General features: G+C 33.2%; 1 protein-coding gene across 1 annotated transcript; it reads right to left on the bottom strand.

The window, feature by feature from the left end:
- Positions 1-31183: 31183 nt before the first annotated feature.
- LOC107905981 (ABC transporter G family member STR2) lies at positions 31184-34761 on the bottom strand. Its single transcript, XM_016832791.2, has 3 exons — positions 33782-34761; positions 32363-33075; positions 31184-32267 (listed from the first exon to the last, which is right to left on the bottom strand). The coding sequence occupies exons 1-3, from the start codon at positions 34262-34264 to the stop codon at positions 31289-31291; spliced, it is 2175 nt and encodes a 724-aa protein (XP_016688280.1). The 5' UTR covers positions 34265-34761; the 3' UTR covers positions 31184-31288.
- Between the last annotated feature and the right edge of the window lie 37328 nt (positions 34762-72089).

The following is a 72089-nucleotide window of genomic DNA, read 5'->3' on the forward strand; positions in this document are numbered from 1 at the left end:
TGGTGTCCTAAGTGTAGTATATTCATTTGTAAACTTATAATTTTTTCAAATAGATTAGTTAATAAAACAAATTCATTGATTACATTAATATACTTTGTATAATTGTCCTCATATGGTCTTTGCGCGCAAAGTAAGAAAAGAAGCAAATGTTACTCATTGCTTGTCTAATTTTAAACTAATACTAAGCGGTATTACGTGGTCAGATCGTAATACAGAAAGAGAACTTATATTAGTAGACGAAACTAAACATATCATTAATCTAATCAGAAATGAACAAAATGATTTAAAGACTGATATGTTGTTTATCAAGTCTAGTTGTGGATATAATTTGTCTTGGGCATCAGAGCAAATAACTCCCAGAAGATAACGACATAGATGTGACTGACTGGACTAGACTTGACAGTATATCAGATGGGAACCAAGAAAAATAGATATTGACAGTATATCAGATAGGAACCAAGAAAAATAGATCTTGAATCTGTTTATGGATTTATTCACTTGTGATGTTCATAATGTGGCATATTCACTTGTGATGTTCATAATGTGGCATACATAAATCCTGAATGGATGACAGACTATGTATGCGTGACTTGTACACTTTGATGTAAGTAAAAGCCTGAGTTTAGATAGATAAGGAAATGAAAGCCGGTGCGTTGGGTGTACAAATTTTGTAGTATGTGGCATCATTCACAATAGTGGAATTCAACTCAAGACATGGGTAAATGATATCCTCTCATTGGCATTACATGGTTGATGAAAAGTAAACATGGCCATGGATCATTCGTCTTTATGATGAATGACTTGATTACTATTTGATAGTAATTAACTTTTCATAAATGAAGATGTAGTGATTACCATGAGATAAAATAGTATTATATTGAGAGAACATATGTTATCCTAAAGAGATTAAAGATATCCTATGAGGATAACACATTATGACAAGGTAATTGGATGAGTACTAATCGAGTTGCTTTTGTGATGGTATGCTATTGAGGAGAGCTCAGTCATGATACTATAGTGAAACGACTTCGTGACTAAATGAGTTTATAATTAATAGGCGAAAAGCTGAAATTTAATTATAAATCATTTGAGCCTTAATTGAATATGTCCAATCGGTCCCTCCTCTAACTTGTTGAAACTAGAAATGAATTGCATGTTGAATCAAATGAAAAAAAGAAGGTGAAATGGAGAAATAAGAAACATTTGGAAATGATTAAGGTTTTATCCAAAATGAAAATGAAAATGGAGAAATGAAATCATTTGAAAATAAATGTGATTTTCTCCAAAATGAAAATGAAAAATGAAATTATATTTTTTGAATTAAATGAAGTTCAAAAATGGAAATAAATCATTTGGTCATAGTGAACTATTGAATGCGGAAATATTAAATATATTTTCTCATATATTCTTTTACGGTAAAATCGTATGATTTTAACGGAATTAGAATTGGGTTGAGAAAATTATTTAATTATAAATATATTGAAGTTTATTTTTTGGAAATAGAAAAGCAAATATTGGGTTGGATCAAATTATAAAGTATTGAGTTAAAAGTCCAGAAAGTAATTGTAATTGGATCTGATATGGAAGAGGCCCAAAAGCCCTTTATGTAACAAGGGGGACGATAAACCTTAGTATCATTAACTAGGGTTGTCGCCCCCTACATCCTAGTTTAACTAGTTAACTAGGATTTTGTTTTTTAGTTGAAATAAACTTCTACAATTCAACAATGGTTCTACCTTCTCTCCCTATAAATAGATGACACTAGTAGAGCTATTGACACACAACTTTCGGATATCGTTATTTTGCCCGAAAATAGAAAGACTTTTATTTACTAAGAATTAAATATATTTTCTGAAATAATGATTCTGTCATTTTCTATTTGAGAAGAGAAATTTTGTTTTCACCCCAAAAGAAAAGATAACTGTTTCTAGTTTTGTGTTTGATTTGAATCGTTCGAGTCCACACTTGAAGCAATTCGTGGTATGAGAGTAGCGGAGAAGATTGTTTGGTTAAAAGTCGTGAATGACAAGGATCTGTCTATTCGAAAACACATGTATGATTTCCATCTAGGGTTTATTACTATAAATATCACAAATCAGGTCAGTTTTTAAAATTTTTATTTTTCGGTGTGCAAAAAACCAGTTTTTGAACTAGATTTTTCCAACCCCTCCCCCATCCCTCCCCTCTCCTCCCCCCACCCCCATCATCCCCTTTCCTTCCCTCTCTCCCTCATTTTATATAATCTATTGGTTTTTTTATGAAGTTTCATGCTATTTCCTTCTCAACTTACATCTTCTCAACACAAGCTGTGGTTTCTCCTTCTTTTATGTCATGGCTCAACCAAGTTTCTACTTTTTCCTGTCATCACGGGGATGTATGGTAACTAAAAATACAGATTTTCGGAGCATCTCTATGCTCATGAGTAGCCCTCGTTTTAATACCTTATGATGCAGTATGCAATTTATTTGTTGGTGCTAGTGAGAATTTGGTGTTGTAGGTACTTAGGTTCTGTCTAAAAAAAAAGAGCTTTACTTTAGCTTGATCATGGTCAAATTGAGGAACAAGTTAAATTTGAGTATCCTATATTTGAGTAGCTTGCAATCTTAATTGAAATTTTTTTGCTCATTTCAGGGAGAAGGACGGTAAGGGTAAGGGGAAGGGGGTGTTGGGGGAGAGGGAGGGAGAGGGATGGGGTTGGGGCCGACGGGGGAGGTGGTGGAAGGACGATGGACAAGGTGGGGGAGGAGAGGGAAGAGGTAATTTTTTTTTTATTTAATATTAATATAAAATATAAAATCAATTTTTTATTTAATTATATTTTAATAAGATAATGATGTGGCGAAATTTAATTGGTTAACACATCTTTTAACGACATTGACAACATGTATTAATTATAAAATTAAGGTTTCCTTTTTCATGTAATTTAATAGATATATTCGTTGCTATAATTCAAAATGTCTTTAAAAAGTGGTAAAAGAGTGTTGGGTTGCATAAAGGGAAGTCCATGAAAGTTAGATTTAAAGTTCCAATAATCATTTCACAATCATCATATTTATATCTAATTTTTACACATAACAAAATAAAACTAAGCATTTGGTCCACCTTAACAACCATTAAATTACACATTGACTGTCATTCAATTATTATCGTTCATAACCACAGCTTAGCTAAAACATTCAATTTTTAACTAAAACACCCCCTTTCTGCTAGTGGAGTTGCATCATTCAAATTTAAAAAAAAAATAAAAAAATAAAAAATTGTTTGAGAAATTTTAAAAATATACATTCTTTTTAGAAATATATAAAATACAAAAGAAACACAAAAAATAGCATAAACAAATATCAATTTTTAAAAAATAAAAAAATATATAGAAAATTTCTAGAAAGTTAAAAATATATATTTTCTTTTTTAAATATATAAGCTTTCCTTTTTAAATATATAATATGACCACTTCCGCTACCGACGTGCATGCACCGGGATGAAGAATCAACACTAAACAATCAAATATAGTGCGATATGCTACAAGTGTAACATGTCAATTGTAATATTTGTAATGTTTAATGAAACACCCAAGTATTCTAAGGATCAAACTCACAGGAGTCAAGGATTAAGTGATCCCTAAACAATTGGGATGCAATTAAGGAGTCTACCTAAGTACTCACTAAGTGTCATATTACAGCAGACCATAATTGAGGTTAATTATGCTAATTAATTACCTAAAATAGAAAATGACCAAATTGTAAAACAAGTAAAATTACGAAATCAACAAATCAATAACAGACATAAGTTGATTGAATTACATGCTGTTAATTAACCTTTGGGTTAGGGATCTAAATTGATTGCACTTCTAAATTGGCTTAATTTTATCCCTCGGTCTCAATTTTATCAAGTTAGACAAATTAGTCCAGTTTATCTCTCGACCTTACCAAACTAATTCAGAACTATCAACTTGGTGTACAATGAGATCTCCCCTCAGTCTCACTCATCTAAATTTTCCCTTAGGGACGTCAATCCTAAGTTATGAAATCTATTCAATTTAGTCCATATTTCTTTGAACCAAAAATTAACTAAACAAAATTTTCATCAACCAACCACCTAGAATTTAGCTAATCATATTCATTCCTAAACAAGCAATTATCCAACACTCAAGCAAAAGGAACATCAAAGTAAACTCAAAAGAAAGTTGATAAAAATTCAAGCTTTATTGCAAAAACTTGAAGAAAACAACAATGACAACAATTGTGGTAAATAAAAGCATAAAAGATAAGATTTTTTTTCAAATAAAAATACAACAAAGTTGAGTTATATTAAAACTAAGGATTAATGTGCAAATACAAAGAAAGTTTAAGGTACTAAATAGCAATTAGCACCAAGCTATAGTAAAGTTAACTAACTAACTAACTACTTAACCAAAAACCAAAAAAGTTAAAGTCTAAACCTAAAAAAGATGAAGGAAATAAGTAAACCCTAAGCTAAAAAGATAATGGAACAAAAATAAAGTAGCTCACTTTAGTTCATAGCCAAAAGTGGCTTTTAACATTTGATTACAGCCTAAAATTTTCGATCAAAATGTCCCTGGACGTTGTATTTTGATTGGTGTTGGTATTGGACAAAAACTACCTCATGCAGTTATTTTTCTCCTCGTCAGGCATCGGGGTCCTCGATGTTTCGGATCGAGCCAGGCTCTGGTATCGCGACACCCACGTTAGTCATACATTGGGGGGTCCTCGATGTTTCGGTATCGTGATATCATTAGAAATAACTTCAATTTTCTAGTCTTCAGCACTATTAAGGGTATCACGACTTCCATGACTCAGTATTGCGATACCCCCTCCTAGAGGTGATATCTTCAATTTCGGGCCATTCTCGACTTCTTACACCACTCAATCATATCGTTAGTTCCCCATGGCGCGTTTGACTAATTTGGGTCAAAAAATGGTTTAAAACCAACAAAAATAATTTATTAACGTTAAGAACTAAAAATTGTCAAAAGTAAAGAAAATACATTACTCAAGAATAAACTCCTTAATTATAATAGAGAGCCTAATTTGACGTAAATTACAAAAAATCATAATACAAAAAAGAGCGAAAATTTTAAAAAAATTGTAAAAAATTAATATAACAAAAAAATATAAACAAAATAAAAAAATGTACTTTTAATATATGTACATATATACGATATATTTACGCATATAATATGTTATATATATTTAAGTAAAAAAGTTCTTTTCATGACCATAAACTATTTTCTGACTTTGTTTTGGCTATTTTTAATTATTTTTATTCCTAAAAAATGCGTTTTTTTTAAAAGAAGACATTCAACGTTATTAAAAAGTACATAAATCTACATTCAATTTTATGTTTAATAGATATGTGTAAAAAAAATTTAGATTTTTCTAAAAAAAATACTATTTTTAAAAATTTTGCTTTTTTTTATCTTATATTTAAAAAGGAATGTGTATATTAAAAAAGGAAAATATATTTTTATTTTTTTGGAAAGCTTTTTACAAAAAAAATTGAAATTTTTGTGTTTCTTTCATATTTTATATATATTAAAAAGAAAGTGTATTTTTAATAATTTTTTTATTTTTTTTATTTTTCTAAGTTTTTAAAATTTATTCAAAAGAAAATATAAAGTGGGTAATTTGGCGCTAGACCTGTTCATGGGTTGGGTAGTCTGCCCAATCCAAGACAAGTATTTTTGCATCCCAGCCTGGCTCGATCCAAATTCAATTTAAATAATAAAATATTTTTTAAAAAATTAATTGTAAAACTATATAAAATATCAATTAAAATATATTTTTAATATTTTATTATTTTTTTCTCAATGAAACGAACTTTTTGGGCAAGTTAAGCTAGGCTGAAAACGAGCCTGAACTTGAATTTTTTTTGAAATCGTGCCTCAGCCCAGACCTCAGACTCTTTTACACGGCACTTCTTTTTTTTTTAACAATGTTAACGACTGGGGTAAAGCAATACAAGATTAGAAACTTCATATATCAAACTGATACAAATAATTCTTTTAAGTACCTAAATGATAATTTAGTGCAATTTAGGAGGCAAATATTACATTAACCCTTCTAAAATTAATTTTTAGGCTACTGATAAGATCAACATAGAATCATGGTTGAAACTAAAAAAAGGTACTTACTGTCAATCCAAGCTGATCAATCAACTTCTCGACTCGTTGCCTCTTCTTGACTCTTGAGAAGGGTCCGAGTAAAAAATAAGCAGCAAACATCAGGGTCTCATAAACCTAAGCATCGAAAACAACCTATCATCTTGCATTATATAAGCTGAAGTACTTTTAATAAAACTTAGGCTCATTGGCTTCCCATCCAAAAACACCCTACCCTTAAGGCTTCCACTAGCAATACCCCTTGCCAAACCATCCAATAAAGTGGATTTGCTTGCACTAGTAGGCCCCATTATTGCAATGATGCACCCTTTTGGTGCAGACCCAGTAATCCTATTCAACAAGTTCACCTCTGGGTTCACCTCTGGGTTCACCTCTTTGTCACAGTGTATGTAAGGTCAATGTATTGAAGCCCTTTAGTGAAATTCAGTGGCCCCTCCCCTATATCAATCACAGTAGCAGGAGGTTAACCATATCTATGATCCATTTTTTAACACTGTTGACGATTGACTCGATTAAGCAACAAGTAAAAATAGCGAAAAAATTGAGAAATTGAACACACGAATTTAACGTGGAAAAACCCCTCTAAAAAGGATAAAAAACCACAGGCAAAAATAATTTTACTATAATGGTAAACGAACGAAGGGTACAAAAGATGGAGATAAAAACTAAACCCCAAAAAAAAGAACCCTCAAAACATAAATATAAAATTTTCTAAAAGTGTTATGAGTTCTAATCTCTAATGAGTATATTTTCTAAGGTTGTAAAAAAGCCTATTTATTGGCTAAATTCATAGGTCAAATAATAAAAAAATAATCTAGAATAATCAGAGTTTGATTGAAACAAATAAACAGAGTTTAACTAGAAGATTATTTCTCAAATTTGACTGAAATAAGAGTCATACTTAATAAATCTCCACCTTGACTCATATTTCTACAACGCCATCTTTGCCAAAGTTTGCCACGGATAGGGGTGTTCAGTCGGTTAACTGACCCGAAATACCATTAACTGAATTAACTGACCCTTTAAAACTTTTAATTGTTAACCGAACTGAAATTTTTTCAAAAAAAATTAACCGAACCAAAATATTTTTGGTTAATTCGGTCGGTTAACCTAATTAACCAAAAGTTATATATATTTTTTTATTTTTGGTTAAAATAAGTATAAAAATTAACCAAATTAAAGTATTGAATCACCGCATAATTAAAAACATTATATAAGTCTTGAAATTAACACATAATTGAAATGTAAGTCTTTAATATTCTCCATTTGTATCCATTTTTTCTCTCCAAAAGATCTTCATTTTCATTATACCTACAAAAAAAATATGTGCAAAAAATTAGCATATAATAGACATATATACATTTTAAAAAATCAAATAACATAAACAAATGAATAGATTTACGTTAACAAGAATAAGATAGTTAGCATACTCTTAAACTCACGAAAGCTCACGAATTTAGGGTAGGCTTTAATGCATTCCAAGAAAAGCCTAAACATTGAATCAATTAAATAAGTAGGAGTGATATGGTAAAAAAATTGAAACTATTAAAATATATAAAACAATAAATATACCATTTTCAATCTTATCAAACTCTTGGATTTGTTCTTCAATCTTTTTGATGTCTTTTTGTGATGATGATTTTCGAATCCAATCTTGAGTACACAGTAGAGATTGTACAATTTTAGGAGTTAAAGAACTCCTCTGTTGATCAACCCACGTCCCTCGGTGCTAAATGCAGACTCTGAAGCAACCATAGAAACTGGTATAGCTAACACATCTCTGGCCATTTTTGAAAGAGTGGGAAATCTAGGGCTGTTCACTTTCCATCACAATAAAATATCAAAATCTTCAACAAAATCCTCATTAGTCTCAGCTAGATATTTATCCAACTTAGATGTTTTATCCTCACCACTATTTTCCAACTCACTCTTTTTATACAAAGCTTGCATTCGCCTTTTCATTTTTTGTTGTGGTTCACCGAGAGAAACATGTGTTGGCACACTCGATTGGCTACAAGTACTATGAAGTGGAGGCTTATACTCATCAAAAAATTCATACAAAGATTCCTTTAATTTTTGCATCATTTCATAAGCTTTTTCAGAACTAGACATTTCACTAAATCTAAATTCAAGATACTTTAGTTTTTGTCTAGGATCTAAAACACAAGCAACAAACATAAGCAAATTCATCTTATTAATATCACCCTAATACTTATCATACTTCTCTTTCATCTTGATGGCCATAACATTGAAATCAACATTACTATTTAACTTAGCATCTCGTAAAATTATTGGACGTGACATATGAAGTGCCAGATATACGCAAAGTGATTTCATAAAAGTGTTCCAAGAAATCCCTCAAGTTTCTAACATTAGCCCAATCATCCACACTAGGCCAACCCTCTCCCCTTTCAAGTTCAACCCTAAAGTTTGTATCTTGCTCCTTAAATCTCTCTCAAAGTTCTGAGCAGTATCTAATATTAAGTAGGTTAAGTTCCACCTAGTACAGACATCAAGACACAACACCTTCTTGCACTCTATCTTTTCTACCACAACACACTCCTTAAACTTTTGTAATCTAGCTGGAAATTGCCTTACATATCTAATAGCTCCCTAACACATTCAATAAATTTATTCATTTCCTTTAAGCGTTCAATAATAATCAAATTCACAATGTGTGTCATGCATCTCATATAAAGATATTTACCATTTCGAACTAAACCGCCTCGAGGGTTAAATTTTCTTCTCAAATAACCAATAGCAACATCATTTGGACTTGCATTATTAACAGTAACAGTAAACAACTTATCAATCCCCCAATTCAACAAGCATTTCTCAATCACCATCCCAATGGACTTACCCTTATGAGTAGAAATTGGACAAAAGTTTAAAATCTTTTTATTCAATTTCCAATCATAATCAATAAAGTGAGCAGCGATACACAAATAATTAACTCTTTGCAAAAAAGTCCATGTGTTAGTAGTTAAGCAAACTCTAGAACAAGAACTTCTCAAAAGTTGTTTTATCTTAACCCTTTCATCTAAATACAATTGATAAACATCCCTAGTCATAGTAGTTCATGAAGGAATATGAAACCTAGGACATGCCACAAACATAAATTTCTTAAAGCCTTCACTTTCAACAAACTTTAAAGATAATTCATCAATCACAATCATTTGTGCTAATCCTTTCCTACATGCTTCTTGATCAAATCTCCAAGTTGAAAGATGCTTTCTCCCCCTTCAATTCCCTTTCTAGGTAAAACTAGGTGTCCTTGACTAGTGTCAACAACATTACTAAAATTTTTCTTACATGAACCAATATGATATTTCAATGACTCTGTACCATTTTTTTTTCATATCACAACAAAATTCCTTTTGACAATAATTACATTTAGCCTTTCTTGCATCCTCACTATTAATAATATTAGTGAAGTGAGACCAAACTTCTGACATTTGAGGAGCGGCTTTTCTTTTCCCAGTAGTCCCTTTGTTTGGCTTAAAGCTCCAACTCCCGAATTTTTAGAATCTATCGAAGGATGAGGTGTAACACTACCCTCAATAGATGTTGGTTTGGTAGACATTCTGCAAGAAAAAAATTATATAATAAATTAAAATGCACTTATAATATTAAACATATTTTGATGTTGAGTTTTAGAGAAATAAATTCTGCATTTATCCATGTCTAATAACTTTTTGTTTACTAGTTCATCGTTCGCACAAGTGGATCAGCTAGACAAACTTTAAAAGTTGGACTGAAAAATAAATAAATCATGGTGTGGAATAATAAAATAAATTAATATATTTGATAATAAGAAAATTTTGGAATAATAATAATACCTAATGGTAAGCAATACTAAATTAACCCTTAGTAGAAGAGAAAGGGTTAGAGGAGAATTTTCTCCATGGTTGTTTATTATGAGTATTATAAGATTTGATAAAAGAATTATTAAGACAAAAATCTTTTTGTCCATGGCTGCCTACCATAAGAACATGGTACTTGATCACAGGTATTCGAAGAGGAAACAATTGATTATGGGCGCTTGATCATAGGTATTCAAAAAGTAAATAGCCAAAAGTGAAAGAGAATACTAGAGAAAGGCAGACAAGAAACCAATTTGTTAAAAAAATAGTTAACAGGATAATGCAGGCACAGATAGTGGATGTATTTAAGAAATACCATACTGTAATTTCATAATAAAAGCCTAAAAAAAGTGCGAAGATAAAATTCCTTTCTGGAAATGATTAAATACAAAACCATTAAGTCAACTTACCTGGAGTCGAGTTTTTACTGTATCAATAGGGTACAGAGCTGCTTTGACGACAACACCAGCCATAGTTCTAGCTATGATACTTTCTGCAAAATATACAAAAGATCTTTAGTAAGATCTGCTTCCAACCATGTTAAAGTTCAAGAAAGAGTAGTATCCAACCGCTACGCTCCATCTAACCTTCAAAACTTTTACAAATTTTTCTGTACTCTGATTTAGGACATCTTTGTTGCCATATATATTGCTCTTCTTCTAATAATTCATTTCCTCCCTTTTTTATTATTACTTAACTAATTTAAAAACACCTTTCTAGGCCTTGTATGTATGTTATAACAGGGACATTCCAAATGGTGCAGAAAGAATTAAAAAACGCAAGAAAAAGCTGTGAACTTTTAAAGATCCTCTCTGTTATATTGTTCCATGCCTTTCATCTTTCTTTTTTTGATTTCACTTTTTCTATATTTGTGTGGAGTCAACCATTGGGTAGTGAATTTTAAAGTCTTATGGATCTGACGGCTACATTGTTTCATTTTTTTATTGTAATTAGTAAATCTTTCAAGAAATATCTAAGCTAGATTTAGTAAAGCTTTCAAATCAAAATCTATATAAAACTTCTTTCTTTCTGTTAAAAAGGTGAGAAGCACAAGTTGAACCAACAATATTCAGTATTTACTATGTTTATTATACATCTCCACAGTAATGAAAATAAAATAGGAAATGAGAAATCTTTGTATTGTTGGAGTGAGAGGACATGGATCTTTGATATGCTCTTACATTTTTATTTACCACTCTTTTCTTTCTTTTTCTTTTTCTTTACAGATACGCTAAGTAAATTTTTTTTAGAGAAAAAGGATCCAAAAGGAAGTACATATAAAAAATCTAGACATTCAGTGTTTGATTGTAATAACTATAAAACTGAATTCTCTACTAGACTACTACTACTATATACACTTGCCATTCCTGGATGAAAGAGACATTTCTCAAAAAAAAAAATAAATAAGGGCATTCCCACAAATGACTGGTAACATAGGAAAACCCGGCGATGCGAACCAAATTAAATGCGATGGAAGGAATTCTGGACACTTGGTCAAGATGTAGAATAAGCAAACAGTAAAATAGTGCCCAAAATTTCAAGAGTAAAAGCCTACCTCAACTCGCTGGTGATGGTGACCTGGTAGACGCCGGACGGTTCATGAAGGTGGCTAGCTGGCAGTGACAATAGAAAGATTTTGGGAGATTTCAATTAGGGATTTTGAAGGTTAGGGTCTTAGTTAGGGATTTTTTTTTATTTTTGTCATCTGTTACTATGTTTTAGTTTTAGACTTTTACTTTTAGATTTTTATTTTTATTTATTAAATTATTTGTAATTTTTATGATTGGGTTGGTTAATTGGGTTGGGTTGGGTACTTGGGTTTGTATATATTAAATTGGGTTTATGTTGGATTGAGTTTGAGTGAATAGTGGGCTATTTATATATTATAGCTTTATTTATTAATTTTTTTGGTTAAACAAAAAAATTCGGTTAACTGACCTATTTCGAACCGAATTAACCGTTAATCGAAAACTCAAAAAATTATTAACTGATCATCGATCGAATTAATTCGGTTAACCGAATTTTTTAGTTTTACCCGAATTTTGCACACCCCTAGCCACGGGCTATCTTGAACTATGTAGGGAATTATCTGAGTCAAAATTATGCTTAGAAACTAGAAGACTTTTAGCTTTCGACTTGTACACTGCCAAATCAAAACTAACAGAGTCTAATTTTCACGAACACAGTGCACTAACTTTTCAAAACTTGCATCCAAAAGAGAACCTCTCTTCAACGAAATGATCATGTAACGTCCCGAATTAGGGCCAAGTCGGAACAGTGGTTTCGGGACCACAGATTTTACACAATAAAATTTGTTTTTATTATATTTTTATGGTCTACAATTTCAAGGGATAATTTCATGAAAATTTCGTTCGAAAAATTTGACGTTTGGGCACTCAATTTGGTCAAAAGAACTAAATTATAAAAAGTGCAAAAGTTGAGTTCTACATGTTAGAGGTGTCTAATTGTTATGAGATTTTAAATTGGAGGCCCTTAAATGGTAATTATACCATTGGATAATTTTTTGGACAAAAATGGACATGAAATGGGTGAAATAGAATATTTTTAAGTTAGGGGCATTTTGGTAATCTAGTAATTAAAATGAATTAAAAACAAAATTAAAAGCCAATTTTTGTCCATCTTATACCCCATGGCCAAAAATTGCATGGAGTAGACATAGCTAGGGTTTTTCAAGCTTCCAAGCTCGATTGTAAGCCCGTTCTAGCCCCATTTTTAATGATTTTTACGTTTTTGAAATCCTCATAACAAGATCTACTCATTTCTACCCATATTTTGAGCTAGGGTTTGTGTTTAAAAAATTAGCCATGGATGAAATGCATGTGTTTTGATGTATAATGGTAGAATATGAATGCTCGGTGTGTAATAAATGACTTTTACTAAGTGATTTTCGGTGAAATTGTCAAAAAGGACCGTTTTGTAAAAGTTACAAAATTTGTCATAAAAGTGTGATTTAGTGGAAATTAGGGGCTTCTAGTTATGAAAATGATTTGGCTAGGCTTAAAATGTAAGGAAATTGAATAAAAATCATTTTACGAGCCTAGGGGCCAAAATGTAAATATGTGAAAGTTTAGGGGTCAAAATATAAATTTGTAAAAGTATGATTTTTGGACCCATATGAATAATGTGACTAATTAGTAAGCTAAATGTGGTATTATAGATCAAGGAAAATGAGATTCGGGCATTGATTGAAAATGAATGAGATTATAGACTAAATCAGAATATATAGTCTTGCTCGAACCCGAGGTAAGTTCATGTGATTTTAATAATGCTATATTGTATTTGAATGCTAATGCTTCAATATTACACGAGTGGTAAGTATATATATGTGAATAATGTGATATTATGTGATTATTTTGATGATATAACCTGTTCTTGATGTTTTGCTATTATGATGAAAATGTTGCAATGCCATGTGATTATGAGATATTGTTATGTGAATGAAGCCACAATTCGAGCACGTCCGGTAAAGGTTTGGAAGTTTGATGGAATATGATGTTTCTTTGAAACGAGCAAGTTTGTATGTAAATAATATTTCGATTCTTTTTATGTTATTATATTTTGTTATTATATGAGATGTGGTTGCCTAAAGAATGATCAATTGATGTAAACTACGAATCGGAATTGACTAAGAACAAGTTAGTAAAATGTTGAAAAGTGAAGAATTTTTTGATTGAACCTTCAGAATAGAAGAGATACAAATGATTTGTTGTGAGTCACGTGTGTAGTACTAAGTGCTGGCTACTACGTGTACCAGATTGATAGGTCGCATGTGTAGTACTAAGTGCAGGCTACTATGCATAGCCGTTAACTTCGATCACGTGTGTAGTACTAAGTATAGGCTACTACGTGTATCAGATGGTTAAGTCACGTGTGTAGTACTAAGTGCGGACTACTACGTGTACCAGATTGATAGTTCGCATGTGTAGTACTAAGTACAGGCTACTATGCGTACCCGTTAACTTCGATCACGTGTGTAGTACTAAGTGTAGGCTACTACGTGTATCAAATGGTTAAGTCACGTGTGTAGTACTAAGTGTAGGCTACTACGTGTACCAGATTGGTAGGTCGTATGTGTAGTACTAAGTCCAGGCTACTATGCATACCAGAGAGCTTCGGTTACAAGGGTGGTATATGCACAGGCCACCAGGTATCTGTTATTATTCCGATGAGTTCAACGGGAAATTTGCTATGTGAAAATACATATGTACATGAATATGTGATGAATAAGTGCAAGTATATCTATGTGAAAAGTTGTGAGCAATGTGCTCGATAGTTGAGCGAATCTTTTGGTAAGATAGAATGGAGTAAGGGAAATTATGTAAAAGTAAAATTTTGTAATAAAACAATTTTAGACAGCAGCAATTCTGTGAATTTAAAAAATCACCTAAAATGGTAGAAATTGAAATAGAGGTTGAATAAGATATGAAATTAAAGCTTAATGAGTCTATTTTCTCATAAAGAAACATTGAAGGAAAAAGAATTTCATATTCTGTGATAATTGGATTTTTGTGAGACAAAGTCAGAATGATTTCGGAATCCCCTGTTCTGATTTAGAAAAATCATTAAAAGTTGTAAATAAATAATTATGGGTTATAATTTATATGTTTAAAATTATTAATGAGTATATTTTCTAAAGAAACAAACAGGGACATTATCCAAATCTTGTAAGAAGAGATAATTAATTTTTAGTGCATAGGGGTTGGAACTGTCAGACAGCGAAATAGGGATATCTTTAATGAATAAACTGTACTAATTGGATAAACTAAAAATTCTTAAAATTTTATGGTAATAATATATGTGAGTCTAGTTTATGGGAAAATTAGTGGTTCTCAATTTGGAGTCTCGTACATGAAATAAATAATTTTTAGTAAAGAGAGGTCAGAACTATCGGACAGTGAAATAGGGGTATCTTTAATGAATAAACTGTACTAATTGGCTAAACCAAAAATTCTGAAAATTTTATGGTAATAATATATATGAGTCTAGTTTTAGATAAAATTAATGGATCTTAATTTTGATTTTTGTAACTCTAGATATAAATAAATTAGTAACTATGACTCGAGAAAATAGCATGACCAGAAAATCAACAAAAGTGTAATTATGACTACATTTTCATGGAATCATGTTGATAATTTGTTTATTATTTTCATATAGACTTACTAAGCTTTAAGCTTGCTCCCTCCTCTCCATTTCCTTAGTGTTCTCAGGTCAGCTGGGGGTTAGAGACTGTCGGAGGCAGCATCACACTATCAAGCCAATAACTCCGGAGTATTGTCATATGTGTATTAAATACTTTCAAGTGAGTGGCACGTATAAGGACTAGTTTTTATGTTAGATGTTGTTATGATTAGCCAAATGTATCGGCTTATATTGATTTATTGTATATGGCCATGAGATGTGGCTTAAATGGTTATGGCTTGTAAGCCTAATTATTCTTGCTATGTGTTAATGTTTGTGATGTGTTTATAATTGGTTGTTATGAATGATTAGTATAACACATGTACATGATGAATGCTCTAAGACCATTCGAGGTGGTCGTGGCCATGGAATGAATGTGTGGCATGGTAGTAAGTTGATAGTAATTGAATATGGACAATTGTAGAATGTGAATTAGAATGTCTAACTTGGTGTAACATGAGTATAGGTAATAAACACATGTATGACAACATGTAAATGCTTTAACAAAATTTTACTAAAGGATGATTAACCATTAAATTGATGTTATAATGTGTGTCTATAATGTGTATAAGTATAGGAGAGAATTAAGGACAACATAAGGCTTGAAAAATAGCCTAAGTGTTGGCTACACGAGTAGAGACACGGCCATGTGTCTCAGCCGTGTGGAGGACACGGCCGAGCACACGGTCGTGTGGCTTGGCCGTGTGAATCAATTTGTTTTCTTGACGTCATAAATAGAGAGTTACAAGGCCTGAGGACACGGGCGTGTTGAAGACACATGAGCGTGTCCCTATGTCCAAACGAGTATGTGACCTTGTTTCATGAAAATTTCTCTAAGTTTTCCCAGAGCTTTCTAAAGTCCTCGGTTTAGTCCCGAACCACCCCAACGTATGTTTTAGGCCTCGAAGGCCTGTATAAGGGACGATTTACATGTGTTTGAAAAGTTTTAATTTGGATGAAATTTTATGGCCCGGTTTTGCATGTTTGTGAATGTTTAAGTCCGATAATGCCTCGAACCCTGTTCTGCCTTTGGATACGGGTAAAGGTGTTACAGATCATATATTTTTCCCTCCTATGACCAAGTTGCCTCTGCTCCAAACGAGTTGACTTTGACAATGTAATGGATGAGGGACATCCGATTTCACCGGTCCTTGTAGAACCTTCCAGAATATAAAGACTGCCAATTCTTCTACCTTTTAACAAAATGAGAGCTCCACGAGATACTTTAATGCTGCAAAACTTGATGTTGATTCTGCATCATTTCAACTCTAAAATATTCAAGAAGATAAGATTCTTTCATAAATCAGGTACATACCTGACATCTGAGAGTGTCCTAATCGTCTCATTATGTATATTAATTTTAATAGTACCAATACCAATTACCTTACTGGATGAATCGTTTCCCATACGTACAACTCCACCTTCAACTGAACTGTATGTGGAAAACCATTCTCTATTGGGAAAAATGTGGAAAGAACATCTCGAATCTAGGATCCACTCAGACGTAAGCTTGGAGTTATCGCTCGTTGACACTAGCAAGAAATCATCACCACTTTCATCAGCCAAATTAGCACCAGCTAAATCTTCCTCGTTACTCTTAGTAGCTCTTTTATTTCGCAGTTTATAACAATATGCTTTGACGTGACCTAATTTTTTTACAATAACAACACCTTTTGTCTCGCTTCTTTGATGCTACAAAACGGAAGCTTGCCTATCTGCCTTGCTATCCAAACAAAGCTCATTTTCGAGTTTGTCTCTACTCAATAAATAACCCTTCACATTTTTGAACGAGAGTTTTTCTTTGGCATTGTAACACCCCTTACCTGTACCCGAGACCGGGACTAGGTACGAGGCATTATCGAAAATACAGGTTATCAAATTTTATTCCTAAAACCAATCAAACAAAATCATTTTATCTCTATTATGGACCTACGAGGTCCAGAACATACATTAAAAGCGAAGTGAGACTAAATCGAGAACTATATAGAGTTTTAGTAAAATTCCTAGGGTTATACCTCACACGCCCGTGTGGAGGCAAAGCACACGCCTGTGTGCTTGGGGACACGCCTGTGTGCTTAGGGACACACCCGTGTCCTTCACCCGTGTTGAATTATCTGGATTTATTTTTCATTTCGAACCTACAGGGGTTTTCACACGGCCAAGCACACGCCCGTGTCCTTCACACGGCCTAGACACGCTCGTGTCGTCGCTCGTGTCCAAAACCCCTGACATTCTGTTTATGATGTCATCACTCATTTTAAGGCACATGACCAAGGCACACGCCTGTGTGCTAGGTCGTGTTCTCCACACGATTGAGACACACGGGCATGTTTCTACCCATGTGTTTACTACCATGCAAACTGACCTAAAATTTTAGGTGCAGGGGACACACAGCCAAGCAACACACCTATGGGGGCTGATCGTATGTCACGCACGGCCTAGACACATGCCCATGTGTCTACCTATGTAGACCTTTTTAGGGCTATTTTCCAAGCCTTTGGTCACTCTCAATCATCCATACACACTTAAAGATTTCAATGGTATTTTAACATGACCTAATTATACTCTTAAACAACCTTGGCATAACTCATTGCATGTTAACCTCATCTCATCGGTTTAGTACATGCTAAATTATCCTTTTCATATTAGGGATTAACATAGCACATTTTACGTTTTACACTTAGGCCATATTATAACCACATACCATTATAAGTTATGTCCACTCTCAAATTATTAGGTCCCATTTCAATCATCCATCCATGATAAACCTCATCATCATATCTTATGAAACATTAAAACATAAACATGCATCATTAGTAGGTTTACAACCTACATTAATATGAGCCATATCTCATGGCCATATACAAAAGAATAAGTATATCAGTTAATCCCTTACATTGGCTAGCCAAATGACATTTATAACAAAATAACCAAAAACCCTATACATGCCATTAAACAAAATAAAAGTATCTATATACCAAAGCAAGACCAGTCGATAGTGTGTTGATTCTCCAACCTTCTTCCAATCTTCATGAGTCTACGAACTCTGTAAGACAGGGAAAAGAGAAGGGGGTAAGCATTTATATGCTTAGTAAGTCCGAATAACTGGAAAATAAACTTACCGGTTAATTAGCATACAACCATATTAGGCAACAATTCCAACAAGTATGAAATAGTTTCCCTATCACATGCACTCAATCATCAAGTTAGTCTCATAACAATGCATCATATCATTAGTCTTAGATGAGCTCATCAATCCAATATTTTCATTCTTTATTTCTCATGTTAATCCCATTAAAGTTCCTCAAAAATCTCGATGGATAACCTAATAACCGTCAAGTCATACAAGTGATCATCTCAAGAATGCACTCCCGCGAACCTTACATCTTACGCCGAGATTACCAATCCAGGCTAAATCCCCCGTAGTAATAACTCATGGAGCAATGTCGGGATTACCAGTCCAGGCTAAATCCCCTTTTACGACAATTGCTCTCATAAGCTCAGATCTGAATTGCCAGTCCAGGCTAAATTCAGTCCTCAGCTGGATTACCCGTCCGGACTAAATCCTTAATGCACCCATATTATTCGGGAGGATTGATCACTCAAGGAACACCCATCCGGGCTAAATCCTTTCTATTTTGAGATTGCCAGATTACCTTTCCAGGCTAAATCTTTTTCTGCAACACATGCAGGATCTCATGTCATGTAAGCCATAATTTATCCATCAGATTTCCCTTTCTATTTCAACCGGGACATTTATCATCTTTTCAATTACACTACCACATTTCATGGATTTTCATGCAATGAATATCTAAATTGTCATACATTCAAGAACATACATATTTAAGTATATTATGAGTTTACTTCATGTTATACAAACTTACCTGGTGATTGCTTCAGTTTCGTGTTTCGGTTATTCTGAAACCTTTCATTTTCCACTATCGACCTTCAGAATTGGTTCATCGGGGTCTATATCAATAAAATTTGATTATTAATACATTAAATTTTTTTAGGCCTAAAACTCATCCCGGGCAAAATGACCATTTTGCCCTTAACCTTTCACAATATTTACAATTTAGTCCTGAGTCTCGTATAGTGAAACAAGCCTAGTCGAATGTATCATAAGCTCATAGCAGCCCATGTTTTCCCTTCCTTCTATATTTTCCTACCCATTTCCACAACTTTTACAATTTAGACCTTTAAGCCATTTTCATGAAAAACCACTTACTAAAAGTTGTTTACCATCCTTTAAACTCTCATATCCCTTCATAAGTCATCAAAACACAAACGTCTCATGCATGGGTAAATTTTTGAACATGAACCCTAGTTTGAAATATGGGTAAAAATAGAGAGAGCATGTTACGAGGATCTCAAAAATACGAAGAACGTTAAAAACAGGGCTAGGAAGCACTTACTATTGAGCTTGAAAATGTTGAAAACCCTAGCTATGGAAGCCCTTATAATTTCGACAGCATGGAGAAGAAAATGAGTTGATTTTAGCTTGATTTTTCCATTTTTATTTAGTTTATTACCAAATGACCAAAATGCCCTTCCTTACTAAACTTTAAAAATTTTCCATGGACGCCCATTTTTGTCCAAAAACTTAGAAATTGGGAAAATTACTCTTTAAGGACCTCTAATTAACATTCCAAAGCAATTTCATACAAATTGCTTCTAGAACCCAAGTTTTGCAATTTATTCAATTTAGTCATTAATTTCCAATTGGACACCTTACACATAGAATTTCTTCATGAAACTTTAACACATGCTCATTTTCATATCCTAGACCTCATAATGATCATGAAATAACTATTTTAACATCAAATTTGTGATCCCAAACCACTATTCCGACTAGGCCCTAATTCGGGATGTTATAAGCATAAATCAGGGTCTTCTAAAAGACTTGTATGAATGGGGTAAAGAGCACAGTAATAGCATAACCTGATCTTCATCATCAATTTGAACCTCAACGTTCTTTAAATCATTTAAAAGAGTATTGAATTGACTGATGTGATCTATAAGAAGCTCACCTTCATTCATGAGAAACGTAAATAGACGTTGTTTCAACACTAAAAGGTTAGCCAAAGACTTAGTTACATAAAGAGTTTCTAACCTTTTCCATAAGGCGGATGAGGTCTACTCCATTAATACCACCTGCAATACCGTATTCGTGAGGCACAACTGAATTACAGACAAAGCCTTTTCATCAAGCTCTTCCCATTCTGTTTGATTTAGATTCTCAGGCTTTTTCCCGGTAACAACATTTTTCAGGTCGGTTTGAACTAGAATTGCCATCATCCAGATTTGCCACAGATTAAAATTCATGACACCATCGAACTTCTCAATTTCAAACCTTATTGCTACCATCTCTGAACGGGTTGATCTACAAAACATTGAACTAGCTCGATACCACTTGTTAGGGATCGACCTGATTAAGCAACAAGTAAAAAATAGTGGAAGAAACTGAGAAATTGAACACACAAATTTAAAGTGGAAAAACCCCTCTAAAGAGGATAAAAAACCACAGGCAAAGATAATTTTACTATAATGGAAAAAAACGAAGAGTATAAAAAATAGAGATAAAAACTAAAGCCCGAAAACTTGAAAACAAAGAACCCTTAAAACGTACACAAAAAATTCTCTAAAAGTGTTATGAGTTTTAATTTCTAATGGGTATATTTTCTAATTTTGTAAAAAAACCTATTTATAGGCTAAATTCATATGTCAAATAATAAAAAAATAATCTAGATTAATCAGAGTTTGATTGAAATAAATAAATAGAGTTTAACTAGAAGATTATTTCTCAAATTTGACTGAAATAACATACTTAACAAACAACAGTAAGGTAACAATGTTATTTTTTTTCCTTATGAACTCCTAAATGTAATTGATAAGGTGATTGAGGGAATTAAAAGGAGGGAAGATCAACAGAAAATGCGGGTTTACAGCTGGTAGGGTAGATTAAAGAGGTAGTTCCAAAGCTTATATGAGGTTGTCTTCATTGAAGAGTTCGATTCTAGTCGTTTTGACCGATAAGAAAAGGACTTTTGGTACCCTTCATCCTCTTAATTTGTCTTTATCAGTTCTTCATTGTAGCTTTAGATTTTCCTTCCTTTAACTTCATTTGTTTGGATACATGTCTACACTTTCGTGCAACATTCAGCAAATCAACCTTACATTTTTTTGTTGGTTCTGAGTTGTTAGAAAGTTAAAAACGTTTGTTTCCATTAAGAATTAAAGCATTTGTCAATTGCTTTGCTTCAAAAAAGTAAATATGTTAACATCAACTTTGTTCTAGGACTTAATGTTCATCATGGTTAATTAAACCTTTTTATTCTTCATAAAAATGGAGTAATTAGTGAAGCATAGTTGCATCATTGAAATACTATCAAGTATTTTGAAAAAAAAACTAAAAAGTATTAACAAAAATGACATATATATTAAAATTTGAAGCTCAAACTTAGTTCATCTATTTTATGTGGCCATTTTCAAATGAAGTTTTCACGATCTTTGGAGAAATCCATGGCCATTACAAGCTTTTTATTTTCTAGTAGAAATGGAAAATCAAGGAGGCGAAACTTGGAAAGGAAGCTACTTTACCAAAATAACTCAAAAAATAATATATTTACAACAATAACTCAAGTGTAAAAACAGTCACCTAAATGATCTAAAATGAACAGTGTTGAGGGGTTTTGGACACCCCATGGCTGACATCCATATCCTCAATCTCCAAAAAAATTCACCTGATGATTGGAAAAGTGTTTAAAAAAATAATTTTTTTGGTGTAGGTCATTGCATGGCCAACACCCATGTATTTTTTTTCCAGTATCTAAAAGAAATTTTAGATTTTGGCTTTGTGGTGGCTGACAGCACTTTGGATTCTGTTATAAGGGCCTGTAGCAGGTTAGCTGGTTTACATGAAGGGAGGCTTGTCACGGGATTTTGATCAAATATGGATTTGAATTTGATCAATTAATTGGTAGTGTACTCATTGAATTTTATTCTTATTGTGAAGCTATTGCTGATGCTAAAAGAGTCTATGATGGAGTAACAAATCCGTGTTTTAATGTTTCAAACTCAATTATTAGAGGCCTTATATAATGGGCAGGATTGATAATGCTGAACTGATTTTCAATACACTTGTTGAGGCAAATTCTGCTTCTTATAATCTAATGATTAAATGGTATGCTACTTGCGGCCAAGTTAAAGATTCAAAAAGTTTATTTGAAGAGATGTCTCAAAGAATAATAGTTTCTACTAACACCATGATTTATGTATATTTCAAGAATAGGGAGATTGGTAAAGCTTTAAAGCTTTTTGAAGAAACATGAGTGGAAAGAAACCCTGTGACATGGAATTCAATGATATTTGGTTATATTCACAATGAGCAATACAAAGAGACTCTAATGCTCTACATGAATATGTGCAAATTACAAATAACGGATACAAGATCAACATTCTCAGTTTTCTTTCAGTCATGTTCATGCCTAAGATCTCCTTAACAAAGAGAATTACTTCATGCACATTGATCAAAACACAATTCTATTCTAACGTTTATGTTAGAACATCCTTTGTAGATATGTATCAATGATGCTCACAAGTCATTTTCCAGCATCTCTTCATCTAATGTGGTAGCATGGACAGCTATTATTAATGGGCATGCACACCATGGGCTTGGCTCTCAAGCTATCTTACTCTTTTAGAATACTAAAAGTGGTATCGGCCACCATAAAGCCAAAATTCAAAAAAAAATTTAGATACCGAAAAAAACACACATGGGTGTCTGCCATGCAATAGCCTGGATAAAAAAAATTAAGCATTTTTCCAATCGTCAGGTGATTTTTTAGGGATTGGGGACATGAATATCAGCCATGAAGTATCTAAAACCTTTCAACACTATTTATTTCAGGCCATTTAAGTGAATATTTTAACCTTTGAGTCATTGCTGTAATTTTATTTTTTTGGATTATTTTGATGAAATAGCCCGGAAAGGAAGATGCTCTTTCTTTTTCAGGTGGGGTTGCTTGGGGAGTATCAATCAAGGAGAACTAAGATGGAAAAAAGTGGAGGAACTGGGGATAGGACATGACTGGTCGGCCTGGATTTGGAATGTAAATGACCCATGCGATATTGGGGCTATGGCCTACACTTCTTTTTAAATGTGGCAGTTTTACGAGGTTTTTAAGGAGTTTCGGTTGTAATCGTTGGTATTGAGAATGTTGTTTCCTTTGAAGTTTGAATGGAAAAGGAAATGATAGAGACAAGTCAGTATATAAGTGAATTTAAAGTTTTACCTTAATAATAGAAATTATTTAAGACCGTCAGATTGGAAAATTATCTAAAAAGGCTGATTTTAAAAGTTAATTATGGATTTAGGCGAATTTTTCTTAAATTTAAAAAATAGATCTATTTTAGAGAGAGAAAAATTAAGGGTAGTTGAAGTGGAAAATCAACTAGTCTTTTGAAGTTAGAACATTTGGAAACTTTATCCCGAAGGAATTGTAACAGTCCGGTTTAGACCCTAGTCGGAATAGTAGTTTTGGGACCACAAATCTAAGTCAGAAAAATATTTAAATATTATTTTCTGTGTTTAAAATATGTGAATTGACATGTGTGAAAGTTTCGTATAAAAATTCGATCATTGTATGCTTAATTTGTAAAAGGGACCTAATCGCGTAAAATGTAAAAGTTGCTTGTTGTTTGTTAAAGTGATTAATTAAGTTGTATTATTAAAAGAGAGGTCCTTATGATGAAATTAGACCATTGAAAGCATGAGTGGAGATTTATGGCCTTAATGCTAATGTTTTAAATGTTTATTTATTAAGGGCAAAATTGTTATTTAGTTATTAAAGTTATTATTAATAAAACAAAACATAATTTTAGTCATATTATCATTCATTTTGCTGAATTCACAAAGAAAGAAGAAGCCATATTCTTGTTTTATGGTTTCGACACTTTGAGTTTGAAATTAAATATGTATTTTGATCTATTTTTGATAATTTTTATGTTTTTATAATCATAGCACTGTAATCTATCAAGCCTATGCCCTAATTTTTGATTTTCTTGATGATTTTGAATTGGACGATTGATGAAATTATGAGTTTTGTGAAGTTAATTGATAGTAAATGGAATATATGTGTTAGATTACTAAGTTTTGTCTTTGAATTTTTGATGAATTTGAGTAATTTGGGCTAAATTGTGAAAATGATATTTTGAGGGACTAAAATGTGAAATAAATGAAATGTATAGACTTATATGAATACTATGATAATTCGGACTAACATGGGTATATGCAAATTTTATGTATTTTGTGATTTTGTGAATTAGGGACTAAAATGTCAAATTGTGAAAATATGAGGGCTAATTTGTAAAATTCCTTAAATATGTTTTTTTGGGTTGATTTGAATGAATGTGAGTTTGAATAAGTTAAATTTGAATTTGTATAGATCAAGAACTAAAAAAACAAAATTAGATCGGGGAAAGTAGAAAGTCGTCGAGTAGTCGATCTCGTCTATCCGAACCCGTACGAGGTAAGTCAATATACAAATAAATGTGTTCTGAATTAAATTACTATTGATTATATGTAATTTGATGATGCTTTAATGCTTTGAATGTTAAGTTTATTTGTATATGGCTTACTAAGCTTTTGAAAGCTTACTTTGTATGTTTTCAACTGTTTTATAGATATTGTAGCTATTAGGAGCTCGGAGATCGTCAAAGATCGTCACCACACTATCAAACCTTATTTTGTACCTTTTTACATTGTGAATATAAAAGTATGGCATGTATAGGCTAGAAGTATTTGGATATGTTTTGTAATGTATATATCATGCCATGTGATATGGTTAGTTTGTGTTTGAACTTATGGTTTGAATTTGATATATGATATGTGATGCAAATGTGTCATTATAATGTGAATTTGGTTGGCCAAAAGAAATGATCAGTTTGGTAAGTTTTGTTATGTGCATATTTTAGAATTTGGTAAGGATTTGGTATGAGAATGAATGAAATGTATCAAGGTTATGAACCATATGTTTTGGTATGTTTTAGCTTATGGAATGACATGAATTGGTATGTGTTATGAACATGAGATTGGTTGATAATAATATCACATGATTAGTGTATGTATTGGTTGTGAAATGGTTTAGCATTTGGTATGTAATTGATGTTTAATTGTTGTTTGTAGGGAGAACCCTTAATGGGTGGCATTTTGGCCTTGTAAATGGCCTATTTTTACTCACACGGGCAGGGACACGGGCGTGTGTCTCAGCCGTGTTGCTCGAGGGTCATTTCGAAATGAGCCTGAGCAGACCATATGGTTGTACACAAGGGCGTATGCTAGGCCGTGTGGCCAAGTCAGTTTCGAGCACGCGTTAGACACACGGGCGTGTGACTGGCCATGTGTGTAACAGCCCGATTTAGGGCCAAAACGGAACAGTGGTTTTGAAACCACGAATTCGAGGTTGAAAAAAAATTAAAATTATTTTGATTAAGTTTTAGTGTTTATATTATGATTTCATATTCGTGTGAAAATTTCGTTGCGAAATTTTATCGATTGGGTGTTTAACTTGACGTTTAGGACTAAATTGAAATAGGTGAAAAATGTGTGTGTTCTAGTTCATAAAGTACTTGATTGAAATGGGGGTTTTAGGTAGATGTCCTTAAATGGAAATTAGACCATTATACTTTATATGGACAAAAATTTGGACATGGATGGAATTTTTAGAAAGTTTAGTAGTAAGGACATTTTGGTCATTTGCATAATAAATGAAATAAAATGGGAAAAATAACACAAAAATGTGTTCATCTTCATTTAGCTTGGCTGAAACTTGCATGTTCACCATAGCTAGGGTTTGTTTCAAGCTTTCAAGCTCAATAGTAAGTGCATTCAAGCCCCGTTTTTAATGTTCTTTACATTTTTGAAATCCTTGTAGCTCGGTTTACCTATTTTTACCATTATTTCGAGTTAGGGTTTATGTTTAAAAATTTACCCATGAATTATATGCATGTATTTTGATGTTTTATGGTAGAATATGAATGTTTGAGGTTAGGAGAACGATCTTTTCTAAGCGATTTTTAGCGAAAACGAGCAAAACGGTATAATTGGTAAAAATACCTAATGCTCATAAGTGCATGTTAGAGTGAGAATTTGATGTTGTCATAGAAGAGAAAAATGATCAACATGTCATAAAACATAAGAATAAGAGCTGAAATTAAATTTCCGAGCCTAGGGGTAAAATCGTAATTTTGTAAAAGTTAGGGGGCAAAAATGTAATTTTTCCATAATGTGATTTTTGGATTGAAATAAATAGTATGAGTATTAAATGAGCTAAATGTGTTGTTATAGATCAAGAAAGGCGTGGAATCGACCTCGAACGGGAAGGAAAAGGTTTTGGACTAAATTGCAAAATTTCCATATTTTGCATCGAGGTAAGTTTGTATGTCAATAATACATTAACTTCATTTACATTTTTATATTTCAGCCTATTATATATATTTTAGCTGATTTTGAAGCATAAATCGACTATTAGAAGAATGTAAATAAGTAATAGAGAGAAAAATCCCGGTTGAACATTCAGAAAGATTGAATAATATAGATGGAGCGTAGCTAGGTCACATGTATGGTGCTGAGTGCACATCATGTGTACAAGAGAGCTACGAGATACTATGTAGTAGCTAGGTCACATGTGTGATACGGGATGTATCCTATGTAGACAAAAGAGCTACGGGAGAGATAAATGTAGCTAGGTCACATGTGTGATTCCAAGTGAAGGACACCATGTAGACAAGAGAGCTATGAGATAAATTGGCTAGGTCACATGGGTGGTACTAAGTGTTCACCATGTGTACAAGAGAGCTGAATTATATGAAATATGATGGTGGGGGTTGTGTGCTGAAACCATCAAGTATCGAGGATTGATCCGAATTGTTCAACGGGATGGTTTTAAGGTGACATTGTAATTATGGACCTATACTTGTGATGTATGAAATGTGGTGAAAATGAATTGTGATATGCTTGTTAAAATGAGATTAATACAAAGAAAGTGTGAAAGAGTGAATTAGCAATAATACTGTTTTAGACAGTCACAGTGACATGAATTTGAAAAATCACCAAAAATAGTAAGAATTTAATTAGAGGCTGAATAAGATATGAAATTAAAGCTTAATGAGTCTATTCCCATGTAAAAGAAACAGACCAAGTAAAGGAACTCTATATTTTGAGATATTTATATTTGTGTGTGACTCGCTCAGAATGACTATGTGATCCCCTATTTTAACTTTGAAAAATCAGTAAAAATTGTACAAAACAAATTGAGAAATATAGTTTATATGTCTAGATTCCTTATTGAGTCTAGTTTTAAATGAAACATATTTCATGGATATTTGAATTGCGTACTGGGAGAAATTCAATTCGTAGTGAATAGAGGTCAGATCAGTCGAGCTGTATAACAGGGGAACTTTAACTAATAAATTGTACTAATTGGCTGGACCAAAAATTCTAGAAAAATTTTAATAAGAATTATTATAAGTCTAGTTTCAGGAAAAATTTTACGGATATGAATTTCGAGTTTTTTAACTCGAGATATGATTTATTTAGTGAATATGACGCAGGAGAGACAATTTGACCAAAGTGGAGTAAATAGTAAAATTAAAAAGTAGATACACTTGAGTTATTGTGTAAACATATTAAATTCTTTATTCATTATTTATATACTTGCTTACTAAGCTATAAGCTTACTTTCTTTTCTCTCTTTTGTTTTATAGTGTCGTCCAACTTGCACAGGAGTCAAAGATCGTTGAAGATCTGCCTACACTATCAATACTTTTGGGTATTTAAACTGAACATTTTGAATTATGGCATGTATAGTAGACTTAGTTATTTTGTTACGTGTCATAATTGTCTAGGTTTAAAATATTAATTATAGTATTTGACCGATTGTTTTGTACGAAGCCTTTGAAAATTGACTAGTATTGTTAAAGGCATATGTTATAATGATTCATGATCTAATTGCACGCCATATTTTTGTCTCGATTTTATTACATAGTATGTAATATGATTTGTTAATACCTCGTACCCTGTTCCGGCGACGGATACGGGTAAGGGGTGTTACAGTGTGACCCAAGTCAGTAGCCTCCCCAATTTTCACATGGCTTGGCACATGGGCGTGTCTTGTGGCTGTGTGGACAAGTCAGTATGTATGCCCTGTTTTGACATGGCCTAGACACACGGGTGTGTCTAAAGCTGTGTGAGGCACATTGCCTGTTCAAACGGGCGTGTGATCTGTACAACTTTGAAAGATGTTTAAGTTTCGAAAAAAATTGTATAAGCTCGGTTTAGTCCCGACCCCTTTCTAATGCAAGTTTAAGGTCTCTATGACCTAAGTAAGGGACTTATTGCGGATGCTTGAATATGGTTTGAGAATGATGTATATGAAATATTTGTAAAATGTTCTATTTTGTCCGATAACGCCTTTAACCCTAGTCCCGCGACGGATACAAGTTAGGGGTATTACATGGACACCATGAATATCATATTTCTATACAATAACTAGCCATGTAAAAAGGCAAAAACGAGCTATGAAAGCAAAGATGTCTATATAACTTACTTCATAAGGAACTAACAAAAGCTTTGAGTAGGCATTTTCCTTATAAAAAGGGTCTATTTTGGTTGATAAATAGAAGTGGTCAACAACAATAAATAGAACATTGAATGGCTATGGTAGCTTTCCATGTAATAAAAGCTTTTATAACAATTCATAATAACAACTTCTAGTGCAGGAAAACCATTGTGAATGATGAAACTAAATGTATGGTAAATTGAGGTCTGTAAGCAGAATGAGAAGTTTCGCAAACGAAAAAAGTTGTTTTTCGATGAAAGAAAAGAAGAAGAAAAAGCAGGTGAAGATGACGAAGAAAATGTATTTAATGATTTTTTCCATGTTTTCTTTTGGGGTTCAGTACTTAGGGATAGCCAGAGGAAGTAAAAAGGAATATCCAGTAGATTGGTTATATACTTATATGTTTGAAGGCAAGTGCGTCTGAGGAAGTAATCCCAAAGTTTTTATATGCTGACAGAGGTGATTCTAGGGAGGGGTCATGGCCCCGGCCCCCTAAAATGAAAAATTATCATTTAAGTTCTCTAAATTGTTTTAAAAATTTAAAGTAGTAAATGTAAAATTACACTTTGCCCCCTTAAAATTATAAAAAATTGATTTAATCTTTTAAAATTTATAAAGATATAGACTTATAAAAAAATAAAATTTCAATCGCCGCTAAAAAATTGTTCTAAATTCGCCCCTATATGCTGACATGTTGTTGAAGAATGAAGCAAATATTTAATCAACAAAAAGAAAATGACATTTTGTTGTCTTCATCCTTTTGGTTTTGGCTTTTATACTTGTTGGTTCTAGAGGACAACTGGCTATTTTTGGCCCTTTTCTTTTTCTGATAAACCATCCTGTCTATATCATACCCATATTCGTAAGCCCAACCTAGGTTCGTTAACCTAGGGATATCTAGAGAAAGCAAAGAGGAATATCCAGTAGATTAGTTATATATTTGAAGGCAAGTGCATCTAAGGAGGTAATCCCAAAGTTTTTCTATGTTAACATGTTGAAGAATGAAGCAAACATTTAATCAACAAAAAGAAAATGACATATGCTGTCTTCATCCTTTTGATTTTGGCTTTTATGCTTGTTGGTTCTAGAGGATAATAGGCTCATCTTGGCCCTTTTCCTTTTTTTTATAAATTATCCTGTCTAATCACAACTAAATTCATAAGCTCATAAACTCTTAGGGCTAGTTTGACAGTGCTTTTGAAAAGTATTTTTGAAAAGTTTGGTTTAAAATTTGAGTGTTTAGCATTGTTGTCAAAAAGTTCTTTTGAGAAATAAAATGTCCATTTTAGACATGTTATTATCAAGTAACAAATATGCATTTAAATAATATTTAAATTAGTTAATATTATTATATTTTAGTAATAATATAAAAAAATTATTATAACTTGTTGTTAATATTTTAATATATTAAATATAAATTTTAAATATTTTTAAGCAATAAATATTAATTATTTATAAAATTTAATTAGAATATATAAACTATATTTTAAATATTTAAATATAACTATTAAATATTTTTAATTAGTATTTTAAAAAAATATTTTTTTATTTTTAATTAATGATTTTATCACATTTGTAATTAAGCACCAAGAAAAAAAAAAGAGAAAGTACTATCTTAGGGGTAAAAATTTAATTAAGCACTAAAAGTGCTTTTAGGAGAGGTTTAGCTTTTACTTTTAAGTACTTTTCAAAAACATCTTTGAAAAGCCAAAAATTTCAGCTAAAAACAGTTTGTTTAACACAAATTTTCTTCTAAAAGTATTTTTTTTTAGCCAGAAGTAATTTTTTAAGCATTATAGAACTGGCACTGCTCTTAATAATAAGATGCCTATTAGTTAGAGGAATTTGTATCTTTAACACATGTCTAAGACAAGCTTAATCTATGTATACATAGCTGAAAGATGGACTCTTTGTTTTGTCGAATGGATCAAATATATTAGACAACACTGTGACAAAGTGTTTAAGTTGGTTAGCCTATTTTTGGTTGGGCCTCTTCGATGGTTACAAAGATTAGGAGGTATATTCCAAGCACTAAACATTGTCCCTTGCTGATACATACATACTGCCAAAACAATTTGCACTTTCGTACATGTTTCTCTTTTTGCAGTTTGATTGGGGTATGATAAATAATTTGCAAGGTCTCTTCCATTGTTTGTTTCCATGATTTCTTGTTATATTGAAGCCTGTAGTCAGTGATTCCAACCGAGCTTGCAAAATTAAACTAGCGATTTCTTGTTGACTGTTTCTTTTTCTTAACGTTGATTATAGAAAAAAAACATAAATTTTGTTTTCTCCCTTGGTGAATGTACCTGCATTGATGCTAGCTCACGCATTCTATAAGTATTATCCAAATATCTTGAGAAGAAAACAATTACATATTAGTTTACTCAAAAAAAAAAAAAAGAACAGATCACTTAGATGAAGCAAAATATTAAGCACTTTCAGCATCATCCTTTTCCTTGATTTGTCTATGTCCTCTTGTTCTTTGATCCGAAACGAAGCACTATATAGAAACACAACCTATAAAAAGCAGCCCAACCTATCATTATAATAACATTTTCCCACTTCTTGAATTCTACGGTACTAATTTCAAGTGAACTTAAGATGCCAAATCCGGTTACAGGTTTCATGTTTGGATCGTAACCAAAAGTTTGATTAGTCTGATACTGGTTCATCAAGAGCCCTTCATATGGATATGTCATGGTGGAAACCTTGTTCATCCATTTCCAGTACACCGGAATGTCATGGCTATTCATGAAGTAGCCACAAAACAAGAAAAAGAGTGCGGTAAAAGCGATGACTGCTGCGTACCCTAAGATATAGTTAGGCACCACTGAGCTCACAAACATCACAAATGAGTTGGTTGAAAGAAGGGAGGCATAGAGAACAATAAAGAAATAGTAGAATGGTCCCCTAAGCTCCAAGGCTTTCCAAACAATACAAGCATAGACACCAGCTTGTAGTGCAAGGAAAGGAAGGTATGTGATGAGGCCCGCTATGGTGTAAGTAGAGGCTCTATAGGCATTATGGGAAGTTTCGCGAACAAAAATGAAGCGCTCTTGGATGAAAGCCGGTACTGCATCGTTGGAAGAGAAGAAGAAGAGACAGACAGTGAAGATAACAAAGCTAAGGCGATTGGTGATGCCTTGCATGCTGATTTTCGGGTTCATGAACATCGTAGCCATCATAACGCCCATGACAGTTAGGACTACAAGTCTCGAGAGAAAAAGCTCAGGTGTACGCCTAATGTTCTTGAAGTTACGGCGAATGAGAATCCAAATCTCTGGGAAGATGGAATTTGCAAATTTGGGCCCCAAGTGTTGAACTGTCTTCGGAGCAACATCTGGAGTCAGGTAATCATTTTCGTTCACGGTATAGTCGCTGCTGTGAGGTGTCGGCGTCCCTGGCAGGATGTCACTTGAGTATGTATAATAGCCAGGCGATGAACTGCGTAATTCATGGAAGAATTTCAGCTTGTTGTCTCTAAATATAATAAGTTTTCTTCTGAAGGTCCAAATTGCTTAAAAATATAACTACTTTACCTCATTGGGTTTGGAGCTTTTTGATCAGTACGTTGCCTTGTGGGGGTGAACCTGAGTTGGTGCACAACTCCTATGTGGCTAGCACTCCATGATCTTGATGTATTATTGTATGGGCTCCTCACACTATGATCAAAACCATTATCGGAATCTTCACTTGCTTTCAATGCAAGGCGCCTGTTGTTTTTCCAATCGTGACCACGATTTGCTGGGGGTGGTGTTGGGGCAGCTGTTGAAACAGACATTTCCTCTTCTGTCAGTTGTGGTGGTTTTCGTCCGCTTCTTGCAAATTCAGCAACTACCTCGACTCCGAATTCAGATTGATCATATTCTTGTATCACATCAATAAGGAACTCTATTGCACTTTCACCCTTGGGGACCTTTCTCCCCATTCGACTAAGATGTAGAGTGACATTTTGCGGTGACCCTTGATACATGAGCTGGCCGCGAGCAAGGACAATCATATGATCAAGGAGAAGCTGGATTCTAGATGAGGGTTGATGAATCGTGAGGATTACGGTGCTACCAGATCGTGCAATGTCCCGCACCTTCTCGATTACACTGTAAGCACTAGTAGAGTCTAGACCCGAAGTTGGCTCATCTAGGAAGAGCAAGGATGGTCCATGAATTATGTCAACACCGATTGAAACTCTGCGACGCTCTCCGCCCGAGACTCCTCTAGTCCCAGCATCACCTATATAGGTGTTCCATGAGGACTGCGAGAAACCAGGTAGTTAGAGCTTGCACTTCTTGAGAAACATAGTTTTCTGGTAAATTCATGAGAACTGTAATTTATTAATCTAGAATGCGTTAATGCACTATTTATCCCCAAGCTTTCGAAAGAATTTTTAAATAATAAAAATATATTTTAAAAAAAATTAATTGTAAAAATATATAAAATATCAAAAAAATATTTTTAATATTTTATTAATTTTTTCGCAATGAAACAATCATTTTGGGCGGGAGGCTAGGCTGAAAAAGGGGCTGGATTTGATTTTTTTTGGGCCTCAACCCAGACCTTGGACACCTCAACATGGTATGTCCTTTTTTATTTTTTTTAAGTCGTTAATGGGCTGTTAGTGCAATTTAGGGGCAAATTGTACATTAATCCTTCTAAAATTAAATTTTCAGGCTATTGATAAGCAGAGGCGATTCTAAGGGGCTGGCATGGCCGGCCCCCCTAAAATAAAAAATTGTCATTTAGGTCTTTTAATTTTTTAAAATTTTAAATTAATAAAAATAAAATTACACTTTGGCCCCTCTAAAATTATAAAAATTCAATTTATTTTTTTTAAAAATTATAAAGGTATAAACTATAAAAAATTAAAATTTCATTTGAAATCCCTAAACAATTGTTCTAGCTTCGCCCTTGCTGATAAGATCAACATAGAATCATGGTTGAAACTGGAAAAAAGTACTTACTGTCAGTCCAAGTTGATCAATCAATTTCTCGACGCGTTGCCTCTTCTCGACTCTTGAGATGGGTCCGAGTCGAAAATCAGCAGCAAACATCAGGGTCTCATAGACCGTAAGCATCGGAAATAACCTATCATCTTGCATTATATAAGCCGAAGTCCTTTTAATTAAACTTGGACTCATTGGCTTCCCATCCAAGTACACCCTACCCTTAAGGCTTCCACTAGCAATACGCCCTGCCAAACCATCCAAGAAAGTGGATTTGCCTGCACCACTAGGGCCCATGACTGCAGTGATGCACCCTTTTGGTGCAGACCCAGTAATCCTATTCAACAAGTCCACCTCTTGTTTCAACCATTTCCCTTCTACCTTCTTCTGCTTTGTCACAGTGTATGTAAGGTCAACGTATTGAAGCCCTCCGGTGAAATTCAGTGGCCCCTCTCCTATATCAATCACTGTAGCAGGAGGATAACCATATCTATGACCCATTCTTTAACACCAGTAGGGAAACAATGTGATTTTTTTTCCTTAATGAACTCCTAACTGTAGTTGATAAGGTGATTGGGGGAATTAAAAGGAGGGAAGATCAAGAGAAACTCGGGGTTTACAGCTGGTGGAGCAGATTAAGGAGGTAGTTCCAAAGCTTATATGAGGCTGTATTCATTGAAGAGTCCGATTCTAGTCGTTTTAATCGATAAGAAAAGGACTTTCTGTATTCTTCATCCTCTCAATTTGGCTTTATCAGTTCTTCATTGTACCTTTGGATTTTCCTTCCTTTTAACCCCATTTGTTTGGATGCATGTCTACACTTTCATGCAACATTCAGCAAATCAACCTTACATTACTTTTGCTGGTTCTGAGCTGTTAGAAAGTTAAGAACCTTTGTTTCTATTAAGAATTAAAGCATTTGCCAATTACTTAACTTCAAAAAACTAAATATGTCAATATCAACTTTGTTCTAGGACTTAGTGTTCATCACGGGCAATTAAAACCTTTTTGTCAATATCCTCAGCTACTATGCTGATTCCTGATTGAGTAGCATACAGTGCTTCTTCTTTGTGTTTCCCTTCAAAAGCTCTGCATCAAACTCAGAGCTTTCTAAAACAAAACTTATGATCCTGTTATGATGAGTATATTTTTTTCTAAAAATAAAAAACATGATCTGCTATGTTTAATTGTTTTCCACAGGCGGTTAAAGAGACAGGCCACAAGTTCCGAGAGACCATTCTTACTCTTGGAGGTGGAAAAGCACCATCGGAGGTTAGTAGATGCAATTTGTAAATTGACATTCCTGATTGTGAAAATTTTTTCATTTTATTTTCTGTTTCTTTCCCTTTTTGTCAATAAGAGAAACACCCCATGTTTTGTTTCTCTAGCCTTATTGCTGTTAAGGCGTTTTTTAGACGCTGAAATTTGTAAATCTAAATTCAACCGAATGACATGGAATTATACAACAACTAACTTAAAATAAAAACATGATTTTAATCCAATCGAATGACATGCATTTAACTTGTACAAAAAATTAAGCAGCAGCCGAAATTAAGAATATGAATAATCAGTGGAGTTAAGGCTCGGTTTACTACCTTCGTGCAAAATTTTTATCATGTTTGTTAGTAAATTTAAAGATAAAACCGAAAGTCTAAAGGTTTAAGGACCTTACGGCAACAGTTACGATCCCTATTCGGACATGGAAAGAATCAATTTAGTACATAGGACGACAACAAAAGTTTATATTTGCTCAGCACAAAACACATGATTTTGGACAATAAGCAGTAGCATCAAACTGGTATATGGACAGCATAAAAAACACACAAGCAAGCTGGAAATTTACAAGTATAAAGGATGTACGAACAGCATTCCAAATGACACCACTCAAGTGGTTTTTCAAGTGACTTACGTCCATTTAATTTGTCCAAGTACAATAAAAACTTCCAAAGCTGGTTTACGACCTCTTCAAGCTTGATGTTTGCCCTTATCATCGAGTGCTTCACCCTCTCCTTTAGCGATTATAACATCATTTTCACAAGGTAAAACACTATTAATTTTTGTTTTCATACCGAAACTAAACATGCATGTAAGAGAAGAATCCATTTAAACAACACTCCTTCCTACCATAAAACTTTCGGTTAAGGGAAGGTTTTAAAGATGTTACCCTAGCAAGATGGAAGAAATGGCTCCTCTTTAGGCTCTCCTAAGGTTAACAATTTCATGCAGCCTAATATGCATCCAAAACATTTTTTTTAGCATGTCACGCTAATGGAGGAAAAGGAAGGGAAGAAAGTGTAAAGTTCCTTCTTCTCATTTTTTTCCCCAAAATCCTTCTCTCGACCGGCTGTCGACTACCGACACCAAACTTCAACCCACTCATCTCACTCGGCCGGCTCCCCCAATCCCACAACATGCAATTTCCTAACCCCCGTCACAATCATCATTGCTCCTACTATTATTAAATTATTTTATCTCATTCCAACACAATTAGCATGTAACTATCCATTCATATGTAACTAGTTCATACATGGTAGTAGTTTAAGAATCATGTAACCATGCCATGCAATAAAAAAAAAAATAATTCACATCTCTAAAGTCTATTTAGTAATAAAATTATTTACAATGTTGTTTCCAAATTTTAAAACCGTTCTACAATTACTTAGTTTTGTAAATTTGTCTACGTTCCATAAATTAAGTGTGACTCCACTATTCTCATTTCAACTAAACTATTTAGTTAGTAAGGACATTTGGTTGGACTAACCATCCTTCCATTACCAACCGACCCTCTGGCCCCTTTAGGACCCAAAGATTTAATTCTATTTCCCCTAGCACAAGTATATAACATGTTTTATAATTTAAATAAATGATAGTAGGACAATAAAAATTTGTAACTAATTTTAAATTAATAAATAATTTAATAGTGTAAAAATTCGTCAAACTTAAAAATAAAAAATAAAAAATTAAGTCTCTTTTTTTTCACTCAATTGAGCACTTGAACTTTTAAAATGTATCAAAAGGACCCTCAAAATTCTTCAAAAAAAGCAATTAAGCCCTTTCTCTTTTTTTTTCCACTCAATTGGGTACTTGAACTTTCAAAATGCATCAAAAAACACTCAAAATTTTTCATAAAAGCAATTAAACCCCTGCTCTTATTAAAACTTTAAAAAAATTAAAAATTAAAAATTAAAAATTATTAAATTTTAATAAAAAATATAAAAAATATAATTTTTTTATAAAAATCGTAAAAAATAAAAAATTGTAAAATTTTATAAAAATCATAAAAAAATTAATGACCCCTAGTTTTTTTTCAATTAAAGGCATCATGTTGCAACACAGCATGACATGTGATGAAAAATGATAAAAAAATAAAAATCAATAAAATTTATAGAAAAATTATAAAATGTTTCTTTTGGTACAATAATTTTTATAAATTTCTTTTACGTAATTTATATTTCTTTACATTTTGTATACTTTTCTTAAGAATTTATAAAAATTTTATAATTTTTTATATTTCTATATATTTTATAATTTTTTACGATAATTTTTTCTAATTTTTTAATTTTTGAAATTTATTTATTAAAATCTAATAATATTTATAGCTTTTATTTATTTTATTTTTTTCTAATTTTTTTAAAAAAAGGGGCTTAATTATTATTTTTTAAAAAATTGAGAGTTTTTTATATATTTTAATAGTTTAAATACTTAAATAAAAAAATAAATATTTAATTTTTTTTCTTTAAAAAATATTTGGGAACTTTTTACACCCACCCTTAAATTTTAATAAATCATCAAGACGCTTATCCACTTACACTCAAAATTAAATTAATAAATAAAATAACTATTGTTGGTTTGAGAATTAATACCAGTTTAATTTCCTTGAATAAGGAATGAAACGATGAACTTAGAAAAATGGGAAAACAATCTCTCATTTAGGAACATTTTTACCCTTTCTTTCTAAATGACTAAGTACGATTGTGTTCGAAAATCCAGTGTCCAAAAATTAGAGGCGTGACAACTATAACAATATTTACGGTTTAGTTTCAGAAACAAAGTTTCAATACCTCATTTTCCAACACTATTGGTCTTAGGGTCAACACCCTTATACCTTAATTAATTATCAATTCAATAAAAACTTCAAAACCAAAATTCAATATTATTCAAAATAAACTCGTTAAATAATAATATTTATGGACCCACTCATCAGAAATAGGGTTCTAAAACTATCATTTTCCAATCCCACTAATAATCGTGCTGTTACACTTCTCGAGCCGTCAAAGCATGAAATGAACCAAGGGAGGCACAAATTGCTTGTTGTGTTGTGCCATGCAAGGCCTACGACGCGACATAGGTCGACGTGATGCCCAAGTTTACTAAGGCTATTTTTGTCCGCGCAGTCGACTTTATACAAAAACCTAAGACGTGCCAAAGAGCTAATTTGGGCTGTCAGCACTCCTATAAATAAAACCTTAGGGGTTTGACGTAACTAAGTCGTCTTATACGCATCCAAAAATCCTAGTAGTTTAGGAGTAGGATTAGATTTAGTTTTCTTTCGGTTTTCATAAATAACTTTGTTCATTCCTCTTAGAATTAGTTTCAATCCAAGAGTTCTTTTATTTAATTAAAGTATTCAATTTATTTCTTCTTCGCAAGCAATGATATTCGTTATTCCAATCGAGAGATTTACTACTCCGTTCTTCATTCAACCTCAAATCCAGGATTATTCTAATCTTTTTTCTCTTCTGATTTATTTGTGTTCTTTACTTGTTTATTTTAATTGAGATTAAGATTATGAATAACATGGGTGGTAAATCCCTTAGGAAAGATTAATGAGTGGATGAGGACGAAATTAACGGAGAATTTAGGGTTTCTTGATAAGATTAGTTGGTTTAAACTACACGTTCTTAAACCCTAGGCTTGGCAACAATAGGAAGTAATCATAGGTTAAATGAGGTTGGGAGATAAGTTATACCGAATGAATTGTAGTTTATCCTAATTGAGAAAGTGAGGTTAAGAGATAAATGAGTATCAACCAATTGATTAACAGTTAGAGATCGGGAGGTAATAATTGGTTAATTGATAGCTAATCCACCATAAAACCCTAATCCAAAGCTAGTTACAACCCCTAAAACGAGTTAATCTTCTTGATTGGTTTTATCGTTTAATTGTTTGTTTATGTTCTTGTTTATTTATTTTATTTATTTAATATTGTTATTTATCTATTTCATGAATTCTCGTAACATAGGATTTAATTAATACTATTTAGACTTATTATTGTAAAGAGATTTTCCTTAGATTTATTCCATCCTCCATTGTGAACAATCCTCAGAATACTCCCTATGTTCTGTTGTATACATATACTATATTACAATTTGTCCCATATACTTGCGGACACCGTCGATTTAATTTCTTATAGTTTTGGTGTGATATGTTTACTATAATTCATAACACATTTATAGGCAATCACCCCGTTCAATCTTATCTTTGGTATGGAAGCAGTGGTTTTGATAGAAATTGGCCTTCAAACATATCAGGTTACTCATTATGATGCTAGTTAGAATTATGCATCTTTGAGGGAAAATTTGGACATGTTAGAAGAGATCAAGAATTAGGATGAAATTTGCCTCGAAGCAAAAAAAAATGTGGTTCATTATTACAACTCTAGAGTGCGAAACAAACAGCTGACATGGTAAAGAAAAGTATGGAAAGCAACATTCCAACAGGCCAAAGAGGAAAGATGACTCCAAATTGGGAAAGACCAAATAAAGTTATTGAAGTCCTGATTTGGAGCCTATAAATTAGTTCATATTGATGGCAAGATGGTGTCTCAAACATAGACTGTGAGACAAATTAAGAACTTCTAAATTTGACAATTAAATCTGTATTGATGTGAATGTATATTCAATTTATGAAAATTGTTTGTCATTATACATTTTATGTTGTAAAGTAACTTTGAGGCCAAAATAATATAAAATTCACCTTTGAACTTCGCCTTAAAGAGCACTTTAAAGATGTATGAGCTTCACCTTAAAGAAGTGAATTATACAAAATCCATCTTAAAAAAGTATGATTATCAACTTTGCCCTTAAAAAAAGTGATAAAATGTGTTTATTTGAGTTATTCTTAAATTGTGAACTTAGAGCAAATATACACCTATTAATAATAAATCTATTATCAATAACTCCAAAATAAATTACATAAGTTCATATCACTGCTATTTTAAATATTGTTTCAATGACAATAAAAATAACAATACTGAGAAAGCCCAATTTCGTCCGGGCTCAACCAAACAGAAACCAAATCAAAATAAAAATAAAAATAGATAAACAAATATGGTCCAAAGTCTATTTCCAAACAGTAGACCCAAATTTATAATGGCCTAATATAACCCAAATCAAAAAACCCTAGTAGCGTAAAACATCTTTTCAAAAAAAAAAAAAGAGAAAGAAAGCCTAGCCTACCGCCGCTGCTCCCCCTACCCTAGCTCGCGTTGCTCCTAGCCTCTGCCACCACCGACTTATCTGCCACCTCATTGACTCTAGAGGCACCTACAAAAGAGAAGACCAAGCAAAACACGCAATAGCAAGTATAAAACAGTACATATAATAAAAAGAAAATATGTAAATTAGCTACAAAAGGCCGAATTCAATATGCAATTTTTTTTGGAGACGAAAAATCAGAAAAAAATAAAAAAAGCAATAATAAAAAAAAAGAGCACTAAAATTTCAAAGGTAACTTTTTTCTTTGAATTTTTTTTTGTAAAAACATAAAACAAAAAATAAAAAAGTTCTTACCTCGTCGCCGTTGCTAAAGACTCCTTTGGCCTAGAAGGCTATCGAACCTTCAGTGGTTCGCGGCAAGCCTCATCAGAGGACTAGAAATCGAAAGGTTTTTTTGAAATTTTTTAGGGTTTCGACATTCTTTTTAAAAATCGATTCTTTTTTTTAAGAAAAAGGGTTGAAAGGGTTTAAAAGGGGATTTTTTTTAAAAAAAGTAACCTTTTTTTTATTTTTCGGCCACCGGAGACGGCAGTCGCCGTCGTCGATGATTGGTGGCCGTGGCGGATGAACGATAGTGCCATGGCAGAAGTAGAGGTGAGTTTAGAGAAAAAAGGAAAGCTTTTCAGAATTTTTTTTAAAAAAAAATGGTCTGTAATAAGTTTTTTTGGGAAAAAATTTGGTTTAAAGAAGGCATCAAAACGACACCATTTTATGATTGCCTGAAACATCCCAAAACGACGTCTTTTTGGGGCTAAACCCAAAATCTGACCCGCCTTAGGATCAGCTTGTTTTCTATATGGGGGTCTATTTGTGCCTTTGGTCCTTCCGCTTTTATGGCTTGTTTCAATTTAGTCCTATTCTCTTTTAATTATTTTATTTTTCCTATAATTTTAATTTACTAACAAATTAGTCACTTTGACTCAACGCTGACCCTAGGGAATGACGCGTTTCCAAAATTTTTTGGTTAATTTCCCATTTAATTCCTGTTTCTTTTCGCGTATTTTATTTTAGTCCTTATTAGTCTATTTTTTTAAATTTATGCCCTTAATTTCATTTAAATTTCAATTTACTCTTTTATTTTTAATCTTTATTAAACTGTTTTCTTTTTTATTTATTTATTTATTTATTTATTATTTCTTTATTCTTTCTCATGTATTTAAAAAATTTATTGTTTATATTTCTTTTATCTGTGTATATTGTTATCATTATTTTTATTTTATATTTTAGTATATTTCTCATATACTTAAATCTAATATTACTTATTTTATTTATTTATTTATTTATTTATTCTTTTACTTTTAAAATACTTAAATTTAATATTATTTTTTTGCCTATTTATTTATTTATTATTCTTTTATTTTTTAAATATTTAAATTTGATATTACTTATACTTCCCTTTCATTTAATTTTTTATTTTTTATTTCAAAGTTACTTTATTTATTTTGTTATTAATTCCATTAATTAATATTCTTATTATTGTCATATTTACATCATCATTATTATAGCATTTACCCATGTATATATTATGCCTGAATAAATAAAATGCATATTGTTTTAAGCGTTACATTCGTTTTTTTGCACGATGCAATAAAAAAGGAAAAAAAATTCAATCATGACAATGTTTGTTATTTTTGGAATTAGAAAAGTCGTGTTCCTAACTTACGGGATATGGCTTCTTTATAAAATCGAGATAATCGAATATCCATTTCAAAAATATAAAAAACAAGATTCAAGTAACGATTAAAACGACGATTATTTTGATTTTCGAAAATTAAAGGCGTTGTGTCCTAACTCACGGGGCATGATCCTTTTTCTAGATTAATTCAGAATAATGTCTTTTCTATTAAAAAATCTTAATACAAAAAGGAATCGTATTTTAAATTCTCTTCAAATTTTCAATTTTCGACACTAAAGACATCAAGTAATCAATTAGGTACCAATTTTGGGCCTAACGAGGGTGTTAATCATTCCTCGTGTGTAACCGACTCTCAAACCCATTTTCTAGATTTTTGTAGACCGAAAAATATTGTTTTAATAAATCAAACCTCTTAGTAAAATGACCAAATTACGAGGTGACCCGATCACGCCTATTAAAAGTGATTGGTGGCGACTCTATTTCCCTTTTTTAAAATAAAAAGTCGATTTCAAAAAAGGTTTTGACAGCTTGGCGACTCCACTGAGGACAAAATAAGAGAGTCAAGCCACGAGTTGATTACTTCTTGTCTTTTTGTCTAAAATTAATAATTTGATTTAAATTTATGATCGTTTCATTGCATTTCATCTGTCATTTTATGGTCTTTATCATCTTGTTACATAATGATATGTTTTATTGGTTCGAGTCTTTTGATGTATCTCTACATATTGCATCGCATAATCAATTATTTTACCCTTCTTAAGTGGGAGTGAGAAACTATTACTTTGCGAGGTCTTCACCTTCGTATAGGATAGTAGATCACTTTCGGGATACATCCGTACCTATGTCTTTGTGAGATTTTCATCTCCGTATAGCCATAGGGAAATGTATTCCCATGAACTAAACTCGGTCCATATGAGCCTATAATGGGTGAAGATCGAGGAATCTGCTAGTTCAGGTACCCTTACTTTAGAATCGAACCACATATAATGAGCCCTAAGAGCTTACCCTAGGTAAAAACTCACTGAATCCCTAGTGGTCACCCAAATAGGTGCTTTATTTATTATTTCTTTCTTGCTTTAAATTTTAGCTTTGTATATAATGTACTGACTTGTTTTGTTTTGCTTTGACTGTGATTGCATGACATTTTCATCATAAAAAAGGTGTTGATTCACGTCCAGTTACTAAATAGAGAGCTTGCCATGGAAAAGGGATTTCTTGATAAAGTGGAAGATAATGCGGCTATCTGAATATGGTCCGAGAAAACACAACTAGAGAAGGGTGATAGTCTGATGGAGGGGTACCTGTCAAGATTGTGGGATTTCACTTGCATCAGTGTGACTCAGAACAATTTCCAAGAGTTGAAAGAAATATGGGACCAATAGGAAGATGAAGCTAAATAGTTATTCTACTGTAACTATGATGATCTACCCTATTTACTCGATGTCAAGGTGGATAAGCACTTGTTTCGAGCTCTGGCTCAATTTTGGAATCCCGCCTGCAGCTACTTTACCTTTGGGAAGGTAGATTTGGTACCTACTGTGGAGGAGTATAAAACTTTGCTTCGATGCCCAAATATTCAAGCCGACAAAGCTTACTCTAGAGCCGCCAATGTCCCGACTTTCTTAAAAAATCTAATGAGTATCATAGGGATGAGTGAGCAATGGGTCGCGGCTCGGATCAAGCAAAAAGGAGATAGTAAATGTATCCCTTGGAAAAGTTTGCGAGATTTGATCTTTGTACACCCAGATATGAAGAAAAGGGTCGATGTCTTCGTTTTAAGTATTTACAGGCTAGTTGTTTTCCCTAAAGCACTAGGGCATGTAGATAATACAGTTTCAGACCTATTGACTGACTTGATAAAAGGGTCACGCCTGTCCCGACAATTTTGGCTGAAACATTTAGATCTTTGAATGCATGCCGGAGAGCAGGTGAAGGAAGATTTATCGGATCTGCACAACTCTTGCTAGCTTGGTTTCACAGCCACTTTTGGAAAGTAAAAAAGGTTTCTTATCGAGTATTCTTCGAGAACTACTTTTCATTGAAAGAATTAGTGGCTATACATAGGCGAGATGATATTTCGAAAGAAAAATGGATGGCGATTCTTTAAAATCTCAAAGATGAAGACGTTGAATGGAGGGCTCCTTGGATAATCCCTTATGAGATTTTGTACCGGTGTGGAGACTTCGACTGGGTCCCTCTACTTGGGGTATGGGGAGCTATTGGATATGCTTCTCTACTTGTGTTGAGGCAGTATCGGTCGAGGCAGTTCATACCAGCAACACAAGGGTTGGCTCAGTGTGAGTTTCTGTATAAGGGCAATAATTACAAGAAAAAAGTTTGAGAAATATCTAACGCTTAGAACTAAACCCGCAAAATGAAAAGATTTGTCGCGGGTCCCTTGACGACCCCAAAATATGATTGGTGGTAGGGTAAAAGAGTCAATGACAACATTTTTGTACCAAGTCAAGAAGGCACTCGACCAATGGAGGAACGTCTGCAAGTGATCCCGTCTGAGCTAGAGATCATAAAGGAGGATTTTGAAAAAATGAATTTGGAGCTAGGAAAAAAGATAGAACAATTGGAGGAGGAAAAGATGCAGTTAGGATTAGATGTTGATGTCTAGAAGTTAGTAGCCAAGAAATTGAGAAAATGAAAGAACAAGGCTGAGGAAGACTTAGACAGTCTAAAAACGGATTATAAGAAGTTGCGCTTGTCGATGAGGATTTCTGGGCTAGGAAAAACATCATAACCATGGCAACAAGAAATCAAAGAAGAAAAGAGTAGAGCCGATCAATGGGAAAAGAAATTCCAAGATGCTCGAGTTCGAGAAAATGCTCTAAAAAGAGACCTATTGGAAAGCCGAGATGAATAGGTGGGATTAAGAGCTCGGGTTTTAACACCACCTAATCCCAAATCGTCACCGAAATAGGGTTACGAAGCATTACCGGACCTAGCAGACAATTTACAATTAATTCAAAATAAATGGCATACATATCTTGATTTAATTATAAAGTCCCTATAATGGGCCCTCAGGATCCCAATCACACGTTAGAATCGAATTGGGACCTTTTCAAGTACTCCAAATTTTTTTTGCGAACTCAATATAACCCCTTTATAAATATCTAACCTTCCCTGCAAATTCAAATCGGGACCAATCCAAAAAAATCAATTCATGAATTTATACATCTCTAATTATAACAAACTAATAATATAAAGTTCTAACATTTTTATGTTTATAACAATCTAATATAAGATGTCTAATTGATTCATTTAAATTATCATTCAACAAAATTGCCCAAAGCTATGATATAGACTATGTTTAAGACATATGTAATTGTATGGAACAACCATTACCATCATTTATCATTAATATTTATGTATCAAAATAACAACAAATTACAACCTAGGTACATGCCATTTTCAAAAGAGAAAATACATCACCACGTATTTGAGCTCGGGATTGACTTGAATGCTGAGTCGTTAGTCACTTTTGTACCTAACCTGCACACGAGAACAAACCGTACGCTGAGTATGCACTCAGTGGTATTTCTATAAACCAACACTTAAATAATTATAATATACATATATAACACTAGTCAAATTCAATAACTATTCAAATATTAACCTTTCAATTCAGAGCTCTATTTTATTTCAAACTCAGTATCAATCATTATTTTTCAATAACAATTATTTGTTTATTGTTATTCAATAACAATCAGTTATTTAGTATCAAACGATCAATAACAATCAGTTATTCAGTCCAGTAATACAGTTATTCAGTTATTCAGTGCAATAGTTTACCCTTATTAACATAACTCGGACATTGACAATTGACGAATACACAAATCCAGCCAACACACCAGTACGACACTCAGTGCCTCATCGGCTTTGCCGAAGTAAACAGTAATAGTACGGTACTTAGTGCCTCATCGGATTAAATCGATGTAACAGTAGCAATATGACACACAAGGTACCTCATCAACTCGAAGTCGAAGTAATAGTACGACACTTATAGTGCCTCATCGACTCAAGGTCGAAGTATCTTTGAACATTTCCAATCCTATGGCATGCCAACCATATCCGACTCAGTCCGATATAGTTAATAGGGTATTCAATTCATTTCTTAATTCACAGTAATTAATCATTTCAATATCCATTTCACAATAATTACATATTCACATACATTAAATTCAATATCAAATATCTTTCCATACACATATAATAATAAAAACAACAATTTAAATGTTAAGTTCGGTTTATAGAAATACAAACCGTAATTCTCGAATTACTCTTCGTCAACCTTCTCTTTTCCTTTCTTTGTCGAGGTCTCCGGTATTACGTTAGCTATAGAAATTAAAATAATTATACCATTAATTACAACACTCATTATAACAATTAATTAAATTTCTATTCAATTTATACCTTATTTTCAATTAGGTCCTAACTAACTCATTCACTTTACTAACTTAATTCATACTTTATTCTTATTCAAATTCCTATCAAGTGTTCATAACAAAACCTAATTAAAAACTTCTTTCAATTTAATCCCTCAATCATAAAACTTATAGCTTCTTTTACAATTTAATCCTTTAATCAATTCTAACTAAAAATTTATTCAATTAAACCCTTAATTCAACAATTTGTTCAACATGATCATGTTCAAAAATCTAAGAACTTCCAAAATTTCTATTTAAATTCAACAAAACTTTATTCTAAAGCTTCTAAAACATCAAAATAAAAAGAAAAGTGCTCAATTAACTTACCTATTAAAGCTTCAAAACTTAAAACCCTAGTTTTCCTTTTATTTTTCTTTCTTTTATTTTTCTCCTTTCCCTGCTCTGTTTCCGAAATGGCTATTATGTTTCTTCTTTTCTTTATTTGTTTCCTTTCTTTTATCTTATTTACTTTATATTATATTATATTTAATTAATAATTAATAATTATAAAATATCTTTATACTTAAATTATAAGTAAATTATGTATTTAAATTACAATTGTACAAATATGATTTTTTACGCATGTATATTTTTATTACCATACATTTGTTACAATTCAATTTATTTTATAATAATATAATATAATATAATATAATATAATATAATATAATTTATAATATACTTTTTATCTAATTAATATAATATTTTATTAAAATAATAATTTATTATATAAAATATCTTTTACTTAAAATTTAAGAAAATATACAATTATATTACAAGTATACAAATACATATATTACACATGTACAATTTTATCATCATACATTTGTCTTTATTTTAATTTATTTAATAATAATAACAATATAATTAATCTAATAAATATCATGTAAAAATCTTAGATCTTTTAAACATATGCCGCCTCACCTATTAAAATGGGCATAATTGTCTATTTAGTCCCCTTTATTTTATTTTGATCTACAATTAGACTTTTACCCTTTATTCACTTTAGTCATTTTTTTGCTAATTACTCTTAATTAAGTTAAATTCACCTAATCAAAACCTAATTGAATACATCACTAGACTCATAAATATTTCTAATAATTATTGACGAACCCATGTCACTAAGACATAGGCTCGATAATGTACTTTTCTAATGCCTATGAATTTTGGGTCATTACACTGGTAGCTGAATTAGAGAGGTTGTTGCACCAATATCGTAGTCGTAACTCTGCAATTGAGTTGAAAGCAAGCCTAAACAAGATTGAAGAGCTGAAAGGAAAGATAGAAGAGCTCGAAACCGGATTACAAAATTGTGAACTTCGAGTTGAACTTCTTGAAACAAATAATGAATACTGGAAAGAGCAACTCCACCGTTCTCAAGGTCAGGTCAGGGATAGAGATCCTATCATGGGTGAAGCTGTGGCTCAAGTACGAGAAGTAGCCGATCATTTGCAAACCCTAACAGTTCAGGCTGACATGCTAAGCTTGAAATACGAATCAAAATTAGATCGGGGTCGAGAGTTAGCTTGGCTTCTTAGGAAAGTCAAGGCTTTGAGTATTAGGGCAAATTTGTATATCTAATCCATTTTATGTAAAGAAATTTGTTTTCTTGTAAATTTGTTATAATAGAATTGAATCAAAGTCAATGCTTCTTTTTGCATTCATTCCATGCATTTGCATTACATTGCATCATATGCATCAAATTTCACAAAAAGACCCTAATTAATTGAAATTATGAAAGTTAACCTGGAAACCAACAAGAGTCTACCAACTGAATATCGTTACAGTACTCGCGCCAAAACCAAAGTAATGGGTCAAAGATTAGAAAGGCTAGAACAGATTCAAAAGGACATGCAAGATCAGTTGCAAACGCAGCTACAAGAACAGTTAGCGAAAGTACAATAAGATATGAGGGATTAAATACAAGAATCCCAAAGAAGTATGTTAAACCAATTGACGCAGTTGTTAACTAAAGGACTTGAAAAAGGGAAGAGCATTGTGGTCAACTCAGGGGATGACAATGAAAGCCCTACCTATCCCTAAAGTTTTACCCCGATAAATGTCCATGCCTAACCAGATGCGTACCCACGAAGGGCACCCGTTACAATCAGACCTCAACAGTATCAAGCCGGTACCTCGGCGCCGATGAACTACCAAACAGGCTCAGATTCCAATTCGGGGGATAATCTAACCAATCTCGTTGTTCTTAATTTAGACGATATGGCATAAATAGAAAAAAAAGTAGAACTGCCAAAACATCTTGAAAATCAATGCAGGTTGTTAGAAGAAAAATTCAGAGCAATGGAGAATGCTAACTACCACTGCGGGGTTGATGCTAAGGATTTGGGTTTGGTCCCAGATTTAGTGCTCCCACTGAAGTTCAAAACTCCAGAGTTTGAAAGGTATAATGAGACTAGTTGTCCTGAATTCCATATCACGATGTTCTATCTAAGAATGATAGGATACGCCAATAATGACCAATTATTAATCCACTGCTTCCAGGATAGTCTGATCGGATTAGCTGCCATGTGGTATAACCAGTTGAGCCGTGCCAAAATCAACTCATGGAAAGACTTGGAACAGGCTTTCATGAAGTAATACAGCCATGTAACAGACATGACACCTAACAGAATTATGCTGCAGATAATGGAAAAGAAGCAAAGCGAATGCTTCAGGCAGTATGCCCAGAGATGGAGAGAGGTGGCAACGCAAGTCCAACCATCTCTTCTAGAGAAAGAAATAACAATGCTTTTCATCAATACTCTAAAAGCCTCTTTCATTAACCATATATTGGGAAGTGCTACCAATAGCTTCTCAAATATAGTAATGTCCGACGAAATGATTGAAAACGCAGTGAGAAGTGGGAAGATAGATGTAGGGGAAAACGCCAAAAGATTAGCCCTAAGAAAGAAGGAACATGAAGTGAATAATACGAGCTTATATAGTAAAAGATATTCTAAACTGGTCACTGTAAGCCAACCAAGAGCCATAACTACTAGCCATCAGGGCTTCTTAAGGCAAAAATCTAACTCAAGGCCGAACACAGAAAGACTCTAATTTACACCTATCCCGATGAAATATAGGGAGCTGTATTAGAGTTTTTTCGATGCACATGTTGTATCCCATTCTACTTGAAACCCATGCAACCTTCGTTCCCAAAATGGTATGATGCGAACACTCAATGCGAGTACCATACGGGAATAACAGGACACTCAATTGAGAACTGAACCGTATTTAAAAAGTTGATTGAAAGGTTCATTAATATGGGAATTGTAAAGTTCGATGATCCATTAGGACCTAATGTGGCAAGAAATCCGCTACCCATTCATTCTGATAAAGGGGTAAATGCGATAATTGAGAGTGGAGGTAAGAGAACCAAAATTGATATGGCGGAAGTAAAAATCCCATTGAGATGTGTTTGGAAAAAGATGGTAGAGGGAGGATTAATCGTGCAGGAGTTAGAGGAGAGATTCAAAGGAGCGATGAGCTACTGTGAGTTCCATGATGAAGATGGTCATGAGATCCAAGAATGCATTGAGTTCAGGGCCCTGATGCAAAATTTGATGGATAATAAAAAAATTGAATTTTATGAATATGTCAAGGGCTTGGAAGGAGGAGATGTTTATGCTTCAAAAGAAGGATCGATGGAGAAAGTCTACAAGGTCAATCACCCAGTAGTGATTATTTCACGACCAAGAAGCAATGAAGTAGGAGTACAAATGGCACCAAAGGTTAGAATTCAAAAACCTGTAGCTTTTCTCTATAAGGACAGTAAAAGGGTTCCATGGGATTATGACTGCAACGTGACGATTCTGAGAGAAGAGAACCCGGTTAGCACTTCAGAAGAAGGTCAGGATATGGGTTTCTATGCGCGCAGTGGAAGGCTCTATGATCCATCAAAGGCAAGAGCTGAGCCCGTAAAAGGAAAAGCCTTGGCGGTTGAACAAAAGAAAGAAATGACAGCCAGACTTGAATTACCTGTTAATGAGCCAGTAACTGAGAAAGAGGCTAAAGAATTCTTGAAATTCTTAAAGCATAGCGAGTAAAGTGTTGTAGAACAACTACACAAACAACCAGCTCGCATATCAATACTAGCTTTACTCTTAAGTTCGGAGACACATCGTAGCGCGTTGATGAAAGTGTTAAATGAAACTTATGTCGCTGATGATATATCTGTAAACAAGCTAGATCATTTGGTTAATATATAAGCACTGATAATTTTATTTTTTTAATGACGATGAAATACCGCCAGGGGGCATAGGATCTATAAAGGCTCTATACATCACCACCCGCTACAAAGAATATACATTGCCAGGGGTGTTAATTGATAATGGATCTACACTGAATGTATTGTCTTTATCTACACTGAATAGGTTGTCTGTGGATAGCTCTCATATGAAGATGTGCCAAAACATAGTAAGAGCATTTGATGGTATAGAAAGGAGGGTGATGGGAAGGATTGAGATACTTCTTTTAATTGGTCCGAACACATATGAGGTACTTCTTGGTGATAGATATCAAGCCCTCTTATAACTATTTTCTGGGAAGGCCTTGGATTCGCTCAGCTGGGGCAGTGCCATTATCACTACACCAAAAGGTAAAGTTGGTGACAGAAGGTCGATTGGTGACAATAAACGCGGATGAAGATATTATTCCATCCGTAACCAGTGACGCACCATACATAGGAATGGATGATGAGGCAATAGAATGTTCCTTTTGATCACTTGAATTTGTGAATGCAACATCATTGTTGAAGGAAACAAAATCTAGTGCCCAAAATATCCAAAACTTTGAGGATGGGTCTGCAACTGACGGTTGGGAAATGAGCCTTATTGGGAAAGGGACTTGGAAAATACCTACAAGGAAGGGTTGAGGCACTAATGCTAATGGACAAACGAAACTGCTTTGGCTTAAGATACAAGCTAGATGTGAAGCAAAAGAAGAAAGAGTTGGAGAAGAAATAAGAAAGGAGAAGAGTACGACTGAGTGAAGAAGACGTTAAGTGAGAACTGATGACCTTTCCTCATATATCCAGAACTTTCGTGTCAGGAGGAACTATTCACCCTGAACGAAAGATGTCAAGAAAAGAAACCGCAGAAGAAATGTTGGGAAATCTAAACATCAACGCCATATTCGAAGAAGGAATTGAGAGAGAAAATTTATCAGGTATCTGCCCCTATGTACCTGGAAGTGTTCTGAATAATTGGACTACAGAAGAGATTCCTGTATTTTTTAGAGCTAATTCAGAGTAATGTTCAAAACACGCTTATTGCTCTAAGCCTAGGAGCAATAAGAATCCTTCTGCGAAATAGGATTATCTCCAACATCTTTATTTCAATAAAATGCATCTTTGCATATCATCTTGAGCAAATATTCTTTTATTCTTTCCATTTCATTCATAATCATACGATACAGATAATTATTCTTAGATTATTTTGTTCTTTGGATATTCCTTCTTCCCTATAACAGGTCTCCAGATATCAATGATATGAGTGATGCTGATACTGTACTTGGTAGTATTCGAGAATTCCATGGGATGCTTGCTTGGTCAACATGATGAGTCAGGAAGAAAAGAAAAAGCAATATACTGTCTCAGTAAGAAATCCACTAAATGTGAGATAAGATATTCGTCAATTGAGAAGTTGTGTTGAGACTTGATCTGGACAACCCGAAGACTGAGACAGTACATGTTGTACCACACAACTTAGCTCATCTTAAGACTGACCCTCTAAAGTACATGATGGAGTCGACTACTTTGAATGGAAGAATAGTCCAGTGGCAAATTCTGCCTTCTGAATTTGATATAGTCTATGTGAACCAGAAGGTAGTAAAAGGGAATGCAATAGCAAATTTTCTGGCCAGTACAACTCTAGAAGATTACGAGCCTTTGAACCTTGATTTCCCAAATGAAGATCAAATATATGTTGCAACCGCTAAAGAAGACTCTCAAGAAGGTCATCATTGGAAGCTAAACTTTGACGGAGCCTCAAACGCTGTGGGTAACAGAATCGGGGTAGTCCTGGTATCCCCAAACGAATATCATTATCCCTTTACTAGTTGCACGAACAATATGACAGAATACGAAGCATGCATCATGGGTATTCGTGCATCTATAGAACACAATATCAAAGTACTAGAAGTATATAGGGATTCTCCATTAGTGATCAATCAACTCAAAGGTGAATGGGAGATGAGAGACCCCAAATTGATCAATTATTGAAGGCTAGTTCTTGAATTAATTGAAGAATTTGATGACATTACCTTGTAACAACCCGATTTAGACTCTAATCAGAACATTGGTTTCGGGACCATGAATCTGAGTCAGAAAAATGTTTAAAAATTATTTTCTGTGTTTATTTTGAGTGAATTTATATCTGTGAAATTTTCGTGGTTTAATTTTATCGTTTAGGTATCCAATTAAATAAAAGAACTTAATCGCGTAAATTGAAAACTTGATAGTTTAAAGCATAAGGGTTGAATTGTTAGTGGCTTTTTAAATTGGAGTATTTATGTTGTAAATATCACATTATTCTATTGGTTGGACGGTAATAGACATGTGTTATATGATTTTTATATTATTTCATTAAGGTTAATTTAGTAAACTAATAATATAAACAAATATAATATAACATATATCATAAAATAAGCTATTTTTATATTCATTATTTTTTATCGAAACTAGCAGCAAAATAAAAGAAAAAGAGAAACCTAGGGTTCGGTCATTTCTAAGCTCAATCAAGGTATGTGTCTAGCTCGATTTTTGATAATTTTTACGTTTTTGAGATCGTTGCTTCGAGTACTACAAAACCCATGCTTGAATTTTTGATTTTGATGAATATTTTGAGTTGTGCCATTGTTGAGAGCTTGTGATTTTTGTTGTTTGATGATGAAATATGAAAGATATGTTTTAAATTAACATGTTTTGTATTGGAGTTTTTGATGATTTTGAGTAATTAGGACTAAATTGAAAAAATAGTAATTTGAGGGACTAAAATGTGAAATAAATGAAATATTTGGATTTGTATGAACACTAGGAACATTCGGCCTAACTTGGGTATTTTGAGATTTTGCATATTTTGTATTTTGTGCAATAGGGACTAAATTGTAAAAATTGTAAATGTCAGGGGTAAAATGGTAATTTTCCCATTTATGTGTTTTTAGACTAAATTGAATGAAAATATGTTTGAATGAGCTTAATTTGAATATGTTTAGATCAAAAACCAAAGAAATCGAATTTGGATCAAGGAAAAATGAAAGTTGTCAACTAACTGCCCTGTTCTGTTTTACATCGTCTGAGGTAAGTTTATAAGCAAACAGACGTGCGAAATTGTTGTTAAATGTTAAATATATATGCTGGTATGAAATGTATGAAATTATACATACTATGTCTGAATATGAATAAGTTTGGCTACTATATTTCTAAGTTCGTTTAGACCGAGTTACGACGTTCGAAAGCCCCGTATGAACCGTAGGAATAATTAGGATACATATCTCATGACATAGGATTCCGATATGTGATGTGCAAGTAAGACCATGGCATCGATATGTGACTTCGATATATGTGTGCGAGTAAGACCCTGTCTGGGACAGTGGCATTGATATGTGATTACATGTAAGACCACGTCTGGCACGCTGGCATTGTACGATATATGTGTGATTATCCAAGTGTCCTACCCAATTCTGAATGGTTCATCGGGCAAAGGTAAATCGTGTACGAATGTGTAAAATGAGCTAAAACAACCAGGTATGAACTTAGCTTATTACTTAATTGAAACAAGTTAAGTAAGTTTCTTGATATTTATTACAAGTTATGTAAGATATAAGTGAAGAATGTGAGTAGATATGAAAAGTATGTTCGGCTATATATATAAGTATATATATATGATGTTGAGTTTTGATTCATGAGTTTGTGTATATGAATATAAGTATACTTGGTATAATGTCATTTTGGATTTGAAAGTTGAATGATATTATGCTAAATGTGATATATGAGCATTTGGCCAAGGTAACTTATTTGTGTAAAAGTATACGTTATAAATAAATGAAATGATATGTTTGAGACCAAGTATAATAATAATAATGTGATAATTTGGTTTGTTTTAAATGCTTTGATTATACTTTTGAATAGTTAATTTGCTATGACTTACTAAGCTAAGTTAGCTTACTTTGTGTATTTGTGTTTACCTCTATTTTATAGATTTTGGATTCAAGTTGCGAGCTTGGGGATCGTCAGCAAAGTCTATCACACTATCGACCTGCTTCGGTATTTTATAAACTGAATTTTTGAACCTATGACATGTATAGGCTGGATTATATTTTGAGTTATTGGATTTTGGTTTATGTATAAATCTAAGCCATACGAAAATGGCTTCATTTCTATGCTTGAATTTGGTTACGTTTGATCATGGTTTAATTTCATTTTGGTTAACATGCTACGTACTATGAATGAATGGTATTGTGTGATGCTCGGTATAAAATGTGATTTGGTATGAAATAATTGTACATGGCTTATGATTACTACTATAAAATAAAAGCTTGGCATATATATGTATGGTTGATGAATGTGTTTGAATTATGGATTGTCTCTATAATTATGTATTTGCTTAGGTGATAAAATATAAGTGATGGTTATGAATTGGTTGAGATTAGGTAATTATAATTATTAAACATGATGAATGGTTTGATATTTTATTTGGTTTAGTATGATAAAGAATGTTTATAGTGTAAATGTTATGTAAGGAAGTTGTTAAGGATGTTTGGTTATATATATATATTGAAAATTTGATTAAATAACTGAAGGTATATAACAAATTAGTTGAGTTGTATATGTGAAACATTGGGTGGATCTATGTTATATGGACTTTGCTCATTTTGACTAGGTTAAAGTTCTTGTAAAATGGTTTATGTTAGTCAAGTGAATAATATAAATATATATATTGGTTTATGATGTATATGAAATTCGGTCATTTGGTATGTTTGTTTGTAATTGTATAATATTATTATATAGCTGCAAAGTATAGTTTAATTTAAGCTAAAATGTGCATGTTGAAAAGTATATATATTTATATACACATATACATAAGTGCATTGATGTTATTCTAGAAGACCAATATTTTAAAATCAATAGATTCGGTTTGTGATTATTAATATTAAATGTGACTTGAATTAATAAAGTTAACCTAATAATGAACAAAAATATGTGCACATAATTTATGAATGAAATGCATAGATTTGGATGTGGTTATATGTGCGTAACGCTTTGATATGTAATGTTGCACAATTCATTCATATTGTTGAGTTGTTAATGTCGTGAATGTTATTGAATTATGGGTTATATTATATGGTTTATTTGATTTAATATGTGCATGAACGAAGTACAAATTAAAATGCTTATTTTTATTAATTATTCAAATATTATTAAAATGACGATCTTATGATTTGAGTGATGTATGATTAAAGTAATAGTGGTATGATTTTGGAATATAGCTAGTGATAATTATATATGATATATGATTGACATGAGACAGGTTATGATGTGATTCGTAAAGAATTTTAAAATTAATTGTATATGTTAACATTTGATTGATTTAAAAGTTTGAGCAAGTATATGCACAGGACAAAAAAATTGTATCTCATCCGGTAATACCTTGTAACCCTATTCCAGCGACAGATACAAGTTAGGGGTGTTACATTTTATTGGTATCAGAGCTACGGTTTAGTCCATTCTAGGACTAACGTAGCGCGTGTGAGTCTAGCTATACATGCCATATTATATACTGTGATAGTGTGATGACTTCTGACAATTGAAAATGTGTTTTCATATAGTAAATGGATCTCAAAAGAGCTGTAGCTGATGATGTCAAGAGTGTAGCACCTGCTCCCGCGCAAGGGACAGCGTCGATTGATTCTCGACCGACTTCGAGTTAACAAGAAAGTGAGGCTAAACAAGCCTTCTATCAAATGATGAGTGGCTAGTTTACTCAATATATCTGGACTAACCCAGCTACACAACAACCTTTACCCCCGACTAATCCATCTTCGATGCCTGCTGTACCTCAAGTAAGTGATCCACTGAGATTATATAAGCCACCTGTTGATAAAATTAGAAAACATGGGGCTAAAGAGTTTAAAGCTACTGATGATGACGATGCTGAGCGGGCTGAGTTCTGGCTTGATAATACTATCCATGTGTTTGATGAGTTGTCCTGTACCCCAGATGAATGTTTGAAGTGCACCATATATTTGCTTCGAGACACAGCATATCACTAGTGAAATACCCTAGTATCAATGGTTCTAAAAGAGCGGGTGACCTGGGAAGTCTTTCAGACTGAGTTTTGTAAGAAATATATCAGCTAGAGATTTATTAATCAGAAGGAAAAAGAATTTCTAGAGCTGAAATAGGGTCGGATGACCATGACAGAGTATGAGCGAAAATTTGTGAGACTTATTCGGTTTGCTCGAGAGTGTGTTTCCACCGAAGCCATAATGTGTAAAAGATTTGAAGATGGGCTGAACGAAGACATTAAATTGTTAGTTGGAATACTTGAGATAAAAGAGTTTGTAGTACTAATTGAGCGAGCCTGCAAAGCTGAAGAGCTCAGGAAAGAGAAAAGAAAAGCTGACTTTGAAGCTAGAGATGCACGCAAAAGAACATTCGGTAAGTCATTCCAGTCGGCATCAAAGAAGTTCTGAGATGATTTGAGCCGTTCTCAAGCCACTTCGGGTTATTCTAGACGGGATCAGAGTAGACCACCTATGAGCTCGAGAGCTACCTCAGTAGCTAGTATGGGTAATGTTAGATCAAATCAACCCGAGTGTAAACATTATGGAAAACGACATCCCGACAGTTACAGATTGCATGATCAGGCTTGTTTTACATGTGGATCGATGGATCTTTATATACGTGATTACCTGGTGATAGCTGAAGAAAATCCAGTACAGAATACGAGATCGGGTAATACTGCAGCTCGGGGTAGACCATCCAGAAATGCAGGTAATGCGAGTGGCAGTCAGAGAGGGACTAAAGATACAGTAGTCAGATCTGAGGCTCGTGCACCTGCCAGAGCCTATGCTATTCGTGCACGAGAAGAGGCTTCATACCCAGATGTCATTACCGGTATATTTACTCTTTATGATACTAATGTAATTGCATTGATTGGTCCTGGTTCTACTCATTCTTATGTGTGTGAGACATTAGTATTCAGTAAGACTTTACCTTTTGATTCTACTGAGTTTGTGATTAGAGTGTCAAACCCCTTGAGCCGGTGTGTTATGGTTGACAAAGTGTGTAAGAATTGTCCCTTGATGGTTCGAGACTCGTACTTTTCGACTGATTTGATGTTGTTGCCATTTGATGAGTTCGACATAATTTTGGGTATAGACTGGTTGACTTTGCATGATACTGTTGTAAACTGCAAAAGAAAGACTATTGATTTACGGTGCCAGAATGATGAGAATATCTGGATTGAATCTAATAATCTGAATAGGTTACCAGCAGTAATCTCTTCAATGCTAACTCAGAAATATATGAGAAAAGGCTGTGAAGCTTATTTTGCCTACGTGTTTGACAGTAAAGTGGCTGAAAGAAACATTGAATCAATACTAGTTGTATGTGAGCATCCAGATGTATTTTCTGAAGAATTACCGGGTTTGCCACCTATTTGTGAGGTAGAGTTTGGTATTGAGTTAATGCTTGGGACGACTCCGATATCTATAGCTCCATACAGAATGGCACCTACAGAATTAAAAGAATTGAAAGCTCAGTTGCAAGAGTTGACAGATAGAGGTTTTGCGCGACTGAGTTTCTCTCCTTGGGGTGCACTAGTACTGTTTGTGAAAAAAAAGATGGAACCATGAGAATGTGCATTGATTATAGACAGCTCAATAAGGTGACTATAAAGAATAAGTATCCGTTACCACAGATTGATGATCTGTTTGATCAATTGAAAGGGGCTACAGTGTTTTTGAAGATTTGAGGTTAGGCTACTATTAGTTGCGAGGTAAAGACTCCGATGTACCAAAGACTACTTTTCGAACGAGGTACGGACACTACAAGTTTTTGGTTATGCCTTTCAGACTTACTAATTGACCTGCTATTTTCATGGATTTGATGAACCGGATCTTCAGACCGTATTTGGATCGATTTGTGGTTGTGTTTATAGATGACATTTTGATCTACTCTAGTGATAAAGCTAAACATGACGAACACTTGAGACTTGTGTTACAGACTTTGCGAGATAAGCAGTTGTATGCGAAATTTAGTAAATGTGAATTCTAGTTAAGTGAAGTCAGTTGTCTGGGTCATGTGGTATCAACATCAGGTATTTGGGTTGATCCAAGAAAAATTTCAACTATACTTGATTAGAAACCTCCTAATAATGTTTCTAAAGTCCGAAGTTTTCTAGGACTTGTTGGTTATTATAGACGGTTCGTGAAAGGCTTTTCTATGATTGCAACCCCGATAACAAAGTTATTACAGAAAGATGTTAAGTTTGAGTGGTCAGAAAAAGGTCAAAAAAATCTTTGATCAGTTGAAAGCCGTTTTAACCGAAGCTCCAGTACTAGTTCAGCTAGAATCGGGTAAAGAATTTGTTATTTATAGTGATGCATCTTTAAATGGTTTGGGTTGTGTATTGATGTAGGAAGGCAGAGTTATAGCTTATGCCTCGAGACAATTGAAGCGACATGAAAGAAGCTATCTAAAACACGACTTAGAACTGGCAGCTATTGTGTTTGCATTAAAGATATGGCGCCACTATATGTTCGGTGAGAAATGTCATGTCTATTCTGATCAAAAAATTCTGAAATACTTGATGACTCAGAAAGATCTGAATTTGAGACAACGCCAATGGTTAGAATTGTTAAAAGACTATGAGCTTGTGATTGACTACCACCCGGGAAAGGATAATGTTGTTGCTGATACTTTAAGCTGAAATCACAGTTTGCTTTGAGTGCAATAAATGCGCATATGGCTATGTCTGATGATGGTTCAATAATAGCTAAATTGAAAGAAAGACTGTTATTTGTTCAACAAATTTATGATGCTCAGAAGGTTGATAATGAGTTGATAGCAAATCAAGCTCAATGTGATTTAAATGCTGATTCAGAGTTTCAAGTTGATGCTAATGACTGTTTGAGATTTTGAAACCAAATATGTGTCCCAAGGAATTCAGAGTTGATTCGGATGATTTTGAACGAAGCTCACAGCAGTCGGTTATCTGTTCACCCAGGTAGTACGAAAATGTATAATGATCTGAAACAGCTTTATGGTGGCATGGTATGAAACGAGACATTTCTGACTTTGTTTCGAAATGTTTAATCTTTCAAGAAGTAAAAGCCGAGCAGCAGGTACCATCTAGACTGCTTCAGCCGATTATGATACCAGAATGAAAATAGGATAGAGTTACTATAGATTTTGTATCTGGTTTATCGTTAGCACCGAGCAAGAAAGATACAATATGGGTTATTGTTGATAGATTGACTAAATCGGCTCATTTTGTTCCGATACGTACAGATTACTTGCTTGATAAGTTGACTGAATTATATGTTTCTCAGATTGTGAGGTTACATGGTGTGCCTATTTCTATTGTTTCGGATAGAGATCCAAGGTTTACATCGCGGTTTTGGAAGAAACTACAAGATGCATTAGGTACGAAATTGCATTTCAATACTGCTTTCCACCCGCAAACAGATGGTCAATCTGAGCAAATCATTCAAATACTTAAGGATATGTGGACATGTTGCATTCTCGAGTTCGAAGGTACGTGGGAACGGTATCTACCTCTGATTGAATTTGTGTATAATAACAGCTTTCAATCGAGTATCAAAATGGCACCTTATGAGGATTTGTACAGTCATAAATGCCGTACACCATTGTATTGGACTGAGCTTAGTGAAAATAAGATACACGGGATTGACTTGATCAAAGAAACTGAGTAAAAAGTAAAAGTAATCCGTGAAAGCCTGAAAGCAACATCAGATCGTCAGAAATCTTATGCGAACTTGAAACAAAAAGATATAGAGTTTCAGATCAGAGATAAAGTTATCTTGAAAGTCTCACCGTGGAAGAAAATACTCATATTCGGTCGTAAAGGCAAATTGAGTCCGAGATTTATTGGGCCGTATGAGATTATAGAGCGTATTAGACCGGTTGCTTACAGACTATTTTTGTCATTTGAGCGTATCGATGCTTCGTAGATATCGATCTGATCCTTCACATGTGATTAGTCTGGCTGAGGTTGAGATTAAGCCTGATATGACGTACAAGGAAGAACCGATTCGTATTCTGGCTCGTGAGATTAAAGAGTTGTGAAATAAGAAAATTCCATTAGTTAAAGTACTGTGGCATAAAAACGGAGTTGAGGAAGCAACATGGGAACCAGAGGATGCAATGAGAGAACGTTATCTGAACCTATTCACCGGTAAGATTTTTGGGGACGAAAATCCCTAAGGGGGGAGAGTTGTAACAACTCGATTTAGACTTTAATCGAAACGGTGGTTTTGGGACCACGAATCCATGTCAAAAAAAATTTAAAAATTATTTTCTGTGTTTATTTTGAGTGAATTTATATCTGTGAAATTTTCGTGGTTTAATTTTGTCGTTTAGGTATCCGATTAAATAAAAGAACTTAATCGCGTAAATTGAAAACTTGATAGTTTAAAGCATAAGGGTTGAATTGTTAGTGGCTTTTTAAATTGGAGTATTTATGTTGTAAATATCACATTATTCTATTGGTTGGACGGTAATAGACATGTGTTATATGATTTTTATATTATTTCATTAAGGTTAATTTAGTAAACTAATAATATAAACTAATATAATATAACATATATCATAAAATAAGCTATTTTTATATTCATTATTTTTTATCGAAACTAGTAGCAAAATAAAAGAAAAAGAGAAACCTAGGGTTCGGTCATTTCTAAGCTCAATCAAGGTATGTGTCTAGCTCGATTTTTGATAATTTTTACGTTTTTGAGATCGTTGCTTCGAGTACTACAAAACCCATGCTTGAATTTTTGATTTTGATGAATATTTTGAGTTGTGCCATTGTTGAGAGCTTGTGATTTTTGTTGTTTGATGATGAAATATGAAAGATATGTTTTAAATTAACATGTTTTGTATTGGAGTTTTTGATGATTTTGAGTAATTAGGACTAAATTGAAAAAATAGTAATTTGAGGGACTAAAATGTGAAATAAATGAAATATTTGGACTTGTATGAACACTAGGAACATTCGGCCTAACTTGGGTATTTTGAGATTTTGCATATTTTGTATTTTGTGCAATAGGGACTAAATTGTAAAAATTGTAAATGTCAGGGGTAAAATGGTAATTTTCCCATTTATGTGTTTTTAGACTAAATTGAATGAAAATATGTTTGAATGAGCTTAATTTGAATATGTTTAGATCAAAAACCAAAGAAATCAAATTTGGATCAAGGAAAAATGAAAGTTGTCAACTAACTGCCCTGTTCTGTTTTACATCGTCTGAGGTAAGTTTATAAGCAAACAGACGTGCGAAATTGTTGTTAAATGTTAAATATATATGCTGGTATGAAATGTATGAAATTATACATGCTATGTCTGAATATGAATAAGTTTGGCTACTATATTTCTAAGTTCGTTTAGACCGAGTTACAACGTTCGAAAGCCCCGTATAAACCGTAGGAATAATTAGGATACATATCTCATGACATAGGATTCCGATATGTGATGTGCAAGTAAGACCATGGCATCGATATGTGACTTCGATATATGTGTGCGAGTAAGACCCTGTCTGGGACAGTGGCATTGATATGTGATTACATGTAAGACCACGTCTGGCACGCTGGCATTGTACGATATATGTGTGATTATCCAAGTGTCCTACCCAATTCTGAATGGTTCATCGGGCAAAGGTAAATCGTGTACGAATGTGTAAAATGAGCTAAAACAACCAGGTATGAACTTAGCTTATTACTTAATTGAAACAAGTTAAGTAAGTTTCTTGATATTTATTACAAGTTATGTAAGATATAAGTGAAGAATGTGAGTAGATATGAAAAGTATGTTCGGCTATATATATAAGTATATATATATGATGTTGAGTTTTGATTCATGAGTTTGTATATATGAATATAAGTATACTTGGTATAATGTCATTTTGGATTTGAAAGTTGAATGATATTATGCTAAATGTGATATATGAGCATTTGGCCAAGGTAACTTATTTGTGTAAAAGTATACGTTATAAATAAATGAAATGATATGTTTGAGACCAAGTATAATAATAATAATGTGATAATTTGGTTTGTTTTAAATGCTTTGATTATACTTTTGAATAGTTAATTTGCTATGACTTACTAAGCTAAGTTAGCTTACTTTGTGTATTTGTGTTTACCTCTATTTTATAGATTTTGGATTCAAGTTGCGAGCTTGGGGATCGTCAGCAAAGTCTATCACACTATCGACCTGCTTCGGTATTTTATAAACTGAATTTTTGAACCTATGACATGTATAGGCTGGATTATATTTTGAGTTATTGGATTTTGGTTTATGTATAAATCTAAGCCATACGAAAATGGCTTCATTTCTATGCTTGAATTTGGTTACGTTTGATCATGGTTTAATTTCATTTTGGTTAACATGCTACGTACTATGAATGAATGGTATTGTGTGATGCTCGGTATAAAATGTGATTTGGTATGAAATAATTGTACATGGCTTATGATTACTACTATAAAAATAAAAGCTTGGCATATATATGTATGGTTGATGAATGTGTTTGAATTATGGATTGTCTCTATAATTATGTATTTGCTTAGGTGATAAAATATAAGTGATGGTTATGAATTGGTTGAGATTAGGTAATTATAATTATTAAACATGATGAATGGTTTGATATTTTATTTGGTTTAGTATGATAAAGAATGTTTATAGTGTAAATGTTATGTAAGGAAGTTGTTAAGGATGTTTGGTTATATATATATATTGAAAATTTGATTAAATAACTGAAGGTATATAACAAATTAGTTGAGTTGTATATGTGAAACATTGGGTGGATCTATGTTATATGGACTTTGCTCATTTTGACTAGGTTAAAGTTCTTGTAAAATGGTTTATGTTAGTCAAGTGAATAATATAAATATATATATTGGTTTATGATGTATATGAAATTCGGTCATTTGGTATGTTTGTTTGTAATTGTATAATATTATTATATAGCTGCAAAGTATAGTTTAATTTAAGCTAAAATGTGCATGTTGAAAAGTATATATATTTATATACACATATACATAAGTGCATTGATGTTATTCTAGAAGACCAATATTTTAAAATCAATAGATTCGGTTTGTGATTATTAATATTAAATGTGACTTGAATTAATAAAGTTAACCTAATAATGAACAAAAATATGTGCACATAATTTATGAATGAAATGCATAGATTTGGATGTGGTTATATGTGCGTAACGCTTTGATATGTAATGTTGCATAATTCATTCATATTGTTGAGTTGTTAATGTCGTGAATGTTTTTGAATTATGGGTTATATTATATGGTTTATTTGATTTAATATGTGCATGAACGAAGTACGAATTAAAATGCTTATTTTTATTAATTATTCAAATATTATTAAAATGACGATCTTATGATTTGAGTGATGTATGATTAAAGTAATAGTGGTATGATTTTGGAATATAGCTAGTGATAATTAAATATGATATATGATTGACATGAGACAGGTTATGATGTGATTCGTAAAGAATTTTAAAATTAATTGTATATGTTAACATTTGATTGATTTAAAAGTTTGAGCAAGTATATGCACAGGACAAAAAAATTGTATCTCGTCCGGTAATACCTTGTAACCCTATTCCAGCGACGGATACAGGTTAGGGGTGTTACACACCTTTTGCTACCTCTCGTGAGATGAAAATTAGATGGCTGATGCATTGGCTACTTTATCTTCCATGACCAAAGTGAACAAACACGAGGATGTAAAATCTATCCAGATGAGTATTTATGAAGCTCCGGCTCATTTTTGCAACATTGAGGAAAAAGAAAAGGACAATCACCCTTGGTACCACGATATACTGCGATATGTGAAAAATCGTGAGTACCTTGACCAGGCAACGGAGAATGATAAAAGGATGTTGAGAAAACTGGCCGGTAGCTATGTCTTAGATGGAGAGATCCTATAAAAAAGAAGAAGTCCATGAGGGTGTCTGCGAAACACATGCAATGATTTTACAATGGCCAGGCAGATCATGAGATTTGGGTATTATTGGTCCACCATGGAAAGGGATTGTATTAATTACGTCAAGAGATGTCATAAGTGCCAAATTTATGGAGACAAAATTCATGTGCCTCCTTCACCTCTTCATGTCATGACTTCTCCATGGGCTTTCTCTATGTGGGGCATGGATGTCATTTGGCCGATATAGCCAAAAGCTTCTAATGGGCATCAATTCATCTTTGTGGTTATCTTCACCAAGCGGGTAGAAGCCACTTCATATGCCAATGTCAGAAAGTCGGCAATCAGTAAATTCTTGAAGAAAGAGATCGTATATCGGTATGGAATGCCAGAAAGGATCATATCTGATAATGAGTTAAACTTGAACAATAGTACGATAGCAGAGGTCTGTAGTCAGTTCAAAATCAAACACCACAATTCATCACCATATTGCTCAAAAATGAATGGTGCAGTTGTAGCAGCCAATAAGAACATTAAGAAGATCGTGGGGAAAATGACTGAGACTTATAAAGATTGACATTTGCCCTCTATGCTTATCGAACATCTGTCAAGACCTCCATCGGGGCAACTCCTTTCTCATTGGTTTATGGAATGAAGGTAGTTATGCCTATTGAGTTTGAGATTCCTTCTCTCCGAGTTTTATCAGAGCTGAAGTTAGATGAAGCAGAATGGATTCAATCTCGATATGATCAGCTAAACTTGATTAAAGAGAAGAGGCTGAAATCTATTTGTCGTGGTCAGATTTACCAAAAATGAATGATGTGAGCTTATGACAAAAAGGTTCACCCTAAAGAATTCCATGAGGGGGACTTGGTATTGAAGAAGATCCTTCCCATACAAAAGGACTTTAGAGGAAAATAGATGCCAAACTAAGAGGGACCTTATGTGGTAAAGATGGCCTTTTCTGGACGAGCTCTGATTTTGACTGAGATTGATGGTAAAAACTTGTCTAATCCTATGAATTCAGACTCAGTCAAGAAATATTTTACTTAAAAAAAAGAAAAGAAAAAATGAGAGGCCAAGGCGAAAACCCGCAAAGGGTGCCTTGGACCAAAGGGGTTTTGAGTTGAAAACCCAAGAAAGGGTAGCTCAAATTTGGATTCAAGATTGAACGTGTGATGATTAGGTCTTCTCAGAAGGAGAAATGTTACATCTTGAGGCATCAACAAAAATACTTTAGACCTCCTAAACACATATCAAGTTCAAAATGGTCTTCGAGAAATTTGAGTAGAGAAGTTTGAACAGAGAAGCTTATGTTACGATATTTGGAGTACCTATTTTCATCTTACTCATTTTTTATTTTAGCAGCATTTTCTATTTTGATTAATCTATTCATTTCGAGCTTTGCTCCCAATAAATTTCAATCTTTTCCATTATTACGATTTTTTCAAGCATTTTTCATTGAAATAACAATTAATGGACAAATAATATTCAAGTAAAAGGATTTCTGCATATTGCTCTGAAAGGTTTTCTAAATAGTACAAGGACCTGAAATAGGACCACTAGTCAGAACTAACCAAATCTAAGAGTTAGAAATTTTTGGAAACGAATAGTTTAAATTTTGATTATTTCTTCGAGATTTCTGTCAAAGGTACCAGCTAAACAAGAAGGCAGGGTAATGCGTCAATGATAGAACCTTGATGAATAATAAGCAATGCCAACCTAAGCATTAAAAGGAGATCATTCTTGAAAAATGACATTCTGCATTCATGCAAATATCATTCATAATATCTAGTTAGGAGCATTTGATTCATTCTGATCATAACATCCTAATCGCTTGACATAAATATAGGACCATGAAATGGTTCTACAGGTCATGTTCCCCAGAGAACAATGTAACAGATCAGTGAAACCACAAATCCTATACCCTTGAAGTTACAGTGGGATGGATGGAAGTCGTAGCGAATCTTATCTTCCTGAAGTTGTGTGGAGTAGATTAAAGCCACAAATCTTATCTTCTTGAATTTACAGTGGAGTAGATCGAAGATAGCAAATCTTATCTCTCTAAAGTCGCAGTAGAGCAGATTAAAGCTATAAACCTTATCTCTCTGAAGTTACAGTGGAGCATGTTGAAGTTACAAATCTTATCTTTCTGAAGTTGCAGTGGAGCAGACTGAATATAGCAAATCTTATTTCCCTAAGGTTGCAGTGGAACAGATTAAAGCTACAAATTACAAATCTTATCTCCTTGAAGTTACAGTGGAGCAGATTGAAGTTACAGGTCTTATTGCCCTGAAGTTGTAGTAGAGTAGATCGAAGATAGCAAATCTTATCTCTCTAAAGTTGTAGTAGAGCAGATTAAAGCTAAAAACCTTATCTCCCTGAAGTTACAGTAGAGCAGACTGAAGATAGCGAATCCTATTTCCCTAAAGTTGCAGTGGAACAAATTAAAGCTACAAGTTACAGATCCCATCTCTTGAAGTTGTAGTGGAGCAGATTGAAGTTACAAATCTTATCTCTCTGAAGTTGCAATGGAGTAGATCGAAATTAAAAATCTTGTCTCCCTAAAGTTGTAGTGGAGCAGATTGAAATTACAATTCCTATACCCCTAAAGTTGCAGTGGGTTGGAATGAAGCTACTTGAAAAAAGAAGCACCAAAAATGTCAAAATTTGGCGAGACCAGAAGAAATTGTCATTCTTAAAAGTTTTTGCTCCATTCTCGTTACATGACAACGAGCAAAGAGGGGAAGCTATGAAAGCCCAATTTCGTCCGGGCTCAACCAAAAAAAATCAATCCAAAATAAAAATAAAAATAAATAAACAAATATGGTCCAAAGTCCATTTATAAACAGTAGACTCAAATTTACAATGGCCCAATATGACCTAAATCAGAAAACCCTAGTAGCCTAAAACATCTTTTCAAAAAAAAAAAAAAGAAACCCTAGCCTGCCGCCAATGTTCCCCCTACCCTAGCTCATGCCGCTCCTATCCTCTGCCACCACCAACTTTTCTGCCACCGTCATTGACTCCAAAGGCACCTGCAAAAGAGAAGAACAAGCAAAAATAGCAAGTACAAAATAGTAGATATAATAAAAAGAAAATATGTAGATTGAATATAAAGGTTGAATTCAATATGTAATTTTTTTTGGAGACAAAAAAAAAGTAATCATAAACAAAAAGAGCACTAAAATTTCAAAAGTAACTTTTTATGTTTAAATCTGTTTTTTTTTTTGTAAAAACATAAAACAAAAAATAAAAAAGTTATTACCTCGTCGCCGTTGCCGGAGACTCCTCTGGCCTAGAAGGGTACTGAACCTTCATTGGTTCGTCGCAAGCCTCGTTGGAGGACTGGAAATCGAAACGTTTTTCTAAAATTTTTTAGAGTTTCAGTATTCTCTTTAAAAATCGATTCTTTTTTATCTTTCTTTTTTAAGAAAAAGGGTTGAAAGGGTTTAAAAGAGGATTTAAAAAAAGCAATCTTTTTTTTTACTTTTCTGGCCATCGGGGACAGCGGTTGTCGTCGTCGACGACCAGTGGCTGTGGTGGACGGACAACAGTGCCTTTTTCCGGAGTAGAGGTGAGTTCAAAGAAAAAAAGGAAGCTTTTTAGATTTTTTTTAAGGAAAGGTCTATAATAAGTTTTTTTGGAAAAATTTTGGTTTAAATAAAGCATCAAAACGACACCGTTTTGGTATAGCCTGAAACGTCCCAAAACGACGTAGTTTTAGGGCTTAGGATCCACGTGTTTTCTATGCGAGGGGTCTATTTGCACCTTTGGTCCTTCCGCTTTTATGGCTTGTTTCAATTTAGTCCTATTTTTATTTTTCTTGTAATTTTAATTTACTTACAAATTAGTCCATTTGACTCAGCCCTGACCTTATGGAATGACGCGTGTCCAAATTTTTTGGTTAATTTCCCATTTAATTCCCGTTTCTTTTCGTGCATTTTATTTTAATCCTTATTAGTCTATGTTTTTTTCTTTTTTAATTTATGCCCTTAATTTCATTTAAATTTCAATTTAGTCTTTTATATTTAATCTTTATTAAACTGTTTTCTTTTATATTTATTTACTTATTTATTTAGTTATTATTTATCATGTATTTAAAAAATTTATTGTTTATATTCCTTTTATCTGTGTATATTGTTATCATTATTTTTATTTTATTTTTTTAGTATATTTCTCATATACTTGAATCTAATATCACTTATTTTATTTATTTATTTATTCTTTTACTTTTAAAATACTTAAATTTAATATTATTTGTTTTGCCTATTTATTTATTTATTATTCTTTTATTTTTTAAAATATTTAAATTTAATATTACTTATACTTCCCTTTCATTTTTTTTTATTTTTTATTTCAAAGTTACTTTATTTATTTTGTTATTAATGCCATTAATTAATATTCTTATTATTGTCATATTTACATCATTATTATTATAGCATTTACCTATGTATATATTATGTCCGAATAAGTAAAATGCATATTGTTTTAAGCGTTACATTCGTTTTTTTGCATGATGTATAAAAAAGGAAAAAAATTAATCGTGGCAATGTTTGTTATTTTTGGAATTAGAAAAGTAGTGTTCCTAACTTACGGAGTATGGCTTCTTTCTAAAACCGAGATAATCGAATATCCATTTCAAAAATATAAAAAACGAGATTCAAGTAATGATTAAAACGACGATTATTCTGGTTTTCGAAAACTAAAGGCGTTGTGTCCTAACTCACGGGGCATGATCTTTTTTCTCGATTAATTTAGAATAAAGCATTTTCTATTAAAAAATCTTAATACAAAAAGGGATCGTATTTTAAATTCTCTTCAAATTTTCAATTTTCGACACTAAAGACATCAAGTAATCAATTAGCTACCAATTTTGGGTGTAGCGAGGGTGTTAATCCTTCCTCGTGTGTAACTGACTCCCGAACCTGTTTTCTGGATTTTTGTAGACTGAAAAATATTGTTTTAATAAATCAAACTCCTTCATAAACTGACCAAATTACGAGGTAACCCGATCACGCCTCTTAAAAGTGATTGGTGACGACTCTATTTCTATTTTTTTAAATAAAAAGTCGATTTCAAAAAAAAATTCGACAAATACAAAATGAAAGTGGCTTTGACACCGACTACATTATAATGGTGTAGATTTATTATACTCTATCATTAAAAAGTATTTTTAAAATTAAATTTGACTAATTAAATAAAAGGAATAAGATCATATTTGGTAACTATAATTTTATAAAATATCTAACATGGTACTTATATTTTAAAAATGTGGATTTTGATATTTAAACTATCAATATATATATTATTATAATATTTGATGTTAAAATCGTTAATAAAATTTTAAAATGACTAGTGAGAATTCGACAAGTAATTTTTTTTTCAAATCATTAAACTCATGATAATATAAGATTACATCATAGTTATTATTATTTTTTAAGGATAACACCGAAGCTTTTATTAAAAGAAAATAAAGTAGTCGAACGCTACAGTCAATAGAGACTGAAAGCATTAAAACCACAAAAGCAATAGGCGGTTTCCTTTCTCCAACACAACTTCGGCTATTAACTGAAATCTCCTCCAATCTTAGCAGCGAACGACTAGAATAATGTGGCTTTCCATAGAACACGACATTAGCCATAGATCAGCAACATCAAATGACAGATTATCAAGGGGGTCAATCCATCGTCTATCTTCCTCCACTGCTGCCATAACAGCGTCAGGAGCTTCCTCAACCCAGTAAGTGTCCTCTTCTCCTTTGAATCCCTCTTGAGCCATAATGTGGGAAGCTTTGTTCGCAGTTCTAGGAGTAAAGCAGAACTTGATAGATCTAAAAGCTTGAGATAGAACTTTAATGTCTTTGATGTAGGGCCCGATCTTCGATCTATCTTCTCTATCTTGTTCTATTCTGGAAATAATGGTACAAGCATCACCCTCCACGATCAGACGACTAAACCCCATATCGTTTGCGAAAGTTAGACCCTGCAAACATGAGAGAGCCTCAGCCGAGAAGGCATAAGATATGTTCCTGTTTTGTTTAAAACCACTGCCCATGATTTGACCATCTGAATTCCCGATTACAAATCCTGAACAAGAGGTTCTTGAATTTCATTTGTATGCAACATCAAAATTCAGTTTAACAAAAGTCTCGTTTAAGGGATTCCAGTTCGCTCGAGGATCTTGCTGAGAGCCAGGTAAAGGGTTATTTTTTTGATCTAATCCTTTGCCAAACTTCTAATTTTGATGTTGATATCGTGGATAGAGAGAACTTTTCCTTCCATCACTTGTTTGTTACGCCCAAACCAAATTGCCCAAGCAGTGATCACAATAGACCTACAGGTAAATGGTTGATCATTTTTGTCTCTGTGTGAACCATTCCCATAATTCCTCTACATCGGCAATATTTAGGCCATTAAAACCCAAACTTTCCCATATGATTTTTGTAGATTCACAACCCATCATTGCATGTGCATTAGTTTCAACCTCTCTATTACATCTCGGGCAACTGGGAGACGCAATCACTCTTCTTGTAAAAAGATTAGCTCTAGTAGGGATGTAATTGTGTAGAATTCGCCAGACTGTAATTTTGATCTTGGATGGCACTTGTATTTGCCAAAGTTTCCTGTAAAATTTCCTGTAACAATTAGGAAAAGTCTCTAGTTGCTGAGATTGTAAAAGAAGACGGCCTATGTGCTGTGATACAGGAATGCAGGGAATCACATCAGCTTCCTTCGGATAAAAAACATTGGTAATAATCTCCTCTTACCATGTCCTTGTCTCCATATTTATGAGACCTGAAACAATTCAAATTGAGTCATTAACAATCGATTCTTGTATACGACAGCCTGCTGAAAAAGGAGCCAATTATCATTCCAAATTGCAATAGAAGAACCAATACCAACCCTCCATCCAGAACCCTTCTCCAATAAACCTCGAGCAGCCTATATACTTCACCAATCGTAGGATGGATAAGACCCTAACTTTGCCTCCCAAAAGCTAGAATTAGGGAAATATTTGGCTTTAAAAATTCATGGGCTTAGTAATGAATCTCCAGCCTTGCTTAGCCAATAATACAATATTGAATTTAGAAAGATCTCGAAAACCCAATCCACACTCCTTTAAATAGCAAAGATCCTTCCATTTACACTAATGAACTCCTTTTCTATTATGGCCTTTCTGCCACCAAAATTGGCTAATGATACCCTCAAGATCATTGCATAAAGACTTGGGGCGAAGAAAACATAACATCGCGTAAGCAGATAGTGCCAGAAGAACAGATTTGATAAAAATCTCCTTACCCTCTTGTGAAAGCATTTCAACGCTTCAGTTATTTATCCTCGCTTTCATACGGTCCTTCAAAGTGTTGAAAGGCCTCTTTCTTCCTCCTTCCAACCATCGTGGGTAGAGGTAATTTTTAGGATTAAGTACTCTCCTTATACCTAATTGATTAGTAAGCTAACAACACATACTATCTGGGACATTAGAGCTTAAATAAATCTAAGACTTTTCCAAATTAATATGTTGTCCAGAGCACCTTTCATAATGTTGTAAAATGGATTCAATAACCCGAATACCTTC

This window comes from Gossypium hirsutum, chromosome A11 (assembly GCF_007990345.1).
Source record: "Gossypium hirsutum isolate 1008001.06 chromosome A11, Gossypium_hirsutum_v2.1, whole genome shotgun sequence".
Classification (NCBI taxonomy): Eukaryota; Viridiplantae; Streptophyta; class Magnoliopsida; order Malvales; family Malvaceae; genus Gossypium; species Gossypium hirsutum.

Excerpts from the sequence above, each read along its gene's own strand:
- LOC107905981 (XM_016832791.2), bottom strand. The coding sequence starts at position 34,264 with ATGGGTCATAGATATGGTTATCCTCCTGCTACAGTGATTGATATAGGA. Across the intron at positions 33,076-33,781 it reads TTGATCAACTTGGACTGACA|TCCTCATGGAACACCTATAT; the intron begins GTAAGTACTTTT and ends GGTTTCTCGCAG. Across the intron at positions 32,268-32,362 it reads AAAGCTCCAAACCCAATGAG|TTCATCGCCTGGCTATTATA; the intron begins GTAAAGTAGTTA and ends TGAATTACGCAG.